The sequence below is a fragment of the Oryctolagus cuniculus genome, chromosome 3 (genome assembly GCF_051225735.1).
Source record: "Oryctolagus cuniculus isolate XC-2025 breed Fujian yellow rabbit chromosome 3, ASM5122573v1, whole genome shotgun sequence".
Lineage (NCBI taxonomy): Eukaryota > Metazoa > Chordata > Mammalia > Lagomorpha > Leporidae > Oryctolagus > Oryctolagus cuniculus.
In genome coordinates, this window is record NC_142869.1 from 122,974,439 (window position 1) to 123,046,527 (window position 72,089).

General features: G+C 41.2%; 1 long non-coding RNA gene across 4 annotated transcripts; it reads left to right on the plus strand.

Annotated features, from left to right (window-relative positions):
* The first annotated feature begins 5,129 nt into the window (after positions 1-5,129).
* On the plus strand, positions 5,130-32,893 carry LOC149127493 (uncharacterized). 4 transcript variants are annotated; one of them, XR_016231242.1, is made up of 3 exons: positions 5,130-5,312; positions 6,123-6,185; positions 32,704-32,893. It is a non-coding gene; the product is annotated as an uncharacterized LOC149127493 (long non-coding RNA). The 4 variants fall into 4 exon arrangements; XR_016231240.1 differs by lacking the exon at positions 32,704-32,893 and adding an exon at positions 31,966-32,082; XR_016231238.1 differs by lacking the exon at positions 32,704-32,893 and adding an exon at positions 22,906-23,077.
* Positions 32,894-72,089: the final 39,196 nt, after the last annotated feature.

The following is a 72,089-nucleotide window of genomic DNA, read 5'->3' on the forward strand; positions in this document are numbered from 1 at the left end:
CTATGCACCTTGCTAAACAAGCTGCTCAATTCCTTTTGCAGGCCACCCTCTCAGAGCTCATCTTCCACTGCTTTCCTAGGCCATAGTAGAGGGCTGGATCAGAAGTGGAGCAGCTGGGACTAGAACTGCTGCCAATATGGATTGGCAGTACTGCAGGCAGTGGTTTTACCTACTAAACCATAGCACTGGCCTCTGTGGCACACAACTTACAAAGACTTACAAGTAGTTTGTATTGTACATTTTACATAGTAAACTGATTATCACTGAATGCTTTGCTGATTTTTTCCAAACTCCCATCTATAGTCAAACTATAGTTGCATTTGATGAACACATGTAGTTCTCATATGGTTTTAGTTGATATTTTTCTTCATATTAACGAGTAAGACAGGCATGAAATAATAAGGACATTTGAGTATTGGAACTTCACTCATTTGTCAATGACCTGAGATAATTATTTGTAGATTCAGGTAATGCATTTTAAATACCAAAAGTATATTTTCTAAATTGTTGTATTGATTGCCATGGAACAAATACAGATACGACATATTTGGAAGCTCATTATTAAGTTTTCTCCATTACTTCCTTTAGTCTAGGAAGTAGACTTCCTTTAGGGCTCAGCACACTTTCATTGTAATGTAACAGACAGTACGTATTTTAGGTCTTGTGGGCCATTCTCTGTAGAAGCTGTTCAGGTCTGATCTACTACTGTAGTATGAAAGCAGTGATCCACATGTTAGTGAAAGGAATTGTTTTTTTTTTTCAGTTAATCTTCATTACAACAAGAGGCTGGATTTGGCCAACAGTGAGGTCAACACTGTTAAGTCTTAACAGCACGTTAAGACTTGTTGGAGGCCGGTGCCGCAGCTCACTAGGCTAATCCTCTGCCTGCGGCGCCGGCACCCTGGGTTCTAGTCCCAGTCGGGGTGTCGGATTCTGTCCCTGTTGCTCCTCTTCCAGTCCAGCTCTCTACTGTGGCCCGGGAGTGCAGTGGAAGATGGCCCAAGTGCTTGGGCCCTGCACCAGGAGGAAGCACCTGGCTCCTGGCTTCAAATCGGCACAGTGCATCGGCTGTAGCGGCCACTTTGAGGGTGAACTAACGGAAAAAGGAAGACCTTTCTCTGGTCTCTCTCTCTCACTGTCTAACTCTGCCTGTCAAAAAAAAAAAAAAAAAAAAAAAAAAAAAAAAAGACTTGTTGGAGACCAGAGTGAGCAAACTCTTCATCATAAAGGGCCAGATAGTGTACACTTTAGCTTTGTGGTCCCTTTGAGATTTGTGCAGCACACTCTTTTTAATTTTTGCTTTTAACCTTTTGAAAAGGTAAAACTCAATCTCAGGTTGTAGATTAGATTTGATCCACTTGGCCTAGTTTAGTTACTCCTGGCCGGCACAATCAACAAAACAATTAGCCAAGCCTATAGGATTTGCTTATTTTTCAAGTGTAAATGAGATTTTAAGCTGATGGTTTAATTTTAAACTATTAATGGTTGATTTTAAACTATTAATGTGTCATCACTGAACACAGACTTGGAAAGACAGGCAGTGTAGGACCTGATTCTGTGGTCTTTCTACTATGTAGATATAATTTTAATAGCATAGGAAATAGCCAGATGTAGTGAAATCATCAAGAAATGATGAATTTTGAGTATTTTTTACCTTTATCTTAAAATTAATTATAATTAAATTAAAAATATAAGTATCTTTACAATATATCAATAAATATAATCTAATTTAAATTTAATTAAATTAGGATTCATTAATGGTGATGTAGATTGTATTAAATTTATTTAACTCTCAAAACCATTTTATTGAGTTATGATTAGCCTATGAAAAGCTACCCATATTTAATGTATACAATTTGATGAGTTTGGATGAAAGAATTAAATTCAAATTCTATTATGATTATAAGTCAGCAGTGGCCTGGCTGATGGATAAATTCTCATAACCATAATGCCCCTGGTATTAGGACTGTATCAGGTGGAGTGGGCTGGGATAAGCTGAGAAGAGAACCTTAGGTCAGGGTGCCCCGAGGCTAAGGAACTGAGGTACAGACAAAAAGACAGGGTAAGAGAGCCTTAGGAAATTAGGACAGCAGCCATTAGGTCCAAGCAGGTTGAGGGCAAGTGGTCTGCAGACATTGTAGTGAAAGGAACGGCCGAGAGCCAAGAGCCGCCATAAGAATGGCCTTAATAAAACAGTCCTGGGAAATGGGGAGTAAACTAAGTTCACAGAGAAGGCAGATAGCTACTACCCAGAGATAAGGGCTACTACCCAGAGATAAGGGCTACTACCCAGAGATAAGGGCAACAGAACATCCTGGTACGCACCTAAGCCCCCTCCCCTGTGCTTGTTCAAGCTTAACAAAGAAACCGCGAGGCACGTAGGGCACGTAGCCACCCCTTTCTGCTCTTCAAGGACCCCCTCCCCATATCCAAGCTTAGACACGTAGGGCATGTAGCCCCCTGTTTCTCCTCCTCGACGACCTCCTCCCCTTGTAGTTGCCCGATAAACTTACGCCACCCTATAGTATGTTAATTTTGTGGTTTTGCCCTTTAAAAACTGTGTAAAATGATTGTTCGGGGCTCCTCTCTGCCCCCGCTGCTTGCGGCAGCAAGAAGAGGGCCCATTTGCGCAAATGAAATAAAACTGCCTCCTGCCTTTTGCATCGTCTGGTCTGGAGTCTGTGTTTCTGGGGTCGTCACAAAAGGACACCGCTTTTGGGGTCCTACAGTAGAGATGTGGAACACATCCATAACTAGGCAATGACACCCACCTGGCACTGCTTCCAGGGACTGGGAGAATAATTGTCTGTACGACTCTTCACGTGGATCCAGTAGTGGTTGTAAAGACTCAAGAAATACTAATCATTTCTATTATTAAACAGAGAGAGAAGGAGAGGCTTTCACTGGGGACTTTGATGCTTTTTCCACTGAATCAGAGAGGAAATTGCAATTAATGAAAATCTCATCTCCAGAATGCCAAATGGTCAAAACATTTTAGGTTTGTCCATGTGCAAGAACAAAACTGTTGTCCAGGGTGCAAATGAGGGATTAGCTTGAGTTAGATCACAAATTCACAGGCAGGTTCATCTCATTCCAGCTCCAAGAGGACAGGACCACCTGTGTGCGGCAGCAGCATACATTACATTGTCAAGCTTCCCAGCCTCAAGGATGCCTTGTCACAACAGCATCCAGCAACCTGTCTCTGTGAATAGGAATGCAGGCGAGACAAAGCTGAACAGGGTTGCTCCTTTTTCTCAGTGTTTCTCTTTTGTTCATTCTTGGTCTCCTACAAGTTGCAGCTGAAAGGAAAGAATTGATCCCTGACAGGCAAATTCTACATAACAATGGTGTGTGAGGATACTTTTACTCTGTCACCTGGAAGAATGTCACTGCAGGGGCAGGGAGTTACCTGTGAAGTGTGGAGCGGCCTTGAGGAGAAAGGGTCTGCTCCATTGAAACAGAGATCTATTATTACTCCAAATCTGGATTACGGAGGCAATTGAGTTATTTAGTCTTAGCAAGATCTCTGGCCCAGGGGAAAGAGGTGAGCTGAAAGAGAAAAGGGACTATTGAACAGCCAAAAATGAGGGTGATAGCGGTATCTTTGGAAAACAGCTGAGATATTAGGGACAGGTGTTGTGGTGCAGCGGATTAAACCAGGGCCAGGGATGCTGGGATGCCTGCATCCCATCTGAGAGTGCTGGTTCAAGTCCTGGTTCCTCTGAATTAGGCAGGTGTACTCTAGTAGGCCAGACCTCTGAGATGAGCCCCTGGAAAATCCAGATGCTGAATGGTTTACTGATGGCAGCAGCTATCTGAAGGAAGGAGTTAGAAATGCAGACGATAGAAGCCCAAGCACTACCACACAATACTTTAGCCCAAAAGGCGGAGCTTATTGCATTGACTAGGGCTTTACAACTGGGAAAAGGTTAGCGAGTTAATATATATACAGATTCCAGATATGCTTTCCTTGTGTTACATGCACACACAGCAATCTGGAAAGAGATGGGGCTTACTGACCCCTGTTAAATATGGAAAAGAGATACTGGCTCTACTTCAGGCAGTACTGGATGGAGCCTTTAGAAGTGGCCATCATCCATTGCAAGGGATATCAGAAGGGAGATAATTATGTTAACCAGGGAAATGCATTAGCAGATAGAGCAGCTACACAGGAAAGTTTGGAAATGGCCCTTATACGTCAATCTGTGGAAGTAGCTAAGGAATCTCACTAAACAGAGCCTGAAAATGAATGGGCTCAACAGCGAGGCTATACGAAAAATGCAAATGGATAGTGGATGCTAAATCACAGAATCATGCTACCAATGGCCACTTAATGGAAAATTACACAGCTCTACCCACTTGGGAAGAGATGCCTTAGTACAACTTGCCTCCCGAGCTTTTGGAGGAAAGGGACCAAATATGGTCATAAAGGAAATGACTCGCTCTTGGCCTCTATGTTTACAGAATAACCCTCACCATGTAAGGCCACCTCCCCTGTTGACTACTGTGCAGAGGAGGGGAACATAAACAGCTGAAGATTCGCAGGTTGATTTTACCAATATGCCCCCAACAAGCAGTTATAGGTACTTTCCAGTCTTTATTGTTACTTGTACAGAATGGATACAGGCCTTTTCGACCTGAATGGAGAAAGCACACGAGGTGCTTAACGCCTTGTTGAAAGACATCGTGCCACGCTTTGGACTCCCATGGTCACTCCAGAGTGACAATGGACCTTCATTTATATCTAAACCCAGCAGAACCCAGCAGCTTCTGAGAATAATGATGACCATGCAGGAGAAACTGAGGATGGCAGTGATTGAAAGAGATCTAGCTCGTGAAGTGAACTCATTAGATGAGATAGGCAGAGACTTCTAGGCCAAGAACAGGCAGGGTCTGTGCCCCTAATCAGCAGAAAGTAGCTACAGAAGATGGAAACTTGACACCCATCAACATCCCCTTAAGTTTAAGGTCTGGAGTCTCTGAGGGGGGAATGAAGTAGGCAGGCATATAGGTTAAAATTGATCAGATTTGTGAACTGGAAGACCACGCCTTTGCCACGCCCCTGCATGGCCTCAAGCCCCTACCTGGCCACACCTGGGTGACCACCAGCCAATCAGGTTAATTAACCACTCCCCTTTGGAGTGGGTTAAAAGCCGGGACACAGTGTAGCCTGGGCTGCTCTTTTTCCCTGGCCTCTTGCTAGGAAGGGTGCTTGCTGTAGCCCCGTGCCTCCAGGGTGCATGGCCTTCGGGCCATGTGCTCTAGGCCTCCTGGCCTAGAAGCTCTTCCATGTGGCTGGTTCCTGGTGCTTGGTATGAACCCCTATTCACTTCTCTGTCTCAAATAAAACTCACTCTCCTAGGCATCTTTCTCACTAAATAAAAGCTTAAAATGTACCATGCTGCCTCACTTATCTGTGCCGGTATTTAGAATTTTTCTCTAAATATTAGGCAAGAACCCTCTCGGGCTTATTAATATTGAGGATTTAGTAATAAGCCCGTGGTGAAATTGTAAGGCACCCCAAATTCCGGCAGCACATGTGGCACCCCAGATAGCATTTCTAGGGAACCTTAAGGGGCCACATTTCAGTGTAAATTTTAGGGGGTCTTGTCTGATTTCACCTCTACTTTTGATTCAGCATGGGAAAGCAGAGGGAGATGGCCTGAGTACTTGGGCCCCTGCCACCCATGTGAGAGACTGGGAAAGAGTTTCTGCCTTCTGTGTTTGACCTAGTCCAGCCCTGGTTATTGTGGGCCTTTGAGGAGTAAATTGCTGCATGGGAGATTCTCTCTCTCTCTCTCTCTCCCCGTCACTCTGACTTTTGAATAAAATAAAGTCATTTACAAAAATAGATCTGATATCTTTGGGATAGGCATGTGTTTGGTTTTGGAGGAATCCAAGGGCAGGAGCTGGCCATTCTGTGTTCCCCAGGAGTGCTCCGAGCACTGGGAGACTGGAGGCAGGGTTTATTTTGCTGTGGATGCCCTTAAGTAATGGTAATTCAATGTCAGGAGACTGAAACTTTCCTGGGGGAGTGTCAGGGCAGGGGTGGGGGAAGGGATAGTAGGGGGGATTTAACTTGCCCAAATAATCAGAAACTAAACTGAATAATCTTCTCCCAGAGACTCACAGTGGAGGAATTCACAAGGTGGCTGGGGTAGAGTGGCACGGCTTGTTGTACCCAGGTGAGTGCAATATAATATTGGAATTGACCCCCTAAAATATATTTGAAAATGTGGCCCCTTAAAGTTCCCCAGAAGCTGAGTCTGGGGTGCCACATATGTTACAGGAATTTGGGGTGCCATATGATATCACCATATGCTTATTAATAAATCCCCAATATTAATAAGCCCAAGAGGGTTCTTCAATTTAGAGAAGAATTCTAAATACTGGCACAGATAAACGAGGCAGCATGGTACATTTTAGGCCTTTATTTAGTGAGAAAGATGCATAGAATAGTGAGAGCTTTATCTGAGAGGGGTAGATCTGGGTTCATACCAAGCACCAGGAACCAGCCACGTGGAGGAGCACCTAGGCCACGCACCCTGGAGGTGCAGGGCTACAGCCAGCTTCCTCCTGGCAAATGGCCAGGGAAAGGAAGAGAAGCCCGAACACACCTTGTCCCAGGCTTTTAACCCACTTCCAAAGGGGAGTGGTTAATTAACTTGATTGGCTGGTGGGCACTCAGGTGTAGCCAGGATTTGGATTCTAAGCCTTGTGTTTGCTTAAAAGCCTCAAACAGACACTGTGCTGGACAGGGGAGCTACAAAGGTGTTCCAAAGAATCAAGGAGTTTTTAACAAAAACTCCAGCATTAGAAATTCCTGGGCCGGTGCTGCGGCTCACTTGGCTAATCCTCCGCCTGAGGCACCGGCACCCCAGGTTCTAGTCCCGGTCGGGGTGCCAGATTCTGTCCTGGTTGCTCCTCTTCCAGTCCAGCTCTCTGCTGTGGCAGTGCAGTGGAGGATGGCCCAGATCCTTGAACCCTGCACCTGCATGGGAGACCAGGAGGAAGCACCTGGTTTCTGGCTTCAGATTGGTGCAGCATGCCGGCTGCAATGCGCTGGCTGTGGCGGCCACTTGGGAGGTGAACCAACGGAAAAAGGAAGACCTTTCTTTCTCACTGTCTAACTCTGCCTGTCAAAAAATTAAAAAAAAAATTCCTGAGCAAGCCATTCATAAGATCCATTTTCAAATCAGTTTTAGCTTAAATAAAATGGACCTTACCAGGTGCTATTGAGCACTACCTGTGTGAAATTTGGATTAAACTTCCACCTCTTAAGTCTTCGCAGGTGAATAGGAAAGACAGGCCTGACTGTTCCTATAAGCCAATCAGAAACCTTAAGTACTTCAAAGCAAAAAGGATAAGTAAAACTTTTGCCTTTGTCTCCTTAAGGCAACATGCTGTACCCACCTTCCTTGATTATCTCTGGGAACTGTTATTGAGGATAAAGCTACCTAATGATTTCTATTTTTTATACTCAAACTAAATGGGTTTATAAGCTAAATAAGGGTAGCCTATTACCCACTATCTGGGAATCTGTAAGATATGTTGTTTTCATCTAAAGGGGCACTCCACCTACAATTGGTTTTGCTCTAGTTTTGCTTATACTAATTAACAACTTACATGTTTCAGAACTCACAAATTTGTTAGGATAGGCAGAGACCTCCAGACCCTGGATAGGCAGGGCCTGCACTACGCCCCTCATAAGCAGGAAGCAGTTACAGAAGAGATGATTTGACGTCCATCAACTTCCCTTAGGATTAAGAGATGGAGTCTCTGAGGGGGGAATGAAGTGGGCAGGCATATAGGTTAAAATCGATTAGGTTTGTGAGCTGGAAGACCACGCCTTTGCCACACTCCTGTGTGTCCTCATCCCCTACCTGGCCACACCTGGGTGTCCACCAGCCAATTAGGTTAATTAACCACTCCCCTTTGGAAGTTGGTTAAAAGCCAGAACACAGAGTGTCCGGGCCCGCTCTTCTTCCCTGGCCTCTCGCCAGGAGGGGGCTGGCTGTAGCCCCACGCCTCCAGGGTGCATGGCCTTCAGGCCGTGTGCTCTAGGCTTCCTGGCCCAGATACAGGCCTAGATGCTCTCCCATGTGGCTGGTTCCTGGTGCTTGGTATGAACCCCTATTCACTTCTCTGTCTCAAAACTCTCACTCTCCTATGCATCTTTCTCACTAAATAAAAGCTTAAAATGTACCATGCTGCCTTGTTTACCTGTGCCGGTATTTAGAATTCTTCTCTAAATATTAGGCAAGAACCCTCTCGGGCTTATTAATATCGGGGATTTAGTAATAAGCCCGTGGTGAAATTGTAAGGCACCCCAAATTCCGGCAGCACATGTGGCACCCCAGATAGCATTTCTAGGGAATTTTAAGGGGCCACATTTCAGTGTAAATTTTAGGGGGTCTTCTCCGATTTCAGGGTCACACAGGGGCTGGTGAAGGTATCAAGTAGGGCGTGAGGTCACACAGGGGTGTGGCGAAGGCATGGTCTTCCAGCTCACAAACCTAATGGATTCTAACCTGTATGCCTGCCTGCTTCAAATAGAATAAACAAAGAGATGTGGCATTTCTGCCTAACTGTTGAACTGACCAGACTGCTTCCCTCCAGGAGACCACTCCAGCTTGACACATTTCCTTGTGAGTTGATTAAACTGGGCATGTGGCAGACATCTCAATGGTGCAACTTCCCTGCCCATAGGTGGCCAGGAACCAAGGCTGTGGATTCTGTTGCCTACGTTTGATTCACATGTGTTGCCTTTGACTCAACTAGCTCATTGCTCTCAGCTCAAGTACTCCTCTCTCAGCTGAGTCCTTCCTCCTCTTAATTCTTCTCTCCACTGTTGTCACAGTCATCTCATATACACTTGATTGATTGATATACAAATCGATCACTGGCTTGTTTGTTCTTCAGTGTGTACAATCTTAACTTCTGTGGTGCCATTCAAGAAGCTCTTTGTCATCTGGCTTCTGCCAGGAGGCATCCTCTGTTTCATTGCCCTTATTGCAGCCTAACCCCTGGCTGCATCTCAACAGGACTGGATTGCTGGAGACTCCTGTGCTTCTGCGTTAGCCTCTGCTTCAAATGCTTTTCTCTTACTGGATTGGATACCTGGTAGTAAGAGTTAATTGACCAATAGTCTCCTCCCCCTTCTAACTCAGGCAGAGATTCTTACAACAGGCCATGGATTTTTTTTTTTTTTTAAGAAAATTATTTTGGGGCCAGAATTGTGACATAGTGGTTTAAGTCACAGCCTATGACACTGCCATCCCATTAGAGCTCTGGTTTAAGTCTCAGCTGCTCCACTTTCAATCTAGCTCCCTGTTAATGTGCCTGGGAAGATAGCAGAACAGGAGCCAAGTACTGCAACCCACCCCCATCCATATAGGAGATTCAGATGGAGTTCTTGGCTCCTGGTTTCAGCCTGACCCAGTTCTGCCATTTGGAAAATGAATCAGAAGATAGAATTCTCTCTCTCTCCCTCCATCTCCCTTTATCATGTTGCCTTTCAAATAAATACTGTTGCATCCACTTGTCAGCTAAAACAGTATACAGAAACCAGTGACAGTCACACATGAGTTTTATCGAAAATGAGAAGCAAATGAGAGGCAAGGTAACTGATTGGGACTGGCCACCAATCGGGACGGACTGACACTCCTTACCAGTGTGTGGCCACCAACAGCAGGTTACACAGCTTTTTATAGGATTCTGTCCACTAGGGCTCACAATTTCGAACCTGCAGTGAACAATAAAAAAGAGAACCAAAATATGGTTGTAAGAAAACAGTTAACAATAACAAACCCAATAACAGATCCAAGATATGGTAGTAAGATAACAGTGAAGGACACTTTTCGGTCAACCTACTTCCTGGGAATTTGGACCCACATAGTTTCACAAAATACATCCTAGCCTTTAGCAAGCAAAGCTAATATGTACAGAAGTAAAATCTGCAATCAGCTTTTTAGCCAAACTCCATTTTGATTCTGATTTTACAATACATCTTTTTTTTTTTTTGACAGGCAGAGTTAGTGAGACAGAAAGGTCTTCCTTCCGTTGGTTCACCCCCCAAATGGTCACTACAGCCGGCACGCTGTACTGATCCAAAGCCAGGAGCCAGGTGCTTCCTCCTGGTCTCCCATGCAGGTGCAGGGCCCAAGTATTTGGGCCCTCCTCCACTGTACTCCCGGGCCACAGCAGAGAGCTGGACTGGAAGAGGAGCAACCGGGACAGAATCCGGTGCCCCAACGGGGACTAGAACCCAGGGTGCCGGCACCGCAGGCAGAGGATTAGCCTATTGAGCCATGGCACCGGCCTCCTACAATACATCTTAACAAAGAATGAGAGGGATCAATGCTCCTAGCACTGGCCTTATCCATTCCCAGCTGTTGCAGATATTTGGTGTGTGAACCAGCAGATGGAAGATCTCATTCTGTCTGTCTCTGCCTTTCAAACAAATTAAAATAAAATTAGAAAAAGTGTATTTTTGTACCAAAATATTTTCAAATTCATATGATTTTTCTTTAATCTGCATTACCATGAAGTTTTTGAAGACTTTTAATATGCATAGGTTTCAAAAGTTTTTTTGCACCAAAATAAAACATCTTTCAATTCCATTTTCCATGCACTTTTTTAAACTTTTATTTAATAAATATAAATTTCCAAAGTACAGCTTATGAATTACAATGGCTTTTCCCCCATAAGTTCTTTTTTTATTTAATAAATGAATTTACAAAGTGCAACTTTTGTATTGTTTTGGCTTCCCCCCCAACCTCCCTCCCTCCCGCCGCCCTCCCCTCACCCACTCCCTCTCCCATCCTGCCCTTTATCGAGTTTCATTTTCAATCACCTTCATATACAGAAGATCAACTCAGTATACACTAAGCAAGGATTTCAACAGGCTGCACTCACACAACCGCACAAGGTATAGGGCATTGTTCGACTAGCAGTGTTTTTAAGTTTCATAGAACACATTAAGGACAGAGATCCTATGTGGGGAGCATGTACCCAGTGACTCCCGTTGTTGATTTAACAATTGGCACTCTTATTTATGACGTCAGCAATCACCCGAGACTCTTGCTATGAGCTGTCTAGGCTATGGAAACCCCTTGAGTTCACTCTGAACTTGTTTAGTCAAGGCCGTATCACAGTGGAGGAGAAAGGCGCCTCTCTCCTTGATGGCCTGTTCCTTCTGCTGGGGTCTTGTTCACCAGGATCTTTCGTTTAGATTGGTTTTTGCCACTGTGTCATGGCTTCCCATGCCTGTGAGACTCTCATGGACCTTTTAGCCAGATCCGAATGTCCCAAGGGTTGATTCTGAGGCAGGAGTGCTGTTTCGGGCATTTGCCATTCTATGAGTCTGCTGTGTGTCCTGCTTCCCCCACAGGATCATTCTCTCCCTTTTAATTCTATCCTTCATTGTTTGCTTACACTGGTCTTATTTGTGAAATCTCATCGACACTTACCCTATCTTTTTGATTGGTTGTGTATTTATACTTATCACTTTAGCAAGGGCACTGGCATTGGTACCTTCCTCCTTGGTAAGACCATGCACTTTTTAAATAGATTCATTTATTAGGCAGTGAGACTGAAAGTGAGAGATGGACAGACACTTAAGAGTTCCCATTTGCTAGTTCATTCTACAAATGTGCTCAACAGCTGGGACTGCAGTCAGGAACATGGAACTCCATTGAGGGCTCCAATTTAGGTGGCAGGGACCTAAGTACTTGAGTCATCGCCACTTCTATCACTGCAACCTCCAATACTGGGGATGTGTGCCCAACTGCTAGGGCTTCCTGTAAGCACCAGATATCACTGGCTGTGTGCCAGGCTCAGGCTGCTAGCCACTTCCTAAGTTGACTTGTTATAACCCTTATAACATCCACAAAATAGTCTCTCAAGTTCAAGAAATACTATGAAGGTTGGCTTCCCCTTAACTGACAGAGAACCAGATTAAAACTCAAACAGGAGGAGAAAATCCTAAAGCAAAAAAATAAAACTCAAGGATACAGTGAGTGTTCCTCTATCACATTATGCAGTCACCAAAAATCATGCTTGGAAGGAATCATTCCATGGTATGGAAGGCTGTATTCGTGATGTAAAGTCAAGAAAGGAGAATAAAATATTTGCGTACAGTTAGAACACAACTATGAGAAAAATGCATGGATATACATTTTAAGGAGACAGAAAGACACTAGCATTTGTTTCTTTGATTAGGACATTGCTTGGGATGCTCATATCCAAAGACAGAGTGCCTGGTTCAAATCCTGGCTACTCCACTTCTGATCCAGCTTCCTGCTAATCTGCATCCTGGGAAGCAGCAGGGGATGGCTCAACCTAGATTGTGTTCAAGGCTCCTGGCTTTTGGCCTGGCCCAACCCAATTGTCACTGCCATTTGGAGGGTGGGCAATAGATGAAACATCTCTCTCTCTCCATATCTCTCTTTTCCTTTCAAATAAATAAGTCTTTTAAAATAAAAAAAAGTAGAAAGAAATAGAATAATGGCCAGAAATGAGGGTTCTTTCAGACCTAATGTCAAATCCCACTAGTGCTGCTTTGTTAGCCGCATGACTTGGGTCAAGCTAATTCCCTTTTCTAAATCTCAACATTCCTATTGGGTAAACACATTATTGGTGAGGATAGAGATAAAGTTTCAGAACAGGGTCCTAGCACTGCGGTTCAGTGGGTTAAGATGCTGTTTGCTACCCCAGCATCCCATGTGAAGGCCATTTTGAGTCCTAGCTGCTCCACTTCCTTCCCACCCAGTTCCTTATTAATGCACCTGGGAAGGCAGCAGAAATGGCTCAAGTGCTTGGGCCCCTGCCCCTCATGTGGGGAGACCAGGTGGAATTTCTGGCTCTGGGCTTCAGCCTGAAGCTGAAGCTGGCATTGTGGCAATTTGTGGATCTCTGTCTCTCCCTCTCTCTGTTGCTCTGCTGTTAAATAAATAAATAAATCTTTAAAATAATCTTTTTAAAGTTTCAAACAGTGTTGGCCACACACATAACAACTCATGGCAGCTATATTCCTATGAGAAATAGGAAAATATTATCAGTTACTATTGTTTGAATATTTGTTCCTTGTAACTCAGAGTCAGTGGTCCTAAGAGAATGTAAACAATTCACTTATGGGGTTCAGAGGTGGACTTCAGAGAGGTCACTGGATAGGGTTGGTCTTTATGGTGGAGCCGCATAACTGGGTCCTGGTGGCTGTACAAGGAGACAGAGACATGGACAAGTGCACACCCTGTCCCATGTGACTTTCTGCAATATGTTGGCACTGTCAGCAAGAGCAGCATCACCTGAAGTCAAACCCACAGCACTCGCCCAATCTTCAGCTTTGAACCTCCAGAACTGAGAGCCAAAATAAATCTCTTTCCTCTACAACGTTAGACTACATCAGGTATTTCATTGTAGTGATGGAATGCTGACTGATACAGTAGTGCTTATCACTGCATGATTTTAAAGATTTGTTAATTAAAAGAGACAGAGAAAGAGAGAGAGAGAATCTGCCATTAGCTGATTCACTCCCCAAGTGTCCAATTGACAACAATGGTCTGAGTTGGGCAATGTTAAAGCTAGGATCCAGGAACTCCATCCGGGGGTCCAAGCACCTGGGCCATATTCTGTTGCTTTCCCAGGCCTATTAGCAGGGAGCTGGAAGCGGAGTATCCAGGACTCTAACTGACGCTCTGACATGGGATGGTAGCAGGTTGCAAGTGGCAGCTCAATCCATTATACCACGATGTTGACACCTGCATTAGATTTTAAGAGACATATTTGGTTCATTCTTTCTGCCTTTTTATGGTGGATATACATGCTCATTCAGATAAGAAAAAATAATAAAGGGAAAAGAAGTGCTTTAAGAAGAAATGCCATGTTTTCGCCCATGCAGCGGCTCAAAAGGCTAATCCTCTGCCTGCGGCGCCAGCACACCGGGTTCTAGTCCCAGTCAGGGAGCCGGATTCTGTCCCAGTTGCTCCTCTTCCAGTCCAGCTCTCTGCTATGGCCCGGGAGTGCAGTGGAGGATGGCCCAGGTCCTTGAACCCTGCACCCGCATGGGAGACCAGGAGGAAGCACCTGGCTCCTGGCTTTGGATCAGCATAGTGCGCCAGCTGCAGTGGCCATTGTGGGGTAAACCAACAGAAAAGGAAGACCTTTCTCTCTGTCTTTCTTGCTGTCCACTCTGCCTGTCAAAAAAAAAAAAAAAAAAAAGAAATGCCATGTTTTCATGAGACGGACCCACAGACTTATCTTCCTGCCAGAGTGAACAGGGCCCAGACCCTGCTGGCCTCTGACAGCAGTTGCTCATGCTGGGTCTGGAAGCACTCGTGGCTCCTGGCTTTGCTTGGCCCAACCCTGGCTATTGCAGCTTTGGGGAGTGAACCAGTGAATGGAAGACCTCTCTCTCTCTCTCTGTCTTTCTCTCTGTAACTCTGCCTTTCAGATAAACATATAAATCTTAAAAAAATTTATATTTAAAAGTTTTTTTAAACTTTCAATGTCAGAATACTTTCAAATTTACAAACAAAAATTTTAGAGTACTACAAAGAGTCCCCATATACCCCACACCCAGCTTCCCTTGCTGTTAGGATTGAATATCAGTATGTCTAAGTGGGAGTTTGGATTAAAACAATAGGAGAATCTGGGTGCAATTCATTAACTGTGACAAGTACATTATACTGATATGAGATGCTAATAATAGGGGAAGTTGCCTGTGCTTTGTAGTTCACATTTTTGATTAATATGTAATACTTGTGCATGGTAACGAGTAAAATGATCCAAACTACTAACCTCTCCATTTCCTTATTTTTTTGTGTGTCTGGAGCATACCAGCTCCTCTCTTCCAGTTCTTTTTGTTTTGAAGGTTTATTTTATTTATTTGAAAAGTAGAATGATAAATGGTGGCGGAAAGGGAGAGAGTTTCCTTCTGCTGGCTCAATGCCCAAATTGCTGCAATTATAGGAGTAGGGCCATACTAAAGGCAGGAGCTAGGAACTCCATCAGGGGCTCCCATGTGGGTGGCAGGGCCCAAGTATTTGGATTATTTTTCACTGCTTTCCTGGTATATTAATAAGGAGCGGGATTGGAAGCCAAGCATTTGGTACTTGATATTGGATGCTGGTGTTGCAAGCAGGGGCTTAACCTGCTGTACTCCCACTTCTGGTTTGTTATACAATATTTAATACATTACTGTAAGACCTTCAAAACATAGGCAACAAAAGCAAATCTAAGATGCTTCTGCATAGTAAAAAAAATAATCAACAACTCCTAGAAAGACATATTTAGAAACTATTCATCTAACAAAGGAGCTCATAATCAGAATATATAAGGAACTCAATACCCAAAAAGCAGAAGACCCAGTTAAGAAATGGGATAAGGTCTGAATAGACATTTCTCAAGAGGAACATCCAGTTGGCAGAGAAACACAAGAATAAATGCTCAGTGTCACTCACCATTAAGGGAATGCAAATCAAAACTCCAATGAGATCCTCTCCAGTGAGAGTGGTTATTATCAGAAGAAAATAACAAATGCTGGTGAATATGTGGAGAAAAGGGAATATATGCACATTGTTGATGGGAATCCCTACTGTCACTGAAAAAGAAAAATAAGTGGAACTGGCTCAATACACATGAGTCAGACTCTGAGGATACATCTGCAGATGATGTGTCATTGGGGTCAAGTTGTGGATTTTTTTAATTAAAAAATAAGTGCAGTTCTTTTTTCTTTAAAAGATTTATTTATTGGGGCTAGCACTGTGGCATAGCTGGTAAAGCCGCTGCCTGCAGTGCTAGCATCCCCTATGGGCGCCGGTTCGAGTCCCGGTTGCTCCACTTCTATTCCAGCTCTCTTTTATGGCCTAGGAAAGCAGTGGAAGATGACCCAAATAAGATTTATTTATGTATTTGAAAGGCAGAGTCAGAGAGAGAGAGAGAGAGAGGCTCCCTCTGCTGGTTCACTGCCCAAATGGCTGCAACGGCTGGAGCTGGGCTGATCCTAAGTCAGGAGCCAAGAGCTTCTTCTGGGTCTTCCCATGTGGGTGCAGGGGCCCAAGACTTGGACCATCTTCCACTGCTTTCCCAGGCCATAACACAGAGCTTGATTGAAAGTGAAGCTGCTGGGGCTCTAACGGGTGCACATATGGGATGCCGGCACTGCAAGTGGAGGCTTTACTCACTAAACCACAGAGCTGTTTCCCTTGAGTGGAGTTCTTAACAAGAGGATTGAAAACAGGTGTTTTCACTTCTAAGTAGAAACTTTAAATCTCAGGCATAAAGTACACAAATAATTATTGATTCTTTGTTGAGATAAGAGAAATGGCAGAAGCTAGAGGAGGAAAGGTGTTCTTGAAATGTAAACTTTGTTCAATATAAAATATGGAAGTAAAAAGTTGAATATTAGAGTCCAGTTAATTTATTTTAAAATTTTTTTGTAAAATTTTATTTTAAATTCTGGTTGGTTGGGGGTGGGTATTTGGCCTAATCATTAAGTTGCTGGTTAAGGGCCCCATATTGGAGTAACTGGGTTCCATTCACATCTCTGGCTCTTGACTCCAGCTTCCTGCTGCTGCAGACCACGGGAGGTAGCAATGATGGTTTAAGTAACATGAGTTCCTGCCACTTAAGTGGTACATTTGGATTAAGCTCCCTGATCTTGGCTTCAGTCTCAACCTATCCTAGACCACTGTGGGCATTTGGAGAGTGAATCTGCAGGTGGGAGTTGTTTCTCTGCCTCTCTTTGTTTGTCTTTGCCTCTCAAATAAATAAAATAAAAATAAAAAATAAAAAATAAAAATCTAATTGTCTTTTTTATTGTTGAATCTCAGAAGTTCTTTCTATATTCTGGATATTGAGGCATTTTCAGATACCTGATTGGCAAATATTTTCTCCCATTCTATGGGCTGTCATTTAATTCTAATGCTATTGTCTTTTGATTCATAAACTTTTTAATCTTCACAATCTCTGAGTTAGTTCTTTCTTTTGTTGTGGTTTTTGATGTAATGTCCAAGAAGTAATTTCAAGTCCAAAGTCATAAATCTTTTCTCTTATGTTTTCTTCCTCCAGTTTCATAGTTTTATTTCTTATGTTATGTCTTTGATCCATTTTAAATTACTTTTTGTAGGAGATATAAAGTAAGATTCCAGCTCCATTCTTTTTGGCGAGTGGATACCCAGTTTCCCTAATACCTTTCATTGAAAAGACTCTCCTTTCCCCATTGAGTGATCTTGGCATCTTTGATGAAAATCCTTTATCCATTGCATGAGGATTTATTTCTGGGCTCTCCGTGCCATTCTGCTGGTCTATACGCCTGTACATATGCCGGTACTACACTGCTTTGCTTACAGCAGCTTTGTACTCGGCATTGAATGTTTTCTAAAAGAAGAATATGGGTGATTTTATCTGCAGGGATAACAAACTTTGGCAAAGCATTCCTAGTCAGCTACCTGAATGCCACTATTCTAAAGCTGGGCCTACAGTTTTGGATAGGGGAAGTGGGTGGTGTCCTCAGAAGGGAGTGATCGAGGCTACAGAGGCATATACGCAAAACCATATGTGAGTTGTATAGGCTCTTCTTTGGCCCTGCTGCTATCAAATGAGTAGACCCTGTTGTTATTGGCTATGAGTCCAGTCCACAGTGGGAAGATCTCTCCATTCTAAGACAACAGTCCTACTCATTTGTGTGTTGCATATCATGAATCAGTTACACCAAAGGCATTGCATCAGAGAGAATCTAGAATCTACTAGTGCTGCCCTGGTCTCCTCCTACTGAGGCGATGTCAAGCATTCACGAATCACTGCAAAATTTGCCTGATGAGGACAGGGACAAATACCAGCCTGAAACTCATAGCGAAGACCCTGGAGGAGCTTCCTCAAGAAGCCAAGGGCAGAGAGTTCCTTTGTATTATCTTGTTTCAGTGCAGGATGTCCAGGGAAATTCAGTTGTAAATCCTACCTAACTCCAAAATCCAAAACCTCATCACATTTTTAAAATTGCATTTGGACAAATAAACAAAGGAATTTGCAGGAGGCTTTCTTTTGTTATATGTTCTATGATGCTTCAGAGGAAGGTCAGTGCCCTTAGTTATGTACCTTCTTGTCCAGCAATGGTTCTGTCTAGAATTCTAGTCTGACACCCCAGGAGGGAGAAATCGTCATTGGCCAGCTGGGATCTTCCGAATCCTCTTGGGAACTTTCCCCAAGGATGCCAATGTTGTCTCTTCCTGTTATTGCCTTAGTGCCATAGTTTCTGGTCATGTCTGCCCTGGGAAATATCTAATCTGACATATACACTGTGAAGACCAAAGGACCACTGATCAGAGATAGGAGGCCACCTTCCAAGCTATGCAGCCTGGGGATTGTTGAGTCATAGCTAAGGAGGGTTCCCTGACTCCAAGGCTGTTTCTCCACCACTGACTCCAATTAGCTTAATTCACAGTCACCAGTAGGAAGCAGGAGCAGTTGCTTCCTTCAGGTACAAATCTTGAAGTCTGCCTGCGTTTTGATGCCTTAGAACCTTAGCAGGGTGCCTTGCATTTAACAAATGCTCAGAAATTGCCTGCAGTTTGACTGAGTAACTAAAGCATTTAATTAAACCCTGTTAAGTGATTAAGACCATAATTAATTGGTGTTATTGGAAATCCGTTCGCTTCCTGGGATTCATGTATCCCCTAATAAGAGGGGAGATGCTGACCTCCTGCTCTGGAAGTCTTGAGAAAATGAACTCCTGTAATAAATGCACTATATACAGGAGACACACCCTGGGCAGTTGGCCCTCATTGTTCATTGATTTCACATCTGTGGATCCAACCATTGTGGATCTAAAATATTTGGGGGAAAATTCCATCAAGTTCCAAAAGCTGAAATTTGAAATTTCTGCACATTGAGCACTATAACAAACCCACCAGAATGATGGCACTTGAGGTGCACCCTGCTGGGGTCTCCCACCATTTCATAGGTCCTCAGTCTTCCCAGCACATGTCTTTCCAACACTGTGTACCTCATGTCTCATTCATTCATGGCATTCTTGGGCCAACAGTGGGGATACAGATTTTTCATTTGTCATTATTCCCTAAACAATGCAGTCTAACAACTATTCAGAGCACTTACATTGTAGTACATATTATAAATACTCCAGACATGGTTTAAAGTGTGTGAGCGGATGTGCATAGGCTATATGCAAATACTGCACATTGTTATTGAAGGAACTTCAACGTCCATGGTGTTTGGTATTCTTGGAGGTCCTGGGGACTGAGGGACAGCAGTTGGTGACCACAGTGTGAAGCTACTGCTTTGCCTTTGGATCTTTTCTACTTCTGCCTTCTCCTTACTGTTCCTTCCTTCCTCCGTCTGTCTGCTTTTCACAGTCATGCTCATCTCTCAATCTACTCTCTCTGCTCCCCACACTTCTGCCTGTAACTCCCCTGCAACCATCAGTTCAGTTAGTTTAGGTTCTACATTCTCGAGCTCTACCACTGTCTGTTAGCAATATGTGCAGGACAGCACTCCTGAAGCAATATGAGGACATGCTCACCCATCAGAACACAACAGAACCACTGCCTACCTTAACAGGGTCCTATAATGTCTCACAAAAAATGTTTACAGCATTCAGGATATTTTGTGAAGATAAGGGGCTTTTCTAGGGAACGGACTGTGGACCTCCTCAGAGTCCACTTTCAGAGTCAGCCTTGCTCTGCCTGTGCGTCAACTTCTGGGGGCTGAGCTGCCAGGCAGAACCATTGAGAAGGTTCAGGCAGAGGCAGTTTACAAAATCTCACAGTGAATATTAACTTTTGGCAAAAATAAGGCTGAGCTGGGGGAATTAAAACCTACTAAAGCCTAGACCAGATCCTAGACACATGAAATCCAAAACTCTTGTCCTTGTCATAGGATTCAAACATCAGTACTTTTAGGGGCTCCAAGGCAATTATAATAAGGAAGCAAAATGGGGAACTATTGTTTGAAAAATCATGATAATAGAAAGAGAGGAAAAGGGGAAGACCAATGATGCAGTTGCCATGAATTCAACACTGATCATATTCCAGGCCCTGTAATAAGCACTTTACTTGTTTGTGTTCTTAAAACTAATGAAACATTAGTTCATGGAATATATTTAACAATGCTATGAGATTATGATGTCTTCACATTAGAGATGAGGAAACTGAGGGTAAAAGAGGTCAACCCACAAGAGGCATAACTCACTACACAAGTACAGCCGCAACTAAAGGGTCTACTCAGTCCCGGAGATGATAGAGACCTCGGCCATGGTCTTCCTTCCTTATCCTCTGTCATTGCTTGTCACTCTATTACTGGCGAAGCAAATCTATAGGATAAGGTTGTGTACAATGGTTGGAAAAAGGCTGGTTGTTTTGTTGCTACTTAGTAGCAAATAGCCAAAAAAAAAGTAGGAAAAGAAAGGATAACCCAGAAGGGAAAACCCAAAAGCACAGGGTGCAGAGCTGAGAACTTCAAGGGATTATTCCAGGATTGAAATCTAATCAAGGATCTACCCATGAATAGGACTGACTGGATTTCAAAACTGCTTCAGACTGTTAACTTCTATTTACCTTGCATTTTCGCACCTTGGACTGAAATGACAATGATCGCTGTCCTTTTTGTGTCCCACCATTGTATGTTAGAAGTATGCATGGATGATACTTTTTGCCTGAGGATTTATATTCTTAACTTTGCAGGTCTACAGGTGATAAAAGTGGTGCTCAGTGAGTAACACTTAGTAGAATCTTTTAGATATGTTAGATTATGAGATTTAGGACTTTTGAACTGAAGAGGTTTAGATGAGATTTTGTAGTTTATACTGTAATGCGATGAGATCTGAGGAAGCTTGAGAGTTTATACATGTATTTTTCTTATTGGAGAGAGAGGAATCTCAGTGACCACAGGGTATAATGTGGCAGGCAGAATTCTAAACAGGTTATCGTGATTAAGACATTCTTGTATTCATACCATGGCTATATAATATTACATGACTGTAAGGCAGTGGGTTAAGTTGTCCTCTGGAGCGCTGGTATCCCATATGGGCACTGGTTTGAGTCCTAGCTGCTCCACTTCTGATTCAGCTCCCTGTTAATGTGCCTGAAAAAGCAGTGGAAGATGACACAAATACTTGGGACCCTGCTCCCACATGGGAGACCTGGAAGAAGCTCCTGGCTCTTGGCTTCTGCTTGGCCCAGCCCAGTCATTACAGCCATTTAGGGAGTGAACCAGTGGATGGAAGATGTCTCTCTCTGTCTCTGTCTCTGTCTCTCTCTATCTTGTTTCTCCCCTTCTGTAATTCTGACTTATAAATTAATCAATAAATATTAAAAAAAATGGCACATGAAAAAGGGATTTTGCTCATGTTTGTAAAGTTACTGAAAAACTAAAACAAGAGAAGGAGACTATCTGAGTAAACCTAACCTGAGTGCATGATCCCTTCAGAAGGACAAAGGTCTTTTTAGTCAGGGAGGAGAGTTGTTGCCAGGGTGAAGGGGCTCATGGAGTAAGGACTTAAGAGTGACTTCCAGCAGCTGGGGGAAGTCTCCATATGATGAACTTACGCAATTTATAAGCAAAGAAAGTCATAATGGGGGCCAGCGCTGTGGCATAGGGGGTAAAGCTGCCACCTGCAGTGCTGGCAACCCATATGGGTGCTTGTTTGAGTCCTGGCTGCTCCATGTCTGATCCAGCTCTCTTCTATGGCCCGGGAAAGCAGTAAAATATGGCCCAAGTCCTTAGGCCCCTGCACTCGCATAGGAGACCTGGAAGAAACTCCTGGCTCCTGGCTTCGGATCAGCCCAGCTCTGGCTGTTGTGGCCATCTGGGGAGTAAACCAGTGAATGGAAGACCCCTCTCTCTCTCTCTCTGTCTCTGCCTCTGCCTCTCTGTAATTTTGCCTTTCAAATCAATCAATCAATCAATAAATAAATCTTAAAAAAAAGTCAATGATTGAACAAATGTAGGAAGGAGCAGTAATAGCTCTCTGTGAAACTGGTGTACATGAAGTCAGGAAAAAAGATTAGGAAGATGAACCCACAGTCCAGCGTCACCCCAGGCACAAAGGAATTCCTTCCAAGGAAATTTGAAGTTGGTGATGAATTGAACAGATCCCAAAGCTAGATCAACTTCTACCGGGATGGAGAAAACTCTCCACGTTAGCAGCCTGGTAGAAAAAAAGGCAATTCAAGGCCCAAATATTATTTATCTCAGGCTCCTCTGGTCTCCACATGACAGTCAGGTATCAATCAGAAATTATGAGACCAACACAACTCAAGGCAAAAAAAAAAGTGTAGTGTTGGGGCTGGCACTGTGGCATAATGGGTAAAGCTGCTGCCTGAAATGACCGCATCCCATATGGGTGCTGGTTCCTGTCCCAGATGCTCCATTTCTAATCCAGCACCCTGCTAATGGCCTGGGAAAGCAACGGAGGATGGCCCAAGTGCTTGGGCTCCTATTATGTGGAAGACCTGGAAGAGGCTCCTGGCTCCTGGCTTTGGCCTGCTCCAGCCCCGGTTGTTGTGGCCATCTGGGGAGTGGGTCAGCAGATGAAAGATCTCTCTCTCTCTCCCCCTTCTCTGTGCCTCTCCCTCTTTCTGTAAATTTCACTTTCAAACAAATAAATAAATCTTAAAAAAAACTCAAAACAATGTAGTGTCAAGACAAAAAGCATTTAACACTCATAAGTGACCTACCACGAAGGAATTCAAAATAAGCCTGATTAGTCAGTTAGAAACCATGGACTGATAAGAGAATATGAATTGAGAGGTAAAAGCTTTTGGGATCCAAAGGAAATCCTAGAAATGAAAAAATGGGGCCAGCGCCATGGCTCACTTGGTTAATCCTCTGCCTGCGGCACCGGGATCCCATATGGGCACTGGGTTCTAGTCCTGGTTGTTCCTCTTCTAGTCTAGCTCTCTGCTGTGGCCCGGGAAGGCAATGGAGGATGGACCAAGTGTTTGGGACCCTGTACCCGCATCAGAGACCAGGAGGAAGTACTTCTGATCGGTGCAGCATGCTGGCCTTAACAGCCATTTGGGGGGATGAACCAACAGAAGGAAGACCTTTCTCTCTGTCTCTCTCTCACGTCTAAATCTGCCTGTCAAAAAGAAAAAAAAAAGTGAAAAAATAAAAATAAAAGCATTAACAGAGATAAAGCATTCTTTCAACAGATTCATCAGCGACATTGACAGCTGAGGAAAAAATAATCTTGAATACAGGTTAAATAAATTTTACCAGAATGGGACAAAAGGGAGAAATAAAAAGAAAAAAGGAAGGAGAGTAGGAATGAAGGAAGAGAACAAGTAAGAAAAGAAGTAAAGAAAAAGAAAAGAAAAAAGAAAAGCAAAGAGTTACGGGACAATATCAAAGAGTTCAACATAAATATAATGAGAGCCCCAAAGGAGAAAAGAAGAGGGGAGAAGAAATACTTGAAAATGTAATAGTTATAGTTTTAAATAATAAAATATATACATTTAACCACCCACAAACCATGAAACCCAAGTGGAATAAACATAAATATTCAAAAGGGAATTAGAGAGAGGGAGAGAGAGAGAGAGAGAGAAGGGAATGCTTCAGATACATCAGTTTAAGCTATGTAAATCAAAGATAATGAGAATGATTTAAAGGTGACAGAAATGAAGGACTCATCACATATAGAAACACAGGACTTACAGTCATCTTCTCATCAGAAATGAAATGAGCCAAGGCCATAGGAAACAGGAGGACCTAAGAAGTCAGTTTTTCCTGAGGATTGTAGTGAGACAACCTTCTTAGTGCCGGGGAAATAACCAGTGTCACATGTCTGAAGGGTCACCTTACAGAACCAAACCTTTGGAAGCAGAGAAGAAAACCAAGTTCAGGTAAGAGAGTAGCAGATGCTCTGAAATTTTTCTCTATTCTCTAGCCTGTTTTGAAATTCACCTTAACACTTGTTATTTACGAATAAGAAGTTGAGGTTATGCTTTTTATTCTTAGTTGCATTTCCCGTTCTCTGAACAAGACCTTCTCACTTAGCTCAAGGTGGGACAGAACCAGCACCTCCTTCCCTGTGAGCTTTTTCTATAACATCCAGCAAAGCTATCTGTAAAGGTCATCTCACCTTTACTTTGTAACTGAACTCCCTTGTACATTTGAATGCGGATAATGAGCTAATGACAGTTGATTCAATTACATCAGCTCTTAGAGTGTCTTGTATGCCTTGCTTGTCACCTAGATGCTTAGTCCCTATGGGAGTTTTGAACATGACAATGCTAGAGTAAGACTCACTCGTGGCTGGCGCCGTGGCTCACTAAGCTTATCCTCTACCTGTGGCGCCGGCACCCGGGGTTCTAGTCCCCGTTGGGGCGCCGGATTCTGTCCTGGTTGCTCCTCTTCCAGTCCAGCTCTCTGCTGTGGCCTGGGAAGGCAGTGGAGGATGGCCCAAGTGCTTGGGCCCTGCACCCTCATGGGAGACCAGGAGGAAGACCTGGCTCCTGGCTTCGGATCGGCGCAGCGTGCTGGCCATAACGGCCATTTGAGGGGTGAACCAACGGAAGGAAGACCTTTCTGTCTGTCTGTCTCTCTCCCACTGTCTAACTCTGCCTGTCAAAATAAATAAATAAATAAATAAAATGTCCACGAGCAACTATTTAAGCACCCTGTTACTACAGGATACCCCCTATACTCTATGGCAATGCTTGGGTAACAGTCACACATCGGTTGTGGTTGTGTGCTTCCAAAAAAGATGTTGATGGAACCTGTAAAAGTTACCTTATGGAAAAGGGACTTCGCATGTGTGATTGAAATGAGGAACTCTGGATAAAGAGTATTCTGGATTAATCAGGGGCACTATGAAATCACAGATGTCCTTTTAAGAGGAATCAGAGAAGTCAGAGATATGACAGCAAGAGCAGAAGTTTGCATTGGAGCAGAGCATACAGGAGGCTCCCGGGAGGTTGAAAAGGCGAGGACACAAGGGCAGTGCTGTGTGCAGTGATTTAAGTCACCATCTGCAATGCCACACTGAATCCCACACTGCAGCAGTGGTTCCCTTCCCAGATGCATTAGCTCCTGCTAATGCACGTGGGTAGGCAGCAGAACATGGCCCAAGGGCTTGGATCCTTACCACTCATGAGGGAGATCCAGATGGAGCTCCAGGCTCAGGGCTTATACCGGCACTAGCCCTGACCATCACAGCCATTTGGGATGGGAGATATCCCCCCCACACATTACAAATAGATAAATAAATCTTTTATAAAGGGCAAATGTCCAAGGAAGCAGATTACCTCTCAGAGCATCCAGGCAGCTCTGATATGCTGATGTTAATCCAGTGAAACTGATTTTCAGAAGAGCAAGAGAATAAATGCAAGTTATTTTCAGCCACTATTTTGCAGTAACTTGTTACAACAGCAATAGGAAATTAATATACACCTAGAACCTTATAAAATATAAACTCCAACAACAAGTTAAGTCACCACTTGGGATGTTCACATCCCAAAACCTAGTTCCAAAGTTCAAGTCCCAGCTCAGCTTTTTCAATCCAGCTTCCAGATAATCACACTCTGGGGAGCAGTGGTGAGGGTTTAGGGGTCCCTGCCACCCATGTAGGAAATTCAGATAGAGTTCCAGGCTCCTGACTTTGGTCTGGCCCAACCCTGGGTGTTGTGGGGAGAGTGAACCAGCCAATGGGAGATCTCAGCTTCTGTCACTCTCTCGAATAAATAAAAAATAAAAATAATAAAACTTTACATGTATGCATATTTCAGAATAGCACTTTCAGAGATTCTGTAGGAGTTGCTCAATTATCTGAGTTTTCAATAAGCACCTTGATTATTTTGATGTAGTTAGTCTGTGAAATAAAATTAAAAAATAAATACTGCAAAATTTAACCTAAATGCCAGGTATTTTTATTTTGAGGTAGGAATGATCAGGCATTATGGCTTCATTTGTGATGTTGACATCAATGATGCTTGGCATTTTGTATCTTTCTCCTAAAACTGACAACTGTAGAATTAACAATTATTATCATTTAGCTTTGCTCTTAGTATTATGAAATTTACCATAGGGCAGGCATTTCAGTGCAGCAGATTAAGCATCTCACATTGGAATGCTAGGCTGAGTCTCAGCTGCTCAACTTCTGGTCCAGTTCCCTGATAAAGCACCTGGGAATGTAGCGGAAGATGGCCAAGTACTTGGGCCCCTGTTACCACATGGGAGATCTAGATGAAGCTCTTAGTTTGGCCTGGCCCAACCCTGGCCATTGGGGCCATTTGGGGAATGAACCAGAGATTGGAAGATCTCTCCCACTCCCTGTCTTTCCTATTTCTGCCTACTTCAAATACATAGATCTTTTAAAAAATTAACATGGAAAATACTGTTTATAGGCTTTAAATGAACATATTTCAGGTGATAGTGTTCCAAATTTAAACTGCATGATTCTTCTACTTAGTCTTATTTGAGAACATGGAGCAGGGTGACAAATATAACCACTTCCCTGAAATCAATTCCACCCTAGCGTAAGCCACCAGGTGCAGTCCAATTTCTTTTCTGTTCTTTTTCTTAAAGAACTTTCCCCATGTGTTCTTCCAAATAAGTCTCCCTTTTACCAGCCTTTTAATCAAATGTAGGTAAATTTCCTCATTTCTAGTCCAATGATGACAGCCTGTACAGGCCTCTAGAACAGCTACAGGATTGCCCAGCAGACTCAGGCCACATTTAGGATCCCATGGAGTCTGGAAGATTGCATTAAAATGCTGCTCATCTCTGCAGCCCAAATACAGTGCAGAGGCACAACGAAAGGATGGGCAGTCATCGTCCAGGAAGAAGCTCCGAGTGATCTTGAAAGAATCTATTTTTAAATAATTTAAAATTAATTAATTAATACATAAGCAGAGAGAGATAGGGAGGGAGGGACGGAGGGAGGGAGAGAGAGCGAGAGAGAGAGAGCAAGCATGCTCTCCTGTGTTGGTTTCCTGCAATGACCTGGATTGGGTCAGGCTGAAGTCAAGTCTTCTGGGTGAGTAGTAGGAATCATCACTTCTGCCTCCAGGGTTTGCATTAAGAGGAACATGGAATCAGAGCTACAATCAGGAGCCAGAGCTGAGAAGTGAACCCAGGCACTCTGATGTAGATTCTCTGACATTGGCATCGATGAAAATTACAAAACCTTAAAGAAAGAAATAGAAGAGGATACCAAAAAATGGAAAAATCTTCCATGCTCATGGATTGGAAGAATCAATATCATCAAAATGTCCATTCTCCCAAAAGCAATTTACAGATTCAATGCAATACCAATCAAGATACCGAAGACCTTCTTCTCAGATCTGGAAAAAATGGTGCTGAAATTTATATGGAGGCACAAGAGACCTCGAATAGCTAAAGCAATCTTGTACAACAAAAACAAAGCCGGAGGCATCACAATACCAGATTTCAGGACATACTACAGGGCAGTTGTAATTAAAACAGCATGGTACTGGTACAGAAACAGATGGATAGACCAATGGAACAGAATTGAAACACCAGAAATCAACCCAAACATCTACAGCCAACTTATATTTGATCAAGGATCTAAAACCAATTCCTGGAGCAAGGACAGTCTATTCAATAAATGGTGCTGGGAAAATTGGATTTCCACGTGCAGAATCATGAAGCAAGACCCCTACCTTACACCTTACACAAAAATCCACTCAACATGGATTAAAGACCTAAATCTACGACCTGACACCATCAAGTTACTAGAGAACATTGGAGAAACCCTTCAAGATATTGGCACAGGCAAAGAATTTCTGGAAAAGACCCGGGAGGCACAGGCAGTCAAAGCCAAAATCAACTATTGGGATTGCATCAAATTGAGAAGTTTCTGTACTGCAAAAGAAACAGTCAGGAGAGTGAAGAAACAACCGACAGAATGGGAAAAAATATTTGCAAACTATGCAACAGATAAAGGGTTAATAACCAGAATCTACAAAGAGATCAAGAAACTCCACCACAATAAAACAAACAACCCACTTAAGAGATGGGCCAAGGACCTCAATAGACATTTTTCAAAAGAGGAAATCCAAATGGCCAACAGGCACATGAAAAAATGTTCAAGGTCATTAGCAATCAGGGAAATGCAAATCAAAACCACAATGAGGTTTCACCTCACCCCGGTTAGAATGGCTCACATGCAGAAATCTACCAACAACAGATGCTGGCGAGGATGTGGGGAAAAAGGGACACTAACCCACTGTTGGTGGGAATGCAAACTGGTCAAGCCACTATGGAAGTCAGTCTGGAGATTCCTCAGAAACCTGAAGATAACCCTACCGTTCGACCCAGCCATCCCACTCCTTGGAATTTACCCAAAGGAATTTAAATTGGCAAATAAAAAAGAGGTCTGCACCCTAATGTTTATTGCAGCTCAATTCACAATAGCTAAGACCTGGAACCAACCTAAATGCCCATCAACGATAGACTGGATAAAGAAATTATGGGATATGTACTCTTTAGAATACTATACCGCAGTAAGAAACAACGAAATCCAGTCATTTGCAACAAAATGGAGGAATCTGGAACACATCATGCTGAGTGAAATAAGCCAGTCCCAAAGGGACAAATACCATATGTTCTCCCTGATCGGTGACAACTGACTGAACACCAAGAGGGAAACCTGTTGAAGTGAGGTGGACACTATGGGAAATGGTGGCTTGATCAGCATAGCCCTGACTGTTAATGAACAACTTAATACATTATCCCTCTTAGTAGTTTTTTTATCTGTTCTACTTAATATGACTGGTTTAGATCTGTAATTGATGCACAGTTATTCTTAAGTGTTGAAAATTGACTGAAATGTGATCCCTGTTGAACATGGTGGTGGGAATGGGAGAGGGAAGAGATGTATAATTTGGGACATGCTCAGGCTGACTTGCCCCAAGTGGTGGAGTTGGAAGCATACCAGGGGATTCCAATTCAATCCCATCGAGGTGGCATGTACCAATGCCATCTCACTGTTCCAGGTGATCAGTTTCAGTTCACAGTTGGTCATGGTGAAGGGACTGGGAGTCAAAGGGAGCACATAGACAAGTCTAGTACCTGCTAACGCTAACTGATGGAGTAAATAAAGGGGAGAGTGATCCAACATGGGAAGTGAGATACTCAGCAGACTCATAGAATGGCAGATGTCCTAAATAGCACTCTGGCCTCAGAATCAGCCCTAAAGGCATTCGGAGCTGGCTGAAGAGCTCATGAGAGTATTTCAGGCATGGAAAGCCAAGACACTCTGGCAAAAGATCTCTGCGAGTGAGATCCCAGTGGAAAGAACAGGTCATCAAAGAAGGAGGTACCTTTCTCTGAAGGGAGGAGAGAACCTCCACTTTGACTATGACCTTGTCTAAACAAGATAAGAGTCGGAGAACTCAGAGGGCTTCCATAGCCTTGGAAACTCATGACTGGAGCATAGGGAGATTACTGATGCCATAGACAGGAGTGTCAATTGGTAAAGTCAACAACAGGAGTCACTGTGCACTTACTCCTCATGTAGGATCTCTATCCTTAATGTGCTGTACATTGAGATTTAATGCTATAACTCAAACAATATATTTCACTTTGTGTTTCTATGGGGGTGCAAACTGTTGAAATCCTTACTTAATGCATACTAAACTGATCCTCTGTAAAAAAAAAAAAAAGAAAAAAAGAAAAAAAAAAGAAATTATCAATTCCCAACTTGACTCTCACTGGGATTAAACATGACAATAGGTCTGCTCTGATTTCATCATCATTTAAAAAAAATCATCTATTATTTTTCAATTTATGTTTCTGTGTGGGAGCAAACTGTTGAAATCCATACTTAATGTATACTAAGCTGATCTTCTGTATATTAAGATAATCGAAAATGAATCTTGATGTGAATGGAAGGGGAGAGGGAGTGGGAAAGGGGAGGGTTGTGGGTGGGAGGGACGGTATGGGGGGGAAGCCATTGTAATCCATAAGTCGTACTTTGGAAAATTATATGCATTAAATAAAAGTTAAAAAAAAAATAAAAGATATATTTATATGAAAGGCAGAGTGACACAGACAGAGGGAGCGACAGAAAGGGAGTGATATCTTCCGTCTGCTGGTTTCCTCTCCAAATGACTACACCATCCAGATCTATGCCAGGCCAAAGCCAGGAGCCAGGAATTCCATCTGGATCTCCCACATGGGTGGTAGGGACCCAAAATGTTGATCATCCTTTGCTGCCTTCCCTGGTGCCTCAGCAGCCTGCCGAATGCAAAGCAGAGCAACCAGGACTCGGATCAGTACTCTTACATGGGATTCTGGTGTTGCAAGAAGTGGCTCAACCCACTGTGCCACAAAGTTGGTCCCTGACGTGATCATCTTAACCAACATCCCAACTGCTGGGTCAAGAACTTACCCCAGAAGATTTTTTTTAAAACCACATTATTTGCATAGACTTTGAGGCAGAGCCTCATATAGGTACCCAGTGGCCTTTCACCTTGTCCACTTGGAGAGAAAGCCCTTAAATTCTTCATTCTTTCATTTTTTACCACCTACATAAAAAGCGAACATGTAGACAAACCCTGAAAAGAGTCAAATATTGTTGTTCATTGCTGGGACCCAGAATCAGCTGCCCTTACCAGCTGTATTTTCCTGGAATAATGACATTTAAAAACTCTTTAAACTTTTTTAAAAGATTTATTTATTTATTTGAAAGGCAAAGTGACAGAGAGAGAGAGAGACAGAGGGAGAGACAGAGAGGGATCTTCGACCCGCTGATTCACTCCTTAAATGACTGCAGCAGCCATTTCTGGACAAGGCTGAAGCCAGGAGCCAGGAACTGCACTTGGGTTTTCCATGGAGGTGGCAGGGGCCCAAGCGCTTAGACGACCTCCCATTGTTTTCCCAGGCATATTAGCAGGATGTGGAATTGGAAGCAGAAAAGCCAGAACCAGGACCAGCGTATGATTTGGGATACTGGTTTTGCAACAGTGGCCTAGCCCTGTGTACCACAATGCTAGCCTCTGGGGGAAATTTACATCAGAGACATACAACTTGACTTTAAGCAATTGTCTGTCTTTTATACCACACATAAGGGACTGGGAAGATGAGCAGTCACCACCATGGAGCTGGGACACAGAAATCTGAGGGCCACTCTGAACTGTCAGGCGAGGTCTATCAATCCTGAACCCCAGCCTGACTTTGTTCAAATCTTGAATCCATGCCACATCACACTTAATTACCTGCATGTGACTCCTTAGACTATGATTTTGGAATAGCAGTTACAATTCATTGCCAACTTTGTGGCATCAGTTAAATACAGAGTGGCTGGCAATGATCAATTGATACTGCCTCCATTTTTAGTTTTTGGGGGGAGGGGATTGGTGGGATATGCTTAGTGGTACCACAGAAAATGTGCAATGGCTCTACTCAAGAAGAATACGGATTATTTTGTGCTCAGATGTCAATGAGAAATATTTTTTCCAAGACTATAGAATAGTTCTCCCTACCTCAAATGTCCGCCGTTGCTGCAGACTCAATAAAAACACTCAAGACGCACACTAGAGTGAGAACTAAACAGTCAGACAGGCACTAGAAGATAGTTCCAGGGACACACACACAAATACAAGCAATCAATCAATTTCAGAGTTTCATGGATGTCTTTTTCCTAACTTAATGAGGTGAGACAAGACAAAGGTGCCAGGGGGAGAATCAGTAGATATCAACACTCAAAAACAATCAATTAAAAAGTGATTTGATCCCAGCCCAAAGCACTATTCTTGGTGGGTCTCCCAGATTGTCTTTCTTCCACCAGCATTCCAGATTATCTCTCAGCCCTTGAGAAAAGTCCCTTGAGAAAAGCTGTGTCATTCTGACTGATCAGAATCCGGATCCTTTTCTGGATCTCCTTGAGGGGTACGATGGTTTACTGTCAGTGCAATAGCAATCAGGCTTTGCGATTTCCCTTTCCCATCTGGTGCTTTGGTACAAAGGCTGCTTTGGTGTTTTCAGTCACTTCTGGAAGAGAAGATCTGGGAGGGATCTCCGGATTGATAAGACGAAGCCCTCCTGATGTGTCTCTGTTCTGCCAGGAAGTGGGAGGTGAGCCAAGCCCACTAGGTCTCTATGAGCAGTAATGTGGCCCATTGCTTTTGTGCTCAAAGTCTGCCTATCGTGTTTATGGACATTCTTGCCTCTGGATTTATATTTGTGCGAGAAGTAGAAAGATCTATGATGGCTAACACAGATTATTAGACTACTAAAAGTAATTTTCCTCACACTTCTCAATAGCAGAACCCTTCTCTTATTTCAAATGCCAATAATGTTGTTTATTCTCCTCCTAAGCTTCCTTGAAGTTAGGGGTAGCTCTGGGATCCAGTTCTGCTCAAGGTTTCATGTTATAAGGATTCTGGAAACTGTTTTACTAATAAATAGAGTAGTAACCCTTATCTGCAGATTTGATTTCCACAATTTTTGTTACTTGTGGGCAGCTGAGGTCTGAACATGTTAAATGAAACTCTTCAGAAATAAACAATTGGTGAGTTTTGAATTGTGCATTATTCTGTGTAGAGTGATGAAAATACATGTTGTTCCACTCCATCTCATGAGGGGTCATGAAACACAATTTGTCCAGTGTGTCCATGCTCTGTAGTCATCCATCCATTAGTCAGTTGAGTAACCATCTCGTTTATTGGGTTGACTGATAGGAAATGTAATACTTGAGTTCAAATAACTCTTGTTTTCTTCAAGAGTGGCTCCAAAGCACAAAAGTAATTATTGTGGTGACTCAGATATGCCAAAGAGAAACTGCAAAGTACGTCCTTCAAGCAAAAAGGTGCAAGTTCATGACTCAACCAAGAAGCTGTACCCTGAGATCACCATGCCTATGTCATTTATCTCACGTCCCCATTTCACATGCACATTGTATTATCTCACATCATTTGAAGGGTGAGTACAACATAGTAAGATATTTGAGGAGGGGGAGGGGGGAGAGAGAGATAAAGAGTGAGGGAACAGTCACATAACTTTAATTATTGCTATAATTGTTCTACTTATTATTATTAGTTGTTAATTTCTTCATATGCCTAATTTCTGAATTAAACTTTATGATAGGTATGCATGTGTAGGAAATAGTCCAGTACATATAAGACGCAGTACTATCAGTGCTTTTCAGCATCCTTTGGGAATGTTGAAAAGTATTCCTTGTGGATACGGGAGACTGCTGTTAAAAACACACAAATTCTTGGAGAAAGCCTTCTCCTGCTCCTTAGAGGTTTTATTCTTTGGGCACAATTTTGTTAGGGTATGCTGCCTCATTTGGAGGCAGCCATCTTGTCAGTACATGAAGGGTGACATCTGAGAGTGAAAGCCAACACCTGGGAAATCATCACAGGGCAGGTGAGGTTGCCTGTGGGCCTTGCACCAAACCAAGGACAGCCTGGTGACCTCTGGATGATTTATACAAAACAACCATTAAAGTCAGTTGTTGTACATTCTGCAATTTGAACTCAATGGCATCCTAACTGGAACAGCCTACACTGGGGAAGGTTATGTGATGTTATGTGATTTTTTCCAATATTATTTTTAAAAAAATATGTATTTATTTGAAAATTACACACAGACAGAGAAAGAGTGAGAGGGAGAGACAGATCCTCTATCTACTGGTTCACTCCCCAGATGGCCACAACAGATAGGGTTGGGCCAGGCAGAAGCCAGGAGTCAGGAGACTCCTCCAGGTCTCCCATGTGGGAACAGGGGCCCAAGCACCTGGGTAATCCTCTGCTGCCTTTCTCAGGCCATTAGCGTAGTGCCCTATCAGAAGTGGAACAGCTAGGACACGAACTAGCACCCATATGGAATGCCAGCATTGCAGGTGTTGGCTTAACTCACTATGCCACAATGCCAGCCCCTCCAATATTATTAAAGTAGTACCTTCTTTTCTCCCCTGGTTTCCAATCTTTATGTGTTTTTTCCATGATAGAGGATTCCAGAACCCTAAAGAAGAAAAAGCTGTGGAAGGTAACTTAAACACCTAACAATATGCCATTGTCTGAAACAAAGATTTTCATAAATTCCTTTGTTAAAGAACAGTAGGAATTTGTCTACTCAGAGACTGAAAATAGAAGCATTTATGGTTTATTGGAAATTACTCTGTGTGAGTTACTGTATCGTGTTATGTAAAGCTATTTTTTTTTATAGGTTGTGCTTTAATAGGTGGCAATAAATACTTTTGCTGTCTTTATAAACATCTGAATTAAGAATCCCTCAAGCAAATATTAGGCTTATGTACAGATGTGGATGAAGGTTTTGTGGCATGCTGGCTAATAACAATGGCTCTGGAGGCAGGCCACCCCTCTTGTAATCCTGGCTTAGCATCTCCTGTGGGGAAAGTCTCAGAGAAGTCACTCAACTCAAATTGCCTCAGTTTCCCCATCTGTTCATGAGATGATGACACTAGTACCCATCTTGCAGATTGTATGACACAGGACAATGCACAAAACATAGTAAATGCTGAGTGTCTTAGTAGGTGTAACTATATCAGCTATATCTTCACCAGCTGTATTTCACATCTTTTCTTTGGTTTGTGGATAGATTTATGAGATAGAGACATATATATTAGTCAGGAACTCAAATCCTAAAAAACTTATGGTTTCATTTTCTAGCCTTTTAGTAAAAGAGGATCCTGATTACAGATTTTGGTGATGGCGTGATATATTTCTTGTGTGAGTCTTATTCATAGTGTAGTAATAAAACCTGGACAAAATGTTGAAAACAACTACAGTAACCATGATTGTAAGGCATTGGGAAGAGTCACAACGCAGGCAGAAATCAGAGGAGAGTGAAGCTTGAGGACCGGAATTCCAACAGGCAACAATTAGTGAAGAAGTGTTTGTGGAATCCAAATATTCTAGGATGCATAGTTTTCTCTTTTAGTTAACCCTTGGTATTTTGACTGTGTAAATTTGATTTTTTTTGTCTCATAGTTTAATCTTTTTGAAGCAGAGGTATTGAGATCAGACCCAGAAGTACAATAATTTGGGGAGATAATGTTTTCCCTTATTGGTTTTATTTTATTTAAATGTCAAAATTTTCTTTGCATTAATTCCAGTTCAGGGAGAAATAAAAGACCAAAGACTTGGTGGACCAATATAACTATACCAGAACCAGGCTTCTGGGAATCACTGCTGCACAATTTTGGCAAACTTCCTTACAATAAAGCTACCCTGTAAATTGCTGTCCTTTTACCTATTATCTCACCCTAGAGAGCCCATGACTGCGTGGCTATTACTATTGCTAAGCACCTACTATACATCAAATGCTATGCAAGGTGTTTGGCCTGCATTAGCAAATCCCACCACAAGTTTATTTTTATATGACTCTCAGAGGATCAAGACAGTTGTCCAAGGTCATATAGTTTGTAAGTAGGTGATCCAGGATTAGAACAAGGTGTGTTTTTGTCTCCAGTTGGGGATGAACTATTCCTATTTGAGACTTTCTGTTGCGGTGAAATATGTACTACATAAAGCTTAACCATTAGTGATATTTAGTACACTCACAGTGTTGTGCAATTAGCATCTCTGTCGAATTCCAGATCGTGTTCATCACCCCAAAAGAAAGATCTGTGTACACCAAGTAGTCACCTTCCATTCCCCTCCCCACTGCCTCACACTGGCAATCTCCAATCTTTTGTGTTTATAAGTTTGCCTACTTCAGATATTCCTGAAATTTTCATCCAAATAGAAAAATACAATCATATGATAGCCTTTTAGATTAGAATTCTTTTGAAATTTACAAAACCTATAAAACCAAAATGATTGAGACTTTAATTTATAATGTGAACATTTCCGGATATTCTAATAAACTAATTTTGGTGTTAGGACTTTCCCTCAATTCAAATCAAGCAAACCATTGCAACAAGAGCAATGGTTTGGGTTTAGAGTAATAAGGTTTGGGCTTGGGCATTATTTAAGTTATGAATTTACTTTGGAATACTCAGGAAAAAGTTCAGGACAACCACTTGTATCTACCAAACAAACAGTTTACAGTATTTTGAGACTTGGTCTTAGCATTTCCTTCCCTTGCTGGCTGTGGTTTGGGAACAAGTCTTTATTCAAGTGGCAGCAATTGGGCATTCCCATTTGCACAGCTCTGATAACCAAGAGTGGATTTATTAGTAATAATGATAGCATTATAAAGACATGACTATTTGCATAATATAATTTGAAGGTTACAAGACATGGTGCCACCCTACTTATAGTCTATCAGATTTTCAGTTGTATCCAAAACTTTGACTTTTAAAGTCATCCTATAAATGATACTAATAAAGGCGTTGCTTCTGAATTATCCCTGATAAACTACATGTATCTTGGCAGGTGGCTAATCTGCTCTTAAACTCTTGGGTTTGTGCGGTCAAGACTGATATGTTCACCTGACTGCTTGTATCACAATCTCAGATCTACACTTAGGCTCTGCCATTCTCAGGAGGAATCAGCACAATTCTTCTCTAACTACTGATCCTCAATGTTCAACATTTTGGATGCTAGAATACTTAGAGACTTTGCAATGCCCATTAAATGTGGTTTGCACTGTTTTTCTTCTCAGTGGCAAGTTCTAAAGAAGGGTCACAGCCTCCTGCAAACCCGGTCCTATCCCTACTCGCTTCCTTTCTTTGCCTGCCAGGGTCTGATACTTGAGAATCTCTCACAAAACGCTTTTAAGTGCCAGGGCTCTGTCACCTGCAACTTGTTTGAAATTCCTGGTCCTCCACATACAGGCTGGGTGACAATGGGCAAGTCTTACATTACCTTCCCCACTGGCATGCTGCAAAAAGGGTGTTGTGTTATACAGATACATATCTCACAAAATTGGGTGTCAAAATCGTCAATTTAATGAGGGTTTTGGTGTTTAAACTGGTACCCAAGCAAAATTCGCTTTGAAAAGGGCTTCATATCCTAAAAGGAATGCTTGGAAGAGCTAGAAATATTTAGTCTAGAAATGAAAATGAGATGAAATAGAATTCCATAATATTGGAAATATCAGAAACAACAATTATCCACAATTGGGGGAAATGACACACAAACACAAAGAGGTTAACAGTGACTCAATTATATGTCTGGATTTGAACCCAGGCAAAATAGTTATGAAGACTGTGCTGTCAAATATTTGCTTGCATTTCCTGAAGAATTCCCCTGTACAAGATTTCAATGTAATCTACGTTACTGCTGATGATAAAATTAGATGCAATGGGAGTGAACAGGAAGTCAATTTCTTCTTGTTCTAATAATGAAAGTGGGGTAGCCAACAAGGAATAAATTATGAAGCAATGAAGATTTCCAAGAAGCAATCAAAAGATAATATCTGGGGACCTAGTTAAAAGGGTCCTTGAACTGACCATTGCAGACGTGGCTTGCTGAGCCAAGGCTCTATCCTAAGATTCCATGGAGGTAGCCCTCAGTATTCTGAAATACACCTGCTACTTTCTGGACACTCAACTCTGACATGTTCAGACCTTTGCTACATATCTCATCAGCATTAGTTCTAATCTTCAACCCTGTCCTGGAAAATGTGTAGTTATCCCTGCTTAACAGATGGAGAAATTTGTCAGACATAGATACAGGGAGTAAAGGATGGTTGTTAACTCTAGCTTTCCAATCCTGAAGCCTATGCTCTTTAAAAGTCACTTTGTGCAATATTGAATTTCTCAACAAAACAAAGCCGTGACCCATCTGTGCAGGAGGACTGGCCTGACTCTCCTTGTTGTGTTCTCTTTGATTGCTGTAATATTAATGTAAACGAGGGTGGTGGCAGCATTCCTAATTATAAGTTGAATACCACCCTAATTGGCTTTTATTGCTACTTGGGAATGGGTCAGGGTTGTACATGGAATATAGAAGTTGAAATGTCCTTTCCAATACTTAATAGAATGCAATTAGGATTTTATTGATTAATTAGTGCCTACATGAAGCATTCTATTTTTCTAAAGGCCAGTAATGCGCCTGACTGTTCCCTAAATGTTAACATATTCAGATAATTATAACTGCATCATGCTTGCTGCTTAGACTGCTTGTGTAATTTGCTGTTACTGAGGTTTTAGATTCATGCAATCTTTTAACGTAAAATTATATTTAAATAACTTAAAATAATCATTAATAGAAAAATCTCTCTTAAATATTCATTGATTTATGGTTATAAACATGCCAGGACCCAGAAGCTCATTTTCAAATGCTTTAAATGCAACAAGGGAGATCCTACAACTAATAGACATTGGTGTGCTTTAAGGTCAAATGCATTGTTTAAGGAATCCCAGATGATAGTCTAACAGCATGAATTTTAACGCAGGCTTAACATTCAGACCAAGCATATCCAACAAGTGGTGTTTGGGTAAATGTCATCTCGGAGTTGGTTTGCAACTGTTGGTTGTCATCACCTGTTTCTTTCAAAAGAGTTGTGCTGGGACTGGAAAAACTTTTAATGCTCAATGCCTGAATAAAGCAGATAATAAACTTGAAGTTAGGAGCAGGCAAAAGTGAATTAAGCAAGTCCTATTGGTGGTTCAGTGCCAGGTGGTTGTTGGTATTGTGTCAACTCTTCCCTAATGGAGAGAAAGATCAAAGTTAGGTATATATTTTTATAAGGCTAATTAAAAGAATTACAAATATGAGGCATATATATCAGGGATCTTCAAAAATGCATATTATGAAAAATATATGCACAGAGGACAGTATTTCTGCCGCAAAATAGACATCTTTTAATTTCATTTTTCTATGAACTTTCTGAAGTGTTATCAGATAGATCTCAAACTATATTCTGATAGGAATGAATTAATTGTTGAATTTCAAATGTTTTTATAGTTATAGTCAGAATAAGTATTGAGCATTTAATATGAAAAAAAAGTTTTGCTGAGTGCACACCATTGTGTGGAAATGGATATTATCCCATATTATCTATGTGCCATGAAGAGTCCAGATACCATTCCAATTTCACAAATGATCTCATCAAATTGTATATTACTACAGTGAAAGATACAAGACAAATCACTCATGAAGGACACAAGTTTATGTTGTTTCAGGGTCCTGGAGATTGGTTCACAATCTCAGATTGGTCAGTCCCATTGCTTTGGTCATTGTTGATGGCAGGGATTGGCATAGAATTTGTAATGGAAGGATTATGGTGATTCAGCGAGCATACATAGAGGGAAGCTGGGGCACATCCAAACCTTGTAACTAATCCTCTCAGAAGAATTACCTTCCATGAGCACCCCTGCAATGCTCCAAGGACCTCCTAGCAGACTCATCTGATAGACACTATAATTATATTGTTTCTACACTCTTAGTACCATTAATTTATGATATTGGGATCTAAATGTCTGCATGGTTTTGAAACACAACTCTTCTTTAAATTTTAGTGAGTAATATTGTTATCCATAGCTTATATTTCAAGGTGGTAACTAACTTAGACATGTTCAGTAACTTGCCTGAGATCAGTCAGTTGCATTAAAACTGCAAAGCCTGATCTCATTATAACGACCTGAGAATAAGAATGAAAAAAGTCCTGTTGCAAACCCTCCCAGATAAAATGGAATCTTTGAGGCATGAGACTAAGATAGCTGTAGGATGTTACTTAGGGATCTCCAGAGAGTGGGTGGCAGATTTAATTATGAGGAACTGACTCATGTGACTATGAAGAATGAAAAAACCCAGCAGTTGGCAAGCTGCAGACCCAGGTAAGATTCTGATGTAAGTTCTGGTCTGAAAACCTGTAAGCTAGAGACCCCAGAAGAGCTGATATTTCAACTCAAGTGCAAAGAAAGACCCAAAAAATTGTTGTCCCAACTGCGGGCAGTTGGGCTGGAGGCATTCCCTGTCACTCTCAGGATGTCATCCTTTTATATCCAGTTCAGGCCTTCTGGGGTTGGACGGAGCCTAATTACATTGGAGAGGACAGTGTGCTTAACGAGGTTTCCTGATTTCAATGTTAATCTTATGCAGTACCATCTTTACAGACACACTCAGAGTAACGTTTGGCCAAATATCAGGGTACCCTATGGCCCTGCCACAGGTTTTAGATTGACACTTACATCACTTGTTCTCTATAGTTTCAGAGACATCTTTAGGTATTACAGGTACAAAAGGCCTGGGACCTCTGGGCCACATCCCATCACTGTTCTCAGTTTACTTCTTAAACTGGTTGCATGCTGAAAACACATGGGGGGCCTTAAACATTGCTGATGTGTGGTTTCTAGTCATGTAGCTTCTAATTCAATTGATCTGATTGTATCGTGCAGTCCAGGCTGAGAATCACAAGGACCTTTGGTCTGAGACGTGTGTGGTGACACTTTACCCTTAGCTATCCGGTGAGGACTTCCTGCTGTTCTCAGATGTCATGCCATTATTCACCCAGTGCAGAGAAGCAGCCAGGGAGAAAACTTCACCCAGGGCTTTCAGGTCTCCATAAAAACAGTCTTAATATATCCTGCGGTTTTTCTTGACCCATCATATGGGAAAAGAGCTTTTCCTAAAGGGAACCCAAGCATATTTCTTTTTTTTGTAGGTAGAAGGAAATGTTTCTTTTTGCTGTTGAAGCCAACACCTAACTGAGTCACCTCCATCAGGCTGGCCCACTAGGAAACTGCTGCTTCAGACACTGGGGAGTGTTGGTTGTTGTTTCTAAACTGTATTTTCCAGATTTTTCCACATCAGCTCACTTGCTAAATGGACAAAATGCTTGCCATTGCCTCTGCTTGCACTGCAATCAGGGCAGCTGTGTCAAGAGTGGATGTGTTGGGACACAGCTAGGTAGCGTGGGTTCAAGGGGTCCTTGGTCCCATTTCTCCTTTAAGCCCCTCCAGTAAGAAAAACCCTTAGTATTTGTGCATGGTATATGCACAAAAATGGTGTGTGAATAACACCAACCTTTGCTTTGTCAGCATCTTCCTTGTCCAATGCTGTGAGGAGGCACTGAGTATGACAACGAATGGGAACTCAGAAAAGCAGTGCAGAACAGAAAACTCACGTGGGGCAACAGAGGAAGGACGCAGAAGCCTCTGAGAGTGACAGGGGTGCAGAAAAGAAAGATATCAGTCAAAGATGTTTGGTAGAACTTGACTAAACCTTTCTCAGAAGAAGATACCTGGAAACAGCACGGAGAAAAGGAGAAAGAAATTTCCTGAGAGAGAACACAATTCTGGAGCAAAATTTTGAGCTTGGGGAATGAAGACAGGACAGAATTCAGTGAGTTTTGGGAATGTGCCTGCCACAATCAAAGTACAGAATATTCCCATCAACCAGTAGGGTTTCCCCTATACCTCCTCCATAGATCCTCATGTTCTCAGGAACCAGTGTCCTAGTACATTTAATCACAAGTTTGATTGCCTGCCCGGTATTTTTTATAAACAAAATCACACAGTGTGGTGTGTGCCTACAGTCTGTTTCTCAATATACTTTTTTTTTTTTAGACTAATTCATGCTCCTGTGAGTTCTTTCTTTCATTGATAACTATTCTATTATATAAGTACAAGTTATTTGATCCATTCTTCTGTTGATGAACCTTTGGGCTGTTGCCAAATTTGGACTATTCTATTTAAAATTTACGTGCACATTTTTCTGGAATTTATATGTGAACTTTTTTTTCCATTTCTCTTTGATAAAAATCTATAGGTAGAAATTCTGGAACATAGAGTACAATTTCTATGATGGCCAAAACTATACCACACTGTCAGCATGTTTCCTAAAATGGCTGTGGCATTTTACAATAGCAATTTAAGATAGTTCTAATTTTCCCATGTATTTATCAATATTGTGTCCTGGTAGGTATTTTATTTTTTTTTAAGATTTTATTTATTTATTTGAGAGGTAGAGTTACAGCCAACAAGAGGGAGAGACGGAGAGAAAGGTCTTCCTTCTGTTGGTTCACTCCCAAGATGGCCGCAATGGCTGGAGCTGCGCCTATCTAAAGCCAGGAGCCAGGAGCTTCTTCTGGGTCTCCCATGCAGGTGCAGGGGCCCAAACATCTAGGCATTCCTCCACTGCCCTCCTGGGTCACAGAAGAAAGCTGCACTGGAAGAGGAGCAGCTGGGACTAGAACTGGAGCCCATATAGACTACTGGCGCCGCAGGAGGAGGAAGATTAACCCACTGCACCATAGCGCCGGCCCCCAGGTATTTTCAGCTAGTCATTCTGCTGGTTCTGTAGTGATATGTCATTGCAGTGCAATTTGCATTTCTCTGGTCACTGATGATGCTGAGCATGTTTCCATGTGGTTTGCTGGCCATTTCTATGTATTCCTTTTTTAAAATATATATTTAAAAAAAACGAAAATAGAGACAGAGAGATAGAAACAGTGAGATCTTTCATTCGATGGCTCACTCCTCAAATATTTGCAATAGGCAAGACTGGGCCAGGCTGAAGCTAGGAGCACAAACATTCAACCTGGGTTTCCTACACCTCCTACACCTGGGACCCATGGACTTGAGTCATTACTGCTGTCTCCCAGGGTGCATATTATCAGGAAGATGGATCAGAAGTAGATTTGGTACCTGAATTCAGCCCTCATATATGGTTGCAAATGTCAAACAACATCTTAAGTGCTGTGTCAGATTCTGGGCACCACCTCCTTAAATTTTTTTTGGTAAAAACTTGTTCATATCTTTTGTTAGTATCTGAATTATAATGCTTGCCTTTTTATTATTGATTAGTAATGTGCTTTCTCTGAAATACATTTCATAAATTCTCCATATCTGTGACTTACTTTTCATTTACCTATTTACCTATGTTGATGGGCATAAGCTTTTATCCTGTTGAAGTCAATTTATTAGGTATTTTCATTTGATGGTAAATACATTTTGAGTTTCTTTAGGCAATCCTTGCTTACTTCAGGATCATGAAGATACTAACCTGATTACTTGTTTTTTGTTATTCAATTTATGTATTTGAGAGGCACACTCTTGCACACACACACACACACACACACACGAGAAACATACAGGCAGAGAACTGTTACCTGCTAGTTTCCTTAGAGATACCCCCAAATGACCACACCTGGGCCAGATTAAAGTTGGGAACTGAGAATGCAATCCAGGTTTCCCACCTGTGTGGGAGGAACTTGATTACTCCGGTCATCCCACTGCCACCTGGGGTCTGAATTAGCAAGAATCTGGAGTCAGGAGCTGGGAGCAATACAGGCATTCAGATGTGGGACACGGGCATCTTTAACCAGAGTCTTAGCCACTAGTCTAAAGCCTGCTCCTACCCTGTTTTCTTAGAGAATCTTCATAACTTTAGTATATAATCCATCATGAATTAATCTATATATATATGTGTGATGCAAAGGCAAATGTTGATATTTTTACCAAAGTTTATCTAGTTCTTCTGCTATCATTTGTTGAAAACACAAACAAAAATTCAAATAAGAATCTCAGTTGGACTTTTGGAATTTAAGAAAATCCAAACACATCTATGTTCAGAAACAGACTATTCTATTTCAATGATCTATTTGTTCCTTAAGCCTATTATGTGTTACTTTCATTATTGCAGCTGTGCAGTAATTATGGAGGACATGGCATGAGCCTGTGATATTTTCACCATAGTTTTAGCTATTTCTTCCCATACATGTTTTAGAATCTACTTCTCAGTTTCCCCAAGTAGTTTCATATAAATTGCATGCTGTATTTAATAACTAATACAGGTACATTTTGCTTGGGACTTGAATAACTCCAAGTACAGATCAAGGTTGGCTTTCTTTTTTTCTAAAGGACATGGCATTACACATTTTAGATTTTTATGAATCATATTCTTTTTTACATTTTTAACAATTTAAAATTTTAAGAGATACTATTAGCTTGTGGGTTGTATAAAAATAAGCAGCAGGCCGAATTTGGTTTCTGAGCCATGATTTGCTAATCCCTCATTGAGATCAACTTAAGGAAAATTTATATTTCAAAACAATGGATTTTCTAGGGTATAAATATGGACTATTTCTTATTTTAGTTGAATCTTTTTTATCTCAAGTTGTATTATAGAGTTATAAATTGGGGTTTTGCAACCTTTTATTAAATTTATTAAATATATAAGCTTTATTATTATAATTAATTGTGGTAAAATACAGATAACAGTTTGCCATCTTAACCATTTCTAAGTGTGCAGTTCAATAGCATCAAGTAAGTTCCCACTGTTGTGCAATCGACACCACTCCCCATCTCCAGAACTGTTTTCATCTTGCAAAACTGAAATTCAGTACCCAGGAAGCAATACCATGCCCACTACCCTCTTCCCCAGCCCCTAGAAACCACCAGTTTTCTTTGTGATTCCGTGAATTTGACTATTCTAGGATCTCATATAAATAGGATCATGTAGTACTTGTATTTTTGTGACTGGTTTACTTACTTAGCATAACGCCCTTAAGGTGTATCCATGTTATTACATGTGACATATTGAGCTAATAGCTCAATGTATGCACATGCCATATTTTGTTTATCAATTCATTTATTGATCTACCACTTCAGTTTCTAGGCTATTGGAAATAATACTCTTATGAAAATGAAAGTCCAAATACATAGAGACATTGTGTATGTTCTTTTGATTATATAAACAAAAGTTGAATGGCTGAATCATATGATAACTCTATTTTTAATTTTTTGAGGAACAGTTGTACTGATTTCCATAATAACTGCTCCATTTCTCATTTGATTAACACTGTACAATTATATTCTGCTTTCTTTGCATCTTCATTAACTCTTCTCCATTTCCTCTTCCTCATCCTTCCTCTCCTGGCCCTTCTCCCCTTTTCTTCTTACTTCAAAGGAACCATCCTAATGAGTGTTAAGTGGAAAAGTGAGCTTGTTTTGGTACTATTTTAAAATAAGGGTATTCTATTGAAATTTCCAGTTGTTTCATGCTATTGTAGAGAATTGATTCTCCATTCTGAAGAAATTTAGTTATTATTTTAGAAGCTTATTTTGTTTTTAGATTCCATAAAGTTTTCCACATACAAGCTCATACCATCTATGAATAATGACAGTTTTACTTCTTTCTCTTTAATACCCACTTCTCAAACATTTTTATCTTACTGAATATTTTAGGCTATACATTCCAATATTGATTAGAAGTGTGGAGAAAATATATCCTTGCTTCTATTTTGGTAAAATGTGGAAAATTTAACCCTTAAGTATAATACTAGTTGTAGGGTTTTTGTAGATTTCATTGACTATTTTGAGAGAATTCCCTATCATGGATAATTTTAAAAATTGACTTGATGAATGGGAGGGGAGAGAGAGAGAGAGAGAGAGAGAGAGATACATACATAGAGGCAGAGGCAGAGGGAGAGGGGGAGGGGGAGGGGGAGGGGGAGGGAGAGGGAGAGGGAGAGGGAGAGGGAGAGGGAGAGGGAGAGGGAGAGGGAGAGGGAGAGGGAGAGGGAGAGGATATTTGCCATCCACTGGTTCATCCTCAAAATGCCCACAATGGCAAGGGCTGGGCCAGACCAAAGCTGGGAGCCAGGGGCTTCATGTTGGTCTCCAACATGGTTGCAGGGGCCTGAGCGTTTGGGCCATCTTCCATTGCTTTCCCAGATTCATGGGAAGGAATTTGGATCAAAAATGGAGCAGCCAGGACTCGAAATGGTGCCCATATGGAGTGCCTGCTTTGTAGGTGGCCACAGTACTGACCCCTATTTTAAGTTTTTTTTTTTTTTTTTTTTTTTTTTTGGTGGACCTCCATTATTGTCAGCAATGGCTCTAATTTACATTCCTACCAACCATGCGCAGAGTTGTTCTTTTCTCCACATCCTTGCTGACACTTGTTACCTTTTTGTCTTTTTTATAATAGTCAACCTAACTGGAATGCTGTGATATCTAGTTGTGATTTTGCCTTGCAATTCCCTAATGATTTGTGCTAAAGAATTTTTCATGCATCTGTTAGCCACTCACATGTATTTTGGAGAAATGTTTGTTTAGATCAATTATCTATTTTGAAATTGGATTATAATTTGCTATTGAATGGTTTTAGTTCTTTATTCTAGTTATTAATTTATTCAGATTTACAGCTTGTGGATATTCTTTCCACTCAGTAGGTTGAGTCTTCACTCTGTTGATCATTTCCATTGTTGCATGGAAGCACTTTAGTTTGATAAAACCCTATTTGTTTATTTCTGCTTTTGTCCCATGTTTTTGGGAATCGATGCAAAAAATCCTTGCTATTATGATATGCTCAAACATTTCCCCTATATATATATATCCTAGTATTCTCAAAGTTTCAGGTCTTACATTTGGGGCTTTAATCTAATAGTTATTGATCTTCATTCACGATGAGAGATAGGCTTCATTTCACACTTCTGCATGTGGATACCTCTTGTTTTACCAGCACTCTTTATTGAAAAGACTGCCCTTTTCCCCATGTGTGTTCCTAGCACATCTGTCAAAGATCAGGTTGTTGGGATTTGCTTGTAGATTTTTCATTCTGTTCCATTGGTCTGTATGTCTGTGTCTGTTTTTATTCTAATACCATGCTGTTCTAGTTACTGTGGTTTTGTAATATAAAGTTAATTGATGAGATGTCTCCTGTTCTGTTCTTGGTACTTAAGATTAGTTTGGCTATTCAGAATCTATTGTAGTTCCATACAAATTTTAGTAGTATTTTATCTAGTTCTGTGAAAAATTTCCTTGATATTTTGATAGGAATTGCATTGCCTCAGTAAATCACTCTAAGTAGTATGGGTGTTTTAATTATATTGACTTTTCCCATCCATGAACACAAGATGGTTTTTCATTTATTTGTGTCCTCTTCAATTTCTTTCTTCAATTTCTTGTTTTAGTTTTAGATGCCTTGTACCTCTTCAGTTGAATTTGTTCCTATGTATTTTATTTTAATTTATTTTGTTTCTTTTTTTACTTTCATATTCTATTTTATTTATTTATTTATTTATTCTTTTTTTAACTTTTATTTAATGAATATAAATTTACAAAGTACAGCTTATGGATTACAATGGCTTCCCCCCCATAACTTCCCTCCCACCCGCAACCCTCCCTTTCCCTCTCCCTCCCCCCTTCCATTCACATCAAGATTCATTTTCAATTCTCTTTATATACAGAAGATCAGTTTAGCATACATTAAGTAAAGATTTCAACAGTTTGCACCCACATAGAAACACAAAGTGAAAAATACTGTTTGAGTACTAGTTATAGCATTAAATCACAATGTACAGCACATGTAGGACAGAGATCCTACATGAGGAGTAAGTGCACAGTGACTCCTGTTGTTGACTTAACAAATTGACACTCTTGTTTATGGCATCAGTAATCACCCTAGGCTCTTGTCATGAGCTGCCAAGGCTATGGAAGCCCCCTGAGTTCACCGACTCTGATCATATTTAGACAAGGCCATGGTCAAAGTGGAAGTTCTCTCCTCCCTTCAGAGAAAGGTACCTCCTTCTTTGAAGACCTGTTCTTTTCACTGGGATCTCACTCGCGGAGATCTTTCATGTAGGGTTGTTTTTTTTTTTTTTTTTTTTTTCCAGAGTGTTTTGGCTTTCCATGCCTGTAATACTCTCATGGGCTTTTCAGCATTTTAATTTTTCTTTTATTCTTAGTAGGTATCAGAAATGGGATTGCTTTATTGACCTCCTTTTCAGATAGTTTACTATTGGTGTACATCACTGTGACTGAATTTCATACATTGACTTTGCATTTGCAACTTTACTGAGTTTTAAAAAATCATAGTAAATTTATGGTGGAATCTGCATTTTTCTAAATATAAGCTCATGCCATCAATAAACAGTGGCAGTTTGATTTCCTCCTTTCCAATTTGAATGTCCTTTACTCATTTCTCTGGCCTAGTTGCTCTAGACAGGACATCTGACACTATGTGATTACAAGTTGTGAAGTGAGCATCATTATTTTCTTTCAGTTCTTAGAAATAAAGCATTCAATTTTTCCCTATTTTGTTAGCTGTTGGCTTGATTTATATGGCCTTTATTACATTGAGGTACGTTCCTTCTCTAATTTCTTCAGAATCTTTGCCTTAAGAGATGTTGGATTTGAACAAATGCCTTGTCTGCATCTATTTAGATAATCATAGGAATTCTGTCTTTCATTCTTTTGATGTGATATTTTGTGTTTAATGATCTGCATATATTGAATCATCCTTGCATCCTTGGGATGAAACATACTTATTCGTGGTGAATAATATTTTAATGTGCTATTTGATTGATTTGTTGGTATTTTAAATTTATTTTATTTTTATTTATTTATTTGAAAGACAAAGTAAGAGAGGTAGAGACAGAGAGAGAGGTCTTCCATCACTGGTTCATTCCTCAGATGGCCGCAATGGCCGGAGCTGTGCTGATCCGAAGCCAGGAGCCAGGAGCTTCTTCTGGGTCTCCCATACGGGTGCAGGGGCCCAGAGACTTGGGCCATCTTCTACTACTATTCCAGCCCATTGCAGAGAGGTGGATCAGAAGAGGAGTATCTGGGACTAGAACTGGCACCCATATAGGGTGCCAGTGCTTCAGGCCAGGGATCTAGCCCGCTGCGCCACAGCGCCACCCCAAATTTGTTAGCATTTTACCAAGAATTTTTAATCAATTTGCATTAGGGATTTTGGCCAGCAACTTTGTTTTCATGGTATCTTCTTGTCTGATATGGTTAATGTAGTAATATAGCCTCAAAGAATCAGTTTGGAAAAATTCCTTAGTATTCTGTTTTTTGGTGTAACTTGCATAATTTGTATTCATTCCTTAAATGTTTGGTAGAACTCAGAAGTGAAATTGTGTAGTCCTAGACTGTTCTTTGATGGAAGACTTTTTTATTATTAATTTAATATTTTTATTCCTTATTGGTTTATTTAAGTACATGTTTCTTCATGCCATGCTGTATGTGTCTACAGATTTCTCCATTTCTTTATGGTCTTCAATTTTTTGACCTATGAATACTCATTATAATCTCCAATTATAGTCTTTATCTGCAGTGTCAATCATAATGTATCAAATTTCTGATATTATATGACTCTTTTTTCTTAATCTAGCTAAGTGTTTGTCAATTTTGTTAATAAAATATCTGGCTCTTCATTTCATTAACTATTTTAGTTTCTCATTTATTTCTATTCTGAGTTTTATTATTCCTTTCCTGCTAATTTTTCATTTGATTTGTTATTGATTTTCTACTGTTTTGGGGTATAGCAATATGTTTGAGATATTTCTAATTTTTTTGTCTACTCTTTTAAAAAATAGTTATTTAAAATTTATGCAGTTAGATGAGAAGAGTAACTTCTGATTCGGTAGCATAGTGAACTAACTGATTGAAAACAGTTAACTGTGTGTCTCATAATAGCTAGTAGGATTCTGAATGCTCCAAACACAAATAAATAAATAATAAATGAGGTGATAGATATGCTGATTAATCTGATCATTACATGTTGTATGCATGCATTGAAATATCACATGGTACCCCATAAAATATACTGTTATTATATGTCAGTTATGAATAAATATATATTAATTTATCTTTAAAACATTTATCTAATTAAACGGGAGAGTGAAAGAGAGAAGAGAGAGAGAGAGAGAGAGAATCTTTTATCTACTGGTTCACTCCCCAAATGCTTATAACAGCCAGGGCTGGGCCAGGCCAAAGACAGGAGACCAGAACTCCATCTGGATCTTTCATGTGGCTGACCAGATACAGCATGTGAGCCATCATCTGCTACCTTCCAGAATTCGCCAGCAATCCACTGGATTGAAAGCAGAGTAGCCAGAACTTGGCCAGCACTCTGATATGGGATGTGGATATCCCAAGTAGCAGCTTATGCAATGTACTATAATGTCCATCCTTTATCTTTTTATTTTATAAATACACATCTTTTCATTTTATAAGTACATATAGAATAAACAGTTTTTAATATTTTAAACATTCACTTCATAAGTAAACATTATATACATATACACATATATACTACTTTTTGATAGTAGCACTGATTATATTAATATTATATAATATGTAATTCATGGCATAGATCAAAAATGAAAAAGGATTTATTACTATGTATGGTATAAAATATAGTGAAGATAACATTGATAAATATGCGCCCAAGTAATATGGCACACACACACACTCACAGGTGTGTGTGTGTGTATTCCATACATGAGAAAAAACGTGTAATTTGTCTTCCAGTTTCTGGATTATTGCACTTATAATAACTCTATAATTCAATTCACTTTGTTGAAAACATCAGGATTTCATTCCTTTTTATGGGTGAAGAGTACTCAGTTGTGCACATATACCACACTTTCTTTATTATAAACTGATGTGCCTCTAGGTTGAGTCCACAGCTTTGATATTATGATTGTGATGCACAAAACACGAGAGCCCAGGCACCTCTTCCACATGCTGACTCCACTCATTCGGCTATATTCTCAGAGTGCGATAGCCGGAACACAGCTTGGATTTGCTTTCCATAATGGCTGTGCTAATTTGCATTCCCACCGACACTACATTAGAGTTGTCTTTTTTCCCATAACCTTGCCAACATCTGTTATTTTTTTATCTTTTTGATAATAACCATTCTAACTGGAATGAGATGATAATCCTTTTAATGTTTATTTGCAGTTTCCTGATGGCTAGTGACACTGAATACCTTTTCCTGTGTTTTTTGGCCATTGTTATTTTATTTTATTTTTTTGAGGAATGTCTATTCGGATCTTTTGCCACTTGTTAACTGAATTGTTTATTTTGTTGTTGTCAAGCTTCTTAATCTCCTTACATATTATGGATTTCAATCCCTTGCTAGATGCCTGGCTCACAAATATTTTCTCTCAACTCTCTCTTCACTCTGTTGCTGTGCAGAAGCTTCATAGTTTGATAAACTAGTTTTTCTTTGTACTTTTAGAGTCTTATCCAAAAAAGCATTTCTTATGCCAATGTCTTGGAGTGTCTCCTCTGTTTTCCTTTTGCAATTTCATAATTTCATTTCCTGTGTTAAGCTCTCTGATACATATTGGGTTGATTTTTATGTTGGGTGTAAGGTAGAGGTCTTGTTTTACTCTCTGTATGTGGAAATCCAGTTTTTGCAACATTATTTACTGAAGAGCCTGTACTTTCTCCAGGGGGAGTTTTTAGCACCTTTGTGAAAATAAAGTTGGTTGTAGATGTGTGCGTATATTTCTGGGTTTCTGTTCTGATCCACTGATGGATGTGTCTGTTTATATGCCAGTACATGCTGCTATGGTTACAATAGCCTTGTAGTATGTCTGGAAATCTGGTATTGTTATGCCTCTGGCCTTGTTTTATTGCTCAAGAGTTTTTGATTATTTTATTCTTGAAGATGGATTTGCCTAGTTGTGTTTCCATCTGAATTTAGGATATTTTTCAAATTCTGTGATTATTGTTATTGATATTTTGAGGATGATTGTACTGAATCTCTAAACTACCTTGGGAAGTATGAACATTATTTTTTATTAATTATCCTAATTCATGAAAATGGGAAATCTTTTCTTTGTGTGTGTCTGCCTTCTTCAATTTCTTTCATTACTGTTTTATAATTTTCATTGTAGATGTCTTTTACATCCTTGTGTAAATTTATTGAAAATATTTTTGTAGTTATTGTGAATGGGATTACTCTTAGAACTTCATTATTGGCTGGTGCCACGACTCACTAGGCTAATCCTCCACCTGTGGCGCCAGCACCCTGGGTTCTAGTCCCGGTTGGGGCGCCGGTTCTGTCCCTGTTGCTCCTCTTCCAGTCCAGCTCTCTGCTGTGGCCTGGGAGGGCAGTGGAGGATGGCCCAAGTGCTTGGGCCCTGCACCCCATGGGAGACCAGGAGAAGCACCTGGCTCCTGGCTTTGGATCGGCGCAGTGCACTGGCCATAGCGGCCATTTGGGGGGTGAGCCAACAGAAGGAGGACCTGTCTCTCTCTCTCTCTCTCACTGTGTAACTCTGCCTGTCAAAAAAGGAAATAGAACTTCATTATCTGCAAGATCATTGTATAAAATGCTACTGATTTTCGCATGTTGATTTTGTATCCTGCAACTTTGCTGAATTCAGTTATCCATTCTAATAAGTAGTCTTTTAGTAGAGTCTTTTAACTTTCATGTATATAGTCTCATGTCACCTGCAGATAGGGAAAATTTGACTTTCTACTTTCCTATCTGATGCCTTTTATTTCCCTTTTTATCTAATGTCTCTGGCTAAAACTTCCAGAACTTTATTGAATAATAATGATGAGAGTAGACTTCCTTGTCTGGTTCCAAATTTGGTGGAAATGATTCCAGATTTTCTCCATTCCAGATGATGTTGGCTATTGACTTGAAATATACAGTTTTATTGTGTTGAGGTATGTTTCTTCTTCTTCTTTTTTTTTAGATTTATTTTATTTATTGAAAAGACTGAGTTACAGAGAGAGGTAGAGACAGAGACAGAGGTCTTCCATTTGCTGGTTCACTCCCCAGATGGCCACAATGGCAGGAGCTGTGCTGATGGGAAGCCAGGAGCCAGGAGCTTCTTCCAGCTCTTCCATGAGGTCGCAGGGGCTCAAGCACTTGGGCCATCCTTCACTGCTATTCCAGGTCACAGCAGAGAGCTGGATTGGAAGAGGAGCAGCCAGGACTAGAACAGGCGCACATATAGGATGCTGCCACTTCAGGGCAGGGCTCTAGCCCACTGTGCCACAGTGCGGGCCCCAAGCTATGTTTCTTCTATACAAAACTTGTTCATGGTTTTTGTGATGAATGGATGCTACAATTTATCAAATTCTTTTTCTGTATCTATTACAATAGTCATATGATTTTTATCTCATTCTGTCAATGTGATTTGTTACACTCACTGATTTGCACATGCTTAACCATTCTTGAATCCTTGGAATAAATCCTATTTGGTTAGGGAGAGTAATTTTTTTGATGTACTTTAGGATTTGATTTACTAGTATTTTGTTGAGAATTTTTGCATCTATTTCATCAGGAATATTGGTCTATGTTTCTCTTTTTGTGTTATCTTTGCTTAGCTTTGTAAGGTGGGCCTCATAAAATGAGTTCTGAAGGATTCACTCCTTTTTAATTGTTTGGAATAGTGTAATAATTGGTTTTATTTGTCCCTTAAAAGGTTGGTAGAGTTCAGCTGTAAAATCATCTGGCTCTGGGCTTTTCTTTATTGAAAGACTTTTTTACTGATTCAATCTCATCATTGATTATTGGTCTGTTCAAATTATCTCTCTATATGATTCAGTTTTGGTGAGTTGCGTGTTTCCAAAAAAATCCACATCTCTTAGCTTTCCCAACTCCTTGGAAAAATTATCATTCATAATAGTTCCTAATCATTCTTTATATCAATTGTAATAACAGATTGTATCTATTATTTTATTGATTTGAGTCCTCTATCTTTTTTCTTTTTCTAGATAATGATTTATCATTTTATTTTTCAAAATATCCCAGCTTTATTTAATGAGACTTTTGTAGTTTTTATCTCTATTTTCTTTATTTTTTCTCCAATTTTTATGATTTCTTTCCTTCTACTAATTTGGCTTTGTTTGGCCTAACATTTCACTTTTTAACATCCTCAAACAAATGTAAAAGTGAATGGGTTAGAATACCTACTCAATGAAAAAATAGCTGAAAATTTCCCCATTTTGGAGAATGATATGGACATCCAAATATAGGAAGTTCAAAGGGAACCAAATAGATCAGAAAATTACCTCAGTGTGACACATTATAGTCAAATTTTCAAAAGTACAACATAAAGAAGGAATTCTAAAATTTCCAAAAGAAAAACGCCAGGTCACTTTTAAAGAAGCTCTCTTTACAATGACAGCAGTTTTATTGACAGAGATATACTTATCAGGCCAGGAAAAAAATGGAGATATACAGTCATAATTTTGAAAAATAAATAAACAAAACCTGCCGACGTGGAAAACTTTATCTAGAGAAACTCTCTTTAATAAATGAAGTAAAAATAAGAACTTCCCACAATAATAAAAAACCGGACAGAATTTACCACCACCCAATGAGTCTGACAAATTATTCTTTTTTTAACTTTTATTTAATGAATATAAATTTACAAAGTACAGCTTAAGGATTACAATGGCTTCCCCCCACCCATAACTTCTCTCCCACCTTCAACCCTCCCCTCTCCTACTCCCTCTCCCATTCCATTCACATCAAAATTCATTTTCAATTATCTTTATATACAGAAGATCGATTTAGTATATATTAAGTAAATATTTCAATAGTTTGCACCCACACAGAACATAAAGTGTAAAATACTGTTTGAGTACTAGTTGTAGCTTTAATTCACATTGGACAACACACTAAGGACAGAGATCCCACATGAGGAGTAAGTGCACAGTGACTCCTGTTGTTGACTTAACAATTTGACACTCTTGTTTATGGCGTCAGTAATCTCCCTAGGCTCTAGTCATGAGTTGCCAAGCCTATGGAAGCCTTTTGAGTTCGCTGACTTCGATCTTATTCAGACAGGGTCTTAGTCAAAGTGGAAGTTCTCTCCTCCCTTCAGAGAAAGGTACCTCCTTCTTTGATGGCCCTGTTCTTTCTACTGGGATCTCACTTGCAGAGATCTTTCATTTAGGTTTTTTTTTTTTTTTTTTCCAGAGTGTCTTGGCTTTCCATGCCTAAAATACTCTCATGGGCTTTTCAGCCAGATCCAAATGCCTTAAGGGCTGATTCTGAGGCCAGAGTGCTGTTTAGGACATCTGCCATTCTATGAGTCTGCTGTGTATCCCGCTTCCCAAGTTGGATCGTTGTCTCCCTTTTTTATTCTATCAGTTAGTATTAGCAGACACTAGTCTTGTTTGTGTGATCCCTTTGACTCTTAGTCCTATCATTATGATCAATTATGAACAGAAACTGATCACTTGGACTAGTGAGATGGCATTGGTACATGCCACCTTGATGGGATTGTATTGGAATCCCCTGGCACATTTCAAACTCCACCATTTGGGGCAAGTCCGACTAAGCATTGTCGCTCCCCCTCTTCACGGAGGAACGACACTAAACCCTGCCTAGGCTTCACATCCGAGTCACGGCACCATTATGTCGCTCCCCGTCTTCCTGGAGGAACGACACAGGACCCTGCGCTGTTCTTTCGTCTGCTCGGCCCTCCCCGGGTTTGCTGCTGGTTCTTCCCGGGTTGGCTACCGTCCCTTCCACCTCCGTGGAAGGGCGGTTCCCCCTGCCACTTTCCCCACTTCTGCCGGGGAGCAGCACACCGCCAGCTGGCTCTCTCGGGGGCTGCACAGGTGTTCCTCATAGATGTTCCTGGTGCATGTTGTCTCTCTCCTCCTTTATAGTCCTCTTCCACCAATCCCAACTCTGCTACCCACACGCCGAGTACGCTGCTCTCCTCCAATCAGGAGCAGGTCCTGCTGTTTATTGGTTGAACTGGAGGCAGCTGTGTAGAAGCTGTTTCTCCCTTCTCAGCGCCATATTGTGGGAGAGCAGATGCATAGAATAAGTCTTAATTCCAGTAACTTAGTCTAGTCCAGAGTTGCTCCCCATAGAGCATGTCCCAAATTGCACATCCCTTCCCTCTCTTATTCCCACTCTTATATTTAACAGCGATCACTTTTCAGTTAAGTTTCAACACTTAAGAATAATTGTGTATTAATTACAGAGACAAATTATTCTTAAGGATATACCAATATAGCATAAGAAAAGTAACATTTATCAGAAAAATGTGTGAGTGTATGAAACCTACCAAAAACAACACAAAGAATTCAGAACAAGCAAAGGAGATTTTTAGGTAAAAATGGTAGAGCAAAGTCATTGCTTATCAATAATAACCTTGAATGTAAATGTACTAAATTCCCAAATTAAAAGATTTAGACAGATTGAATCAATAAAAATACATGACCTGACAATATCACCCACAGGAAAGGCACATCATCAGTAAAGACATACAGACTGGAAGTGAAAGAATGGAAAAAGACATTCCATGGAAATGGAAATAGAAAGTCAACAGTAGTAGATGTACTGGAGAAAAGAGACTCTAAGGTGAAAGTTGTAAAAAGAGACAAAAAAGTTTACCACATAATGATTAAAAGATCAATTCAACATGAATATATGACCACTTTAAGTTGTTTATAATTGAAGCCAGAATACCCAGTGTTATAAAACAAATGTTGGTAGATCTGAAGAGAGACATAAGTTCATAGAACATTGTCTGGGATAGACCATTTGCTAGGTCACAAATCAAAATATTGAAATCACATCATATATCTTTTCTGTCTACAGAGGGATAAAGCCAAAATTAACAACTCTAGAAATTATATGAATACTTGGAGACAACCCAAACTATTTCTGAATGATCATAGGTTATTAAATAATCAAAAGAGAATTTTAAAAATAAACTACCCAAAATGAAAACACAACATATCAAAATTTATGGAAAACAGTTAAAGAAAATACTAACAGGAAAGTCTATAGAAATTATTGCCTACATTAAGAGTGGAAAGACATCAAATAAATTATCTAACAATGACCATCTAATTTTTGATATAGATATTGATTGCTTTCATCTTAGTTCAGCTTTACATTTCTGTAAGTTGTTTTCACTTTCTTTTGAGATACCATCAAATTTCAATCTTAATTTCTTCTTTGATCCATTGGTCGTTTAAGAATAAGTTGGTCAATTTCCATGTATTTATATAATATTCAAAGTTTTTTCATGTTGATTTCCAGTTCTGTTACATTGTGGTCAGAAAGTCTTTTTGACATGATTTCTGTGCATTTTTTAATTTGCTGATACTTGTTTCTGACCCATCCTGGAGGATGTTTCATGTGCTGTTGAGGAGAAGGTGTATTCTGCATCTGTTGGAGGGAAAGTTCTGCAGGTGTCAGATCCAGTGGACCTAGTATGCAGTGGAACTCCTCTTGTTCTTTGTTGAATTTCTATCTGAATAGTTCATTTCTGAAACCAGAGTATTAAAGACCCCCCATTATTATCACATTGGGGTCTATCTCTCCCTATTATCTGCCTGATATATTTAGGTGCTTTGGTATTGGGTCCATATATTTGTCAATTTGTTATTTCCTTCTCCAAAATTGATCATTTTCCTCTTCCGCCTCCTCCTTCTTCTCCTTCATCTTTGTCTTCTTCTAAGATCTATTTATTTGAAAATCAGAGTTACAGGAAGAAGAGAGATACAGATAAAGATTTCTTCCATCTACAGGTTTACTCTCCAAATGGCCTCAACCACCAGAGCTCTACCAGGCTTCAGCCAGGAGCCAGGAGCTCCTTTTGGGTCTCCCACATGGATGACAGGTGCCTAGGGAGTTGGATCATCTAGAATGCTTTATTCTTCTAGAATGGCCTTCCTTGTATCTTTATTTCTTTTGATTTAAAAACTATTTTGCAGAATGAGTATTTGGTGCTGCATTTAAGATGGCTTGGGATGTCTACACCCCTCAATAGAATGCCTGAGTTAAAAATCCCAGCTCCACTCTCAATTCCAGCTTCCTGCTAATATGCACCAGGGGAAGCAGGTGCTGGCTCATGTACTTGGGCCCCTGGTACTCGTTTGGGAGACCCAGACTGAGTTCCAGGCTCCTGGATTCACCTGACTTAACCCCAGCCATTGTGGGCATTTGGGGAATGACCCAGTGTATGGTAAATCTATCTCCCTCTTCCTGTCTCTCTGCTTTTCACATAAATAAGTAAATTTTAGAAAAATGTTAATCTACTTGTGTTAATGTTGTGGTTTGGATATTTGTTTTGATGCCCTCCAAAGGCTCACATGTTAATGGTGTGGTCCCTATAGACTTATGTTAATGGTACTAAAAGTATGAAAACCTAGTCTAGTTATGCTATTTAGAGGTGGGACTTTGGAATTCATTGGAGTGAGTTAGGTTGCTGGAGTGGAGCCCTCACAATGTCATCCTGGTGACTTGTAAAGATAAACATAGATGGGCATGTGCTCCCTCTTGCTGTGCGATGCTTTATGCTCCCCCAGGACTCTTCCAACAGAAAAGCCTTCACCTAAGGTGGGACCAGTGTGTCTTACCCAGTTTTGGATAGTGAATCTCCCCAGTCATGAACAAGACAAACTTGTTGTGTTAATGAGTAGCTTTTTCATACCCAGGGAACAGAAAGCTGAACCACACTAGGGTCTCAGAGACACCAGATCTTAAAAAATCTCAGGCGTGCAGAACAGGCCCTCTTGAGGCTGATGGTGATCAACACTGAAACAAATCTTTCCCATTGGAGCACCAGGCAGGGCAGATGGAGAGGCCCTGCCTGCAAGCACTGGTCTGGAGGCAGAGGCCAAGGCACTTCATCAAGCAGTGAGACTCATGGTAGTGGGCATGGCCCTGAGTTCAAATGCAAAGTCAGAAGCTTGCTTTTCCATCCTAGTCTGCAGTGGCAGGATTCTTGGTTATACTGTCTGTTGCAGTTGGAAGAAGAGTAGTGAGGAAAGTGTCTACCTGTTTAAGGAGGTTCCAAAGGCTCAGTCTGGGAGCAGGGGTGTTGGGACCCAATATGGCACTGGTTTTGATTGTGGTGGACTTGAGACTGGGCTTCCAGTCTCATGTCTGGAATTAATCCCCTCTCTACACCCCCAGGCAGAGGTACTGCATTGTGGGGAGCAACCCAGACTAGACTAAGTTACTGGAATTAAGACTTATTCTATGCATCTGCTCTCCCACAATATGGCGCTGAGAAGGGAGAAACAGCTTCTACACAGCTGCCTCCAGTTCAACCAAGAAACTGTAGGACCTGCTCCTGATTGGAGGAGAGCAGCGTACTCGGCGTGTGGGTAGCAGAGTTGGGATTGGCGGAGGAGGACTATAAAGGAGGAGAGAGACGGCATGCACCAGGAACATCTAAGGGGAACACCTGTGCAGCCCCCGAGAGAGCCGGCCGGCGGTGTGCCGCTCCCCCGCGGAAGTGGGGAATGTGGCAGGGGGAACCGCCCTTCCACGGAGGTGGAAGGGATGGTAGCCAACCCGGGAAGGACCAGCACCCAACCTGGGAAGGGACAGTAGCCAACCCGGGAAGAACCAGCAGAAAACCTGGGGAGGGCCGAGCAGACAAAAGAACAACGCAGGGTCCTGTGTCGTTCCTCCATGAAGACGGGGAGTGACATAATGGTGCCGTGACTCGGATATGAAGCCTAGGCAGGGTTTAGTGTCGTTCCTCCATGAAGAGGGGGAGCGACATAATGGTGCCGTGACTCGGATAGGAAACCTAGGAGGGAAGAAGCAGGAAAATACCGGAGAGAGAGACTAGAAGAGCCTAGGGGAAAGCCGGACGGAAAAGGTGCCAGAAGAAGCTATCGAAAGCCTAGGCATAGACTCGGATACGGACTGTGGGAAAGAAGTTAGGATTTAAAGTGAAAGCAAGAAGAAACTTAGACTCAGATACGGACTGCAGGTTGAAAGTGAAAGTGAAACCTATAAGAAACTTAGACTTGGATACGGACTGTGGGGAGAGGCCAGGAGAAATGAGGGAGGAATATTGTTGGAAGAAAACTTAGGGAAACATACCGGGTAGAGAAAAATGTTAGGGAGGATGAAGCCGCGAGTGCAGGCCGAGGTGGAGACGTAAGCCATCTTGGAATTCTTCAAGTCAGCCCGGGGAGCAAGAGGCGAAGATCTGGAACCAGAGGCAGAGACGTGGGCCGCCAGGTTGGAATTCGCCAGGTTAGTCCGGGGAACTTGGATTGAATGCTAGTGGCGGAGACGTAAGCTACGCTGTGTGACTCGCGGAAGCCGCTGCGTGCAGAGAGAGCACGGGGCGTGAATAGATAGGGAACGCGGGGCTGGCGCGAGGCCGTGGTGCGGACGCGAAGGGGCGTGGAGACCGCAGAGTGTGCGTGCGAAGCTGAGCCGCGCAGAGCCGGGAGCCCGCCGGCGGGGCGAGGCGCCGGGAAGCCGCGCAGAGCCGTGAAGCTGCCGCGGGGCAAGGTGCCGAGAAGCAGCCTCGGGGCGGGCGCCGGGAAGCCGCAGGGATAAGAGAAACAGAAGTTTAGAAGTAAAATGAGAGAAATAGGAATGCTGGAAGATAGAAGTAAAATGGGAGAAATAGGAATGCCCGGAGATAGAGAAATAGAGAAATAGAAAGGCCTCCCCACAACATGGCAATGAGAGAGCTTGGATTCGGTCTGCCTGATTAGTAAGGCGGTAAGCACCAGCAGGCAGCTCGACCAGAGTATGAGCTGCAGGTCACCGAAGATAGGCACGAATCAACACCAATAAGTCTCCCCACAAGACGGCAATGAGAGGGCTTGGATTCGGTTTGCCTGATAGGGCTTGTAAGCACCTGCAGGCAGAGCAGAGCATGCGCTGCAGGGCACCGAACACAGGCACGCATCAGTGCCTAAAAACCTCCTCACAACATGGTGAAGAGAGGACCCGGATTCGGTTTGCCTGATTGATAGGACTTGTAAGCACCTGTGGGCAACTCTAGCAAGCAGAGCAGAGTGTGTGCCGCGGGGCACCGAAGACAGGCGCGTATCAACGCCAAAAAATAAAAAGAAAGGGGGATCTGTGGGGAGCAACCCAGACTAGACTAAGTTACTGGAATTAAGACTTATTCTATGCATCTGCTCTCCCACAATATGGCGCTGAGAAGGGAGAAACAGCTTCTACACAGCTGCCTCCAGTTCAACCAAGAAACTGTAGGACCTGCTCCTGATTGGAGGAGAGCAGCGTACTCGGCGTGTGGGTAGCAGAGTTGGGATTGGCGGAGGAGGACTATAAAGGAGGAGAGAGACGGCATGCACCAGGAACATCTAAGGGGAACACCTGTGCAGCCCCCGAGAGAGCCGGCCGGCGGTGTGCTGCTCCCCCGCGGAAGTGGGGAATGTGGCAGGGGGAACCGCCCTTCCACGGAGGTGGAAGGGATGGTAGCCAACCCGGGAAGGACCAGCACCCAACCTGGGAAGGGACAGTAGCCAACCCGGGAAGAACCAGCAGAAAACCCGGGGAGGGCCGAGCAGACAAAAGAACAACGCAGGGTCCTGTGTCGTTCCTCCACGAAGACGGGGAGTGACACTGCATGTCTTTCCACACACAGTACTGGAGCTAGAGGAGGAGGAGTGACACGGGCTACTCTATCCTTCCTGTTTTCCCTAATACGTTTTTTCTAATTATTACACAGAAACCAAGGACTGTGTTATCTTACCTGGCTTCCTGAGCTCTTGTGAGATTTGGTGCATGAGTAGCTTCCCAAATATTTGTACCTGTGTGGAGACAATTGCTGGAGCATCTTACTCTAGTGCCATCTTGTTCTCTTTCTCTCTCAGATACAATTTTGAATGTTAAATTAATCTTGATTTTCCAGGCTAAGCTCTATGTTGTTATATTATGCATTATTATTTTCATATATTTCTGAATTTGCTTATATTTAGCAAATAATTTTTGTTTTGATTATTTGTGTTCCAGAGGGGTATTGGTGTATAATCTTCTTTCTGATTTACTTGGTATTTGGTATCAAGGCTATGCTGGCTCAAAATCCATTTAGGACAAATTAATGTGTAGAGTTTAATTAGCTTTTGTATTATTTCACTCATAGGTTGAATAGCAGTGGTCAATTGCTTTGCAGTTTCTTTGTGGAAAGGAATCTTTTTTATGAGTTCACTTCTATGCCAAAATGTAAGGCTGTTTAGATTTTCTGTTTCACTTAGATTCAATCTGGTGATTTGTGTTTCTTGAGTAATACGTTATTCATCTGAGTTGTCAAATTTAGTTGCAAAAAGTTAATCATGATCATTAATTATTGATATTTTAATCTGAGGATATGTAGAGATACTATCTATTTTATTTCTGACAGAAATATACTTTTGTCTTTTTAACCAAAACTTTGTTATATTGATTGAGAGATTTCAGTATTTTTTTATTTTTCTTTTTTTAAACTTTTATCTAGTAAATATAAATTTCCAAAGTACAGTTTATGGATTACAATGGCTTCCCCCCATAACATCCCTCCCACTCGCACCCTCACATCTCCCACTCCCTCTCCCATTCCATTCACATCAAGATTCATTTTCAATTCTCTTTATATACAGAAGATCGATTTAGTATATATTAAGTAAATATTTCAATAGTTTGCACCCACACAGAACATAAAGTGTAAAATACTGTTTTAGTATTAGTTGTAGCTTTAATTCACATTGGACAACACACTAAGGACAGAGATCCCACATGAGGAGTAAGTGCACAGTGACTCCTGTTGTTGACTTAACAATTTGACACTCTTGTTTATGGCGTCAGTAATCTCCCTAGGCTCTAGTCATGAGTTGCCAAGCCTATGGAAGCCTTTTGAGTTCGCTGACTTCGATCTTATTCAGACAGGGTCTTAGTCAAAGTGGAAGTTCTCTCCTCCCTTCAGAGAAAGGTACCTCCTTCTTTGATGGCCCTGTTCTTTCTACTGGGATCTCACTTGCAGAGATCTTTCATTTAGTTATTTTTTTTTCCCAGAGTGTCTTGGCTTTCCATGCCTAAAATACTCTCATGGGCTCTTCAGCCAGATCCAAATGCCTTAAGGGCTGATTCTGAGGCCAGAGTGCTGTTTAGGACATCTGCCATTCTATGAGTCTGCTGTGTATCCCACTTCCCAAGTTGGATCGTTCTCTCCCTTTTTTATTCTATCAGTTAGTATTAGCGGACACTAGTCTTGTTTATATGATCCCTTTGACTCTTAGACCTATCAGTGTGATCAATTGTGAACTGAAATTGTTCACTTGGACTAGTGAGATGGCATTGGTACATGCCACCTTGATGGGATTGTAATGGAATCCCCTGGCACGTTTCAAACTCCACCATTTGGGGCAAGTCCAATTGAGCATGTCCCAAATTGCACATCTCTTCCCTCTCTTATCCCCACTCTTATATTTAATAGGGATCACTTTTCAGTTAAATTTAAACACCTAAGAATAATTGTATATTAATTACAGAGTTCAACCAATAGTATTAATAGAACAAAAAAATACTAAAAGGGATAAAGTATTAAATTGTACATCAGTAGACAGGACAAGGGCTGGTCAAGTCACTGTTTCTCATAGTGTCCATTTCACTTCAATAAGTTTCCTTTTTGGTGCTTGGTTAGTTGTCACCAATCAGGGAGAACATATGATATTTGTCCCTTTGGGACTCACTTAATTCACTCAGCATGATGTTTTCCAGTTTCCTCCATTTTGTTGCAAATGACTGGATTTCATTGTTTTTGACTGCTGTATAGTATTCTATAGAGTACATGTCCCATAATTTCTTTATCCAGTCTACTGTTGATGGGCATTTGGGTTGGTTCCAGGTCTTAGCTATTATGAATTGAGATGCAATAAGCATTAATGTGCAGAAAGCTTTTTTGTTTGCCAATTTTATTTCCTTTGGGTAAATTCCAAGGAGTGGTATGGCTGGGTTGCATGGTAGGGTTATATTCAGGTTTCTGAGGAATCTCCAGACTGACTTCCATAATGGCTTTACCAGTTTGTATTCCCACCAGTAGTGGGTTAGTGTCCCTTTTTCCCACATCCTCTCCAGCATCTGTTGTTTGTAGATTTCTGAATGTGAGCCATTCTAACTGGGGTGAGGTGAAACCTCATTGTGATTTTGATTTGCATTTTCCTGATTGCTAGTGATCTTGAACATTTTTTCATGTGTCTGTTGGCCATTTGGATTTCCTGTTTTGAAAAATGTCTATTGAGGTCCTTGGCCCATCTCTTAAGTGGGTTGTTTGTTTTATTGTGGTGGAGTTTCTTGATCTCTTTGTAGATTCTGGTTATTAACCCTTTATCTGTTGCATAGTTTGCAATTATTTTTTCCCAATCTGTTGGTAGCCTCTTCACTTTCCTGACTGTTTCTTTTGCAGTACAGAAACTTCTCAATTTGATGCAATCCCAAATGTTAATTTTGGCTTTGAATGCCTGTGCTTCCAGGGTCTTCTCTAAGAAGTTGCTGGTACCTATATCTTGCAGGGTTTCTCCAATGTTCTCTAATAACTTAATGGTGTCAGGACGTAGATTTAGGTCTTTAATCCATGTTGAGTGGATTTTTGTGTAAGGTGAAAGGTAGGGGTCTTGCTCCATGCTTCTGCATGTGGAAATTCAATTTTCCCAGCACAATTCATTGAATAGACTGTGCTTACTCCAGGGATTGGTTTTGGATCCTTGATCAAATATAAGTTGGCTGTAGATGTTTGGATTGATTTCTGGTGTTTCAATTCTGTTCCATTGGTCTATCCATCTGTTTTTGTACCAGTACCATGCTGTTTTGATAACAACTGCCCTGTAGTATGTCCTGAAATCTGGTATTGTGATGCCTCCAGCTTTGTTTTTGTTATACAAGATTGCTTTAGCTATTCGAGGTCTCCTGTGTCTCAATATGAATTTCAGCATCATTTTTTCCAGATCTGTGAAAAATGTCTTTGGTATTTTGATTGGTATCGCATTGAATGTATAAATTGCTTTTGGGAGAATGTTTCTGTGTTTCTGTGTTTCACACATCTTTAAGCATCTTTTGCAGGGCTGGATGAGTGGCGACAAATTCTTTTAATTTCTGTTTACTATGAAAGGTCTTTATTTCACCTTCATTCACAAATGAGAGCTTTGCAGGATATAATATTCTGGGCTGGCAGTTTTTCTCTCTTAGTTCCTGGGCTATGTCTCGCAATTCCCTTCTAGCCTGTAGGATTTCTGATGAGAAGTCTGCTGTGAGTCTGATTGGAGATCATCTGAGAGTAATCTGACATTTCTCTCTTGCACATTTTAGAATCTTTTCTTTATGTTTCACAGTGGTGAGTTTGATTACAACGTGTCGTGTTGAGGATCTCTTTTGTTCATGTTTACTGGGGGTTCTATGAGCTTCCTGTACTAGGATGTCTCTGTCCTTCTCCAAACCCGGGAAGTTCTCTGCAAGTTTCTCACTAAAAAGGCCTTCTAATCCTTTCTCCCTCTCCATGCCTTCAGGAACTCCTAGAACCCGAATGTTGGGGTTTTTAACAGTAACCTGTAGATTCCCAACAATATTTTTTAGATTTCTAATTTCCTCTTCTTTTCTTTGGTTTGACTGTATAGTTTCCTGTGCTCTGTCTTCTGCATCAGACATTCTCTCTTCTGCTTCACCCATTCTGTTTTTAAGGCTTTCTAATGTGTTTGTCATTTTATCTATTGAGCTCTTCATTTCATTTTGATTTCTCTTCACTATCACACTTTCCTGTTCTACTAGTTTCTGCATTTCATTTTGATTCCTCCTTAAGATTTCATTTTCTCGAAGGAGATTTTCTATCCTGTCCAATAAGGATTTCTGTAGTTCAAGGATTTGCTTTTGAAAACTTCTAAATGTTCTTATCATAAATTTTTTGAAATCGTATCTTGCATTTCTTCCATCTCATCATCTTCATAATCTTGGCTTGGGGTGTCTTGTTCATTTGGGGGTATCATAATGTCTTCCTTGTTCTTGTTTCCTCGGTTTCTGCGTTTGTTGCTTGGCATTGTGGAGATATTCTTTGGATTCTTCTTCCCTTGCTGTGGTGTTTTTTTCTTGTTATACTATGACTGTGTTAAGTGGACTGTCTGCTTTTGATGGAGCCTTAGAGGCTTGAGATGGGTGTGGCCTGAGAGCTCTGTTTGGTTGCTCAGGGTTAAGAGTGTGCCAAAGGTGACACTGCCAGGTAAATCTCTCTCTCTCTCTCTCTCTCTCTCTTTTTTTTTTTTTTGATTCAGAAGGGAAGTAATTCTGCACAGCTGAGTGGAATTGAAGGTAGTTAGCAGGCGAATGATATACCCACAGGAGCCAGAGATTGGAAGCTCTTTCCCAAGGACCACACAGGGAATCTGTCCTGCCCTCAGTGTGGGCTCAAATTCTCCTGCAGTCTGGGTTGCCAAGCTTACCAAATTGTAGCGTCTCTGGAGAGTACTCACGTGAATTCCATGAGTTCTCTCACCCACTGTCTTTTTTTTCACAGTCTCAGTTCATTTGCACCACACATTCACTAGGTCCTAATCTCCTATTATTTCATTCCCCACCCCACCGACCCAGAGTCAGGTTTTTCTACTTGGCTGAGGGCGGGTGGAGCCCTGAGGTCGCGCTGCTTTTGCATATGTCCAAAATGGCGCCTGCTCATTGTCTTGCTTGCCTTTGAGAGGTGAGCGGAGAGAGAAACTCGTGTCCATACCGGTCACTTTTTTTTCCCTCTCTCTTCTAGTTAGCCTGGTGAACTTTCCCCCACGGGGCTTCAAGCCTCATTCCCTCTAGTCTCCTCCTTCCACTTTCCCACAGGTGTCTCGGGCTATTGAGGTCTGGCTCACCTCGCATTCCAGCGCTGGTGTGTTGATTCTGCCGCTGGTGTCCTGAGCCATGGGCTCCCATGCCCTCCATGCAGATCTACTGTAAATCACTAGTTCCAGAAGAGTTTCCTCTGCTGTTTCTTTCCCAACTCTTCCTTGAACCTGCAGTATCTCCATTTTTTTTAAACTGTCTCTTCCTGGACTATCAGTGTGCTCCCTTCCTATTCTGCCATCTTGCTCACTCTCCAGCAGTGTTTTCAGTATTAATAATATTTTAGAAATACTGAATTATCCACTCTTAATTTTTTTCCCATTTTACTGATTTCAAATTTTATTTTTATTATTTTCTTCCTCTCACCTTGGATTTGAATTGCTTTTCATTTTTTTAAATTTCTTTGGATGTAAATATAGATTACAAACTTCAATCCTTTCTTCCTTTCTGAAATAAGTATTCAAACCTTTAAAATTTTCTCTGAACATGGCTATGGCTGGTTTTCATAAATTCTGATGTACTATCTTGTCAATATCATTTAGTTCAAAATATTTCCTAATATATCATGCAATTGATTTATTTATTTGTTTTTAAGATTCATTTATTTATTTTTAAAGGCAGAGTTAGAAAAAGAGAGGGAGAGATAGAGAGACATATCTTCCATCCAGTGGTTCACTCCCCAAGTGGTTGCCAGGGATGGGCTAGGGTCAGGCCAGGCCAAAGCCAGGAGCTTCTTCTGGATTTCCCATGCGGGTGAAAGGGGCCCAAGCACTTGGACCATCTTTCACTGCTTTCCCAGGTTCATTAGCAAGGAGCTGGATTGGGACAGCTGGGACTTGAACTGGTGCTCATATGGGATGCCCGTGTTGCAGGTAGCAGCTTAACAAGTTGCGCCACAACTCTAGCCCCAAAATATATGCAATTTTAAAGTGCTAATTAAATTTTTTGAAGTTTGAGATGGAAATGTTAATAAACTGATGTTATCATCACACACTGACTACATTTATCAAATCCTCACACTGTACCTCTAAATACATACAACTAAAATAACAATTTTAAAAAGTTATTCACCTTAGACCAAATCCTAATCACTAGAAATGTTCCTCTAAGTAATTTTAATGTCTCTTTAGTGTTGAGAACTATTATTCCAAAAATAAAATTAAATAAACTTCTCATTGACACTTTTTTGTTGATAGAAATCACTTTTAAAATTGTGTTGCTTAAACATGCAAAAATAGATGGAGATTTAAATATTGCTTATAGCTTACTTACAGTTCTTGGATAATTATGAGATCAAAACAAATGTGAGAATTACATACAAATCATGACACCCATATGATGCAAATTAGAAACATTGCTTTAATGTCATATTTTACAAAAACAACAGTCAGTGTTGACTTTAGTAGTGGGAAGATACTGCCTCAGGTTCTGTTGTATATTGAATCTACTTTTTATATGTCAAATTCAATAATACTCAGAGATCTCCTTTCCTACATTTTGTTAAATTGTACTAATGACAGTATTGCTACCTAGCAGAGAATAATTATTTCCTGTCATTAACCAAAACTCTACCAGCAAACAATTCTTGAATTCTGATTGTAACAAATGCTGAGTTCCAATTTTAGAATTTAATGATTATTTCCTATCCATATATGACAGGTTTTTATATTCCTCTTTTTTTTTTTTAAAAAAAAAAGAGATTTATTTCTTTATTTAACAGGTAGAGTTACAGACAGTGAGAGGTAGAGACAGAAAGAGAGGTCTTCCATCCGCTGGTTCATTCCCCCAATGGTGGCAATAGGCAAAGCTGTGCCGATCTGAGGCCAGGAGCCAGGAGCTTCTTCTGGGTCTCCCACATGGGTTCAGGGGCTCAAGGACTTGGGCCATCTGCCACTGATTTCTCAGGTTATTACAAAGATTTGGATGGGAAGACGAGCAGCAGGGTCTAAAACTGCTGCCCATATGGGATGGCAGTGCCGCAGGTCAAGGCTTTACCTACTGAACCACAGCACCGGCCCCTACCTATATTCCTTTTTTGTAGAAAAACCCAAGGGTTTTCAACCAGGAGTTGAGATAGCTTGTATGTTGGCAAAACTGGACCCTATTTGTGGTGGACTCAGCCTCTAGCCCTCTTCAACCATTTCTGTCATAATTTATTGCATAATCACTACAGGGCCTCCTTAAAGCTTCCAGGACAGTGGCTAGAAAATGAATTCAGAGGCTGGTATTTTGAGATGAGATAACATTGAGTTCTGTGCCTCTTGACTCTGGCGACTGTAAAATATCATGGCTTGAGTCACATTTTTAGACTCTTCAGAACTAGAAATCTGCCACTCAAAATGGTCCCTAACCACATGACCATGAATCAGTTAAACAGGGGATAAATACTGGTTACAAGCAAGGTCGAGGAACAGGCCGTGCTTCAGGCAGCTGAAAATTATAGGCTCCTCTGCCAAATAGCAGTCTGTCTGTCCTATTGTGCTTGTGCAGCATGGTGTGTGCCCAGCATTCAAACTGACTGCACAGGTACTGCACGCATCAACTAAGAACTCCGTAACATTGTTTAGTCTAGTTGAAGATAAGGTTAAGATTACAGTGTTATTAAAATCTGCCTTAATGCAATTATTTATGGAATCAGGACCATAAAACTACTCATTGCTTACTTATTACTGCATTTGCTATCAGCAGAACTGTGGCAAGAGCAAAACAGTGATAAGTGCAGGGTAATGCATCAACCTCTGTATCAATTCAACCAGAGAAACAGAACCATTAGGAGATATAAGAGGATTTATTGCTGAGAATGGGCTTACATAATTGTGGGAGTACTTGGGCATTCTTTGCAAGACTGTGATCTTTGCTTCTGATATTATAGCTTAAAAGTCTGTCCTACTTGACACAAAGGCAGAAAATGGAAATAAAAATGCAAAGTGAGAGATATCAAAAGTAGGTAGGGACACAGAGCATGAGCTGAAATCCCCAAATTATGGACCAAAACCCACATTCTCTTGTGGTGGCTGACCTTGATGGCATGAGTATCCTTGAGGAATCTGAGTTTTTCCTCCTGGAGCTGAGCAAACACACAGGGGGCCCAGGAATCAGAAAGCCTCCTCTCCAGAGGCAGAAGAGCAGGTGCAGGCTTTGCTGCAGCCTTACACCAAGATGAGTCAGTGAATCAGTCACAATAGGTGTGAGCTTCCCACTGGTCACTCCTTCCCCTCTGTCCTCCACGTCTGAAAAGAAACTCCCTTTGTGGTCTGCCTTAACTGGTCCAACATGCAAGACAGTGAATTTTGGTAAATGTAGTGCACCTTAGCCATGATGACACATTACAAAGCCATTAGATAAATATGCACCAACTACTAAAATTTAGTTTCATTAATAATTCATTATCAAATTTTGATTCAAAGCTTATTATGTTAGGCACTGTAGTAAATGTTTAGGATATAGTATGAATGGATATATAATCAGAATTTGCAATCCTGTCCAAATCTTAATTTCAGTTGGCTCTGGTGATGTGCATCAACTTTAGCTTAGTAGAAGGCTGATCTTAAGAACTACTGCATACCCTCATATCCTGTGTCATCATTGCATCACAAGGTGGTCATTAAATTTTCCTGAGTACTGCATTCTATTCTTTTAGATTACTGGTTTAGATTACACTAGTCTATTTTCAGTTAGAAGTGTCATAGAAAACACAGACCCCCGCTCCCAGTTTGAAAAGCAATTGCTTCATATTATCAATAGCACATGAATTCATTCAAGAAACACAATAAGCAATGACAAAGTCTTGCTGTGAACTGGATAAAAAGATAAGGGCTGGGGCTGCAGAATTAAATCACAGTCTCTGTCTACAAGGAGTACTCATGACCTGAGATAAACAACCACCTGTTGGAAAAGTCTGTGGTCAGGCTATATTACAGCATCCAGAGTTTCAGAGGAGCATTATAATTTCCTGGGCTTTCCTTTAGCAAGCGAGAATCCCCATCCATCTCCATTTACTCAATTACCCCTACAGCCTGGACAGAGCGCTCCTTGAATTTCTGGCCATTTGCTGCTGTTGTGGGATGAACATCCACACTACGATTCCCCCTATGTTTCATCGATGATGCCAAGGGCTATTTATATGCTCCTTGGCTTAAAACTGAAAAATGGGACCTGGCATTAAAAAGCCTCTGTGAGGTTATGCATAGAGAGCAGTTAAATGTGAAATAGCCTTTTTAGCTTTGGCACAGCCCTGGTCTTGTTTCTTTTTCTGTACTGAGAACATCTGACTCTGGTCCTAATTTTCCGAGATTTTTCTCATGGCAAATTGCTTTCACGCATTCTATTAGAGTTGGCCATCTAGCTGTAATCATGTTGTAAGAATGTGTGTTCCTTGATGTCTTGCATGGTTATAGGGTACAGGACAGTACAGGACAGAATAGCAGAACATCTTCTCTTCCCCAAAGCACCTTGTGTTTAGCTATCTTGTTGTACCCATCACTCAGCAGTGCATCATCTACAGTGCTGGCAGCAGAATCTGATGCTCAGGGTCCAGCACTGTAGCTCAGTGTGTTAAAGCCACCACTTAGGGCACCGGCATCCCATATGACAGCACTGGTTAGGGTTCTGGCTGCTCTGCTTCCTATCCGGATCCCTGCTAATGAGCCTGGGAAAGCAGTGAAATATGGCTCAGTGGATGGAAGATCTTTCATTCTCTCTCTCTCTCTCTCTCTCTCTCTCTCTCTCTCTGTGTGTGTGTGTTTCTCCTCTTTTCCCCCTCTTTCTCTCCCTCTATTTATATCACTTTGCATTTCAAATAAATAATCCTTTTTAAAAAATAATCTTATGCTCAGGTAATGTTAAAATGAAAAAAAAAGGAAACTAAACAAACCTTACTACACACTCAAAAAAACAAGAAGAACAAAAAGTGTATGAAGAACAAATGGATGACTCCAGGTCCTGGACCAATGACAGAATATATGTTCCAGTGTGGCAAATTGTGATGTGGAGCTGCAAGAGGCTGAAGTTTGCATTAAATAGGAAGAATGTAGCCATGGCTGATGGCAATAATGAAATTCACATTCTAGACCAAGCCTCTGGATGCAAATGGGAAGCCAAGAGCACCTACTGCAGACATTGATACAGCTCTTTATGAGCCCTGAAACTCTCAGACTCATTGCCCCATTTGGTATTTACTTCTGGACTGGGTAAGATGCAGGCCAATTGTCTGTCCATTTTAGGGACCAAGAAGTTTAGAACAGCTCATGGACTGTTATATTCCCAGGTCATCCACCTCAGAAGGTGCACACCTTTAATACTACAAACAGAGTCCTCATCAACATGTGACACCAAGACAAACATGACTTGAAGCCTGGTTTGGAAACAGACATGTGCTGGACATCATTGGAGACCTATGGGATCATGAGGGATATGAATCTGCAACAGTAGGGTTTAAATTTAGATGGCTTGTGTGGTTTGTAAAGAACAAGATAAAACAAACCACCAGCAGCAACAACGACTAAACAAAACGACAATAAAAACCTGGCCTGGAAAGAGTGAATTTCTGAAAGGTGCGGCCAAACTCTGGGGTCTGGATTAGCAAGGAGCTGTATCAGAAGCAGAACAATTGCAACACAAATGGGCATGCTGGTAGGGGATGCTGGCATTGCTAGCAATGACTTAACCCATTGTGTGACAACACCAGCCCATGGGCTTGTGCAATTTCCATGGCCCTGTGCCTTCCAGAACACCTGGGGCATGCTCTAGGAGCCAAGATTATTACAGCAGAGGGTGGCAAGTGGAAAAGAGAGATAGTTTCCTGTACTTCAATACCAGAGATAATTTTGTGAGTGGATCACTGGAAACAAATAAATTAGTTTTTCTAAATTAGTTTAGAAGCATAATTTAGAAATCATTTCAAAGCACTTCTCATCTATTTTAAATCAATGC